The sequence below is a fragment of the Rhipicephalus sanguineus genome, unplaced genomic scaffold, assembly GCF_013339695.2.
Source record: "Rhipicephalus sanguineus isolate Rsan-2018 unplaced genomic scaffold, BIME_Rsan_1.4 Seq451, whole genome shotgun sequence".
Taxonomy (NCBI): domain Eukaryota; kingdom Metazoa; phylum Arthropoda; class Arachnida; order Ixodida; family Ixodidae; genus Rhipicephalus; species Rhipicephalus sanguineus.
The window spans coordinates 202,064-273,680 of record NW_023615281.1 but is presented as its reverse complement, the minus strand read 5'-3'; the positions used below and the strand labels follow the sequence as shown (position 1 = coordinate 273,680).

General features: G+C 43.0%; 4 protein-coding genes across 4 annotated transcripts in view; 3 read left to right on the top strand and 1 right to left on the bottom strand.

Annotated features, from left to right (window-relative positions):
• LOC119377388 (basement membrane proteoglycan) overlaps positions 1-27,238 on the top strand; it is a 33,559-nt gene extending 6,321 nt beyond the window's left edge. Inside the window, exons 2-14 of the mRNA XM_037646883.1 lie at positions 1,709-1,822; positions 2,557-2,738; positions 3,958-4,107; positions 6,017-6,324; positions 6,990-7,209; positions 7,605-7,852; positions 11,680-11,857; positions 15,953-16,088; positions 17,751-17,976; positions 19,590-19,673; positions 23,129-23,229; positions 23,288-23,435; positions 25,857-27,238. Of these exons, the coding sequence (XP_037502811.1) occupies positions 11,726-11,857; positions 15,953-16,088; positions 17,751-17,976; positions 19,590-19,673; positions 23,129-23,229; positions 23,288-23,435; positions 25,857-25,908 (879 nt within the window). The 5' untranslated portion in view covers positions 1,709-1,822; positions 2,557-2,738; positions 3,958-4,107; ... (2 more) ...; positions 7,605-7,852; positions 11,680-11,725 and the 3' untranslated portion in view covers positions 25,909-27,238. The remainder of the gene's footprint in view (positions 1-1,708; positions 1,823-2,556; positions 2,739-3,957; positions 4,108-6,016; positions 6,325-6,989; positions 7,210-7,604; positions 7,853-11,679; positions 11,858-15,952; positions 16,089-17,750; positions 17,977-19,589; positions 19,674-23,128; positions 23,230-23,287; positions 23,436-25,856) is intronic.
• On the top strand, positions 1,777-8,487 carry LOC119377385 (pikachurin-like). The gene is made up of 8 exons (XM_037646880.1): positions 1,777-1,822; positions 2,557-2,738; positions 3,981-4,107; positions 6,017-6,078; positions 6,950-7,179; positions 7,282-7,328; positions 7,605-7,852; positions 8,374-8,487. Exons 1-8 carry the CDS (start codon positions 1,777-1,779, stop codon positions 8,485-8,487), a joined length of 1,056 nt encoding a protein of 351 aa, XP_037502808.1.
• An 8,465-nt stretch (positions 27,239-35,703) lies between the features above and the next one.
• LOC119377387 (alanyl-tRNA editing protein Aarsd1-B) lies at positions 35,704-37,220 on the bottom strand. The gene has a single exon (XM_037646882.2). The coding sequence runs from the start codon at positions 37,020-37,022 to the stop codon at positions 35,808-35,810; it is 1,215 nt and encodes a 404-aa protein (XP_037502810.1). The 5' UTR covers positions 37,023-37,220; the 3' UTR covers positions 35,704-35,807.
• Positions 37,221-37,564: 344 nt separating this feature from the next.
• Positions 37,565-70,518, top strand: LOC119377386 (selenocysteine lyase-like). The gene is given in 14 exon segments (XM_037646881.2): positions 37,565-37,867; positions 39,443-39,552; positions 40,725-40,796; positions 40,885-40,913; positions 41,075-41,237; positions 42,820-42,947; positions 53,172-53,336; positions 55,060-55,157; positions 56,321-56,357; positions 56,447-56,530; positions 64,308-64,468; positions 66,633-66,709; positions 66,712-66,790; positions 70,461-70,518. Coding segments are annotated over 14 exon segments (1,263 nt in total). The 5' UTR covers positions 37,565-37,841; the 3' UTR covers positions 70,495-70,518.
• The last annotated feature ends 1,099 nt before the right edge of the window (positions 70,519-71,617 follow it).

The window sequence follows — 71,617 nt, the reverse complement described above, 5'->3', positions numbered from 1 at the left end:
GGCCTTGTTCAAATTGAGGACAATATGGTGAGGAAGCAATTTCAGGAGGATGGGGTATAGCATTGGGCTTAATTACATCTTCCGATTCTGATTCTTGAGGGCACATGTGTCAGATGGTACAGCGTCTTAGAGGCATCGAAGTCCTCGAAGGTCGGTGGAGGATTTAACGGGCTGCATGTCAAGTTGCTGCATGTGAGCCTGAATTATCATGTTTTCTTGGCAAGCACTGTTTTCGAATGTCGAGGCTTCACAGTAGCAGCTTGCAGTTGCTGGAGGTCCCGTGATCGCCAATTTCACGTCACCTGTCAAGACAGAACATAGATAGGTGAACTTGTCTACATTGGTACGTCCACCTATGTTGTGGACCAATTGGCCGAATTGCTCTCAAAAAGATGTCCATAATGATGGTTTGCGATCGAACTTCATAAGGTTGATTTTCAGAAGTTAAACATTTTGGAATAAGAAAGTTGTTCTTTGTAATAAGGTTGGATTTTGGAAGTTTTGGAAGTGGATGTATGTTGCACGAGTTTGATTGACATGCCAGTGATCTATAAATGAAGTGATTCTTAAAGTTGACATTTACAATATTTGAGTTTTGCGGACATCATGGTATTTCAATCATTATAGTTTACAATGTCCTCAAACTCTGCTTCAGCTTCCATGGTAGACAGCAGAGAGACGATGTCAGAGTAATTTGCTCTCAAGCTGGTGTGAAGGTGATTGAGGTATTTACTGAGGATGCAGAGTTGCTCGTCCGTAGCATTGTCTTACATAAGCATTGCTTCGATGTCGTCGATAAGTCACGTAAACTGCAATCTCTCGGCTTTGCGCTTGAACATTTCCATGCTTTGACTCCGTGTTGAGCTGCTAAAGGTCGGTACGATGAAGGGGTAGGTGGAGTCGTTGATGTGGTTCACTGTGCCGATGAGTTTCGGCACCAGTTATAGGAAATCAAGCCTCCCGTTGCATTCAAAAGATGGGCTTATTGAGAATAAATCATAGCCTGACTCCATGGGTAGCTGCTGTCATGCGTGATTCTGATGCACGAGAGCCTTCATCCTCTTCTTTGTCACTCTTGTTCCAACAATGGGAGGATTCAGTCTGTGAATCCAGAAATAGCAGTTAGCGCTGCCTGCTGCTGAATAGGGCGTCTTACCAGCATTTTATTTCTAGTGATTGTGTTTAGCTTGAAAATTGTGGCTGTTCGATGATACAGCACGCTTCCCACTGTTATGTGCACTGTGTGTGGGATTAAACTTGTCACATTTCTTGTGGATATGGGTTCGATTCCTGGCCATAGCAGCCACATTTTAATGGGGGTGAAATGCAAGATTACCTGTGTGCTTAAATTTAGGTGGACACTAAAGAACCACAAGTGGACAAGACCAACTCAGATTCACAATGCCTTTCCTCATGATCATATTGTCGTTTCAGCACAAAAAGTCCCAGTTTTTGCTGGAATTTTATATTTTATCATCAGAATCAAGAATGTACAGTATTAGAAAAGTATGCCTAAATCTTTGGATTTTGTATATTGACTGGTATTTCATTCAAAGACCTAAATCGAATAGTGTCTACTTAATTAGCACAATATTCATTGATTATTCAAAACTTTGAAATATTCACACACACATTCTTGTTTAGCCCCTTGAGTGTAAAATTACATTATGTTGTGCAGCACTTCATTTTCAGCTATATTATTTTACAGGTTTGCTTCCACGGTTCACTCAGGCTCCTCTTTCTTACATGAAGTTGCCAACCATTGTGAATGCCTACATGGGTTTTGAAGTCCAGATAACATTCAAACCTGAAAAGGATCACGGTAAAGACTTTTTCATCTTTAGTATGCACCACTGTGGCTGCAAATTGTTGTTAGAAGTTGAGCATTTGTTAGTCTGTATTTCTTTAAAATGTTAGCATATTTGTAAGAGCATAGTGTTATGTGTGTCAATAATTCTATTACCATGTGTAAGAATTAATTTCCGAACTTATGTGCATGTGAAAGTCTTTGTTTAAAGGAAAGCTACTTGTAATAGTTGCTTTTGTTGTTAGAAAGCTGACCAGACATTTTGCATTTGAAATGGCTGTACAATGTCTAAAGCATCATCGTGAAGAACTGCTTCTCCCCTAGCAGTGCACTGATCCGCATGCCGTATTTATATAGCATCCAACATTCTTAGTTGCACTTATTTCTGCTAGCTTCACTTCATTACGCACAACACTGCTCAGTGTCTTGCTCAATATAGAATGTAAAATATTGTGCTGCTCATGAAAAAGGTGTAAATGTATCAACCACAAGAAAAACTGATCAAAGAAATATGCTCCAACATTTTCTATTCCCATGAGATACTTCTCTGAAAACATGGTTTTATGGCTTTCCGTGGAACTTTTACACACACTCGTCATGTAATGCTGCATATTAAAATGTTGCACATTAAAAAATAACAGCAATACTTATATGCAAATTCTTAGAAAGCTTTCCTGTAAAGCCTAAAATGAAAATTTATGTGTGTGTCTAGGCATGCAGTTTTGATGGTTTATACCCATTTCCTGCAGGGCTACTTCTGTATAATGGCCAACAAGAGGATGGCAGTGGAGACTTCATATCTGTAGGTCTGACCAATGGCTATGTGGAGTTCCGCTTTGAGCTAGGCTCAGGAGTTGGATACCTGAGAAGCCACCAGCCAGTGCAGATGGACACCTGGCCACTGTTCAGATCAGCAGAGAAAAGAAGGACGGTGAGCCTCACAACATGCACCTTAGCAGTGCATGGCTAAGCTAAACTTTTTGCACTCTTTTTGTTTGATTTTGTGATGACCTTTCTTGCAGTGCAGAAACTAGCTTTTAAAAGCTTGTTGGGATGGTGATGTCTTGTGTCTTGAGGCACGAGGTGCTCGCATGCATTCTCTTCATGAAAGTGGGCTTATAATTGTGCTGCCATTTCTTAGTAGCTGGAGTAAATTATAGAGTACCATATGTACCAAGTTTATTTGTTATGCCTATACCGATAGAATTGACTGTTAGCAATTCAAAAGATTAGGGATGGGTGAATAGTAAATTTGAGGGTTCGAAGTGAATTAGAAGCGAATAGTGATATGGTCGAATAATTTCGAATCAAATAGTTTCGAATCAAAAAAGCAGAATTAATACAAACTCGAGCTAGCTTATGAATGATAATCATGTAAAAGACTGCAAGACAACAGGACAGGAGTGTGTGCACCTATGCAACACTGATTACGTCTTATCTTTTGTCCTGTTTCTGGCTTCAAAACCAGTGCATGAGTGGACAACGGACGAAGAAAGACAATCGCTGTTCTTTTTTCGTCTGTTGTCCGCTCGTGTGCTGTTTTTTAAGATGGATTACCCAATCTCAAACCTTGCTGTTTCTGGCATTTTTTTTTATGTGACGAATATTAATTAAGACAATGATGAGAATGCCCGCAACCACATATCTTCTGAAAGAAAAAAAAAGCATTTGATTTCATCCAGTCTCCATGTCACGAGCAATTCAGAGAATAGCAGGCTACCCGTGACAATGTCAACTCATCACAAGCCATAAATACTGATCACTCATGTTGAGGTCAAGTACTCACGGTTTGTTAATTGTAGTAAAACTGTACTAGTGTTGCAAGTGCTGAGTTCAGCAATGTTGAGACCAAAATTTTCTTACGTTGGTCATGTCATGTGGGATTTGAAGTTCCATGAAGCATAAAATAATATTAGGCAATGTGGAAGATAAGAGAGAATGAGGTTACCAGTGCACTGGATTTTTCAGGCCCCAGGGAGGGGTCTTTGTGAGATTAAAGAACCTGCGATAAACAAATGTCAATGTGATTCACATACATATTCGTGGTGTCACCATTACTTTAGAGCAATTCGAATGTACATAACAAATGTTCATTACATATTTGTGAGCTTACACGTGTGCATTATTTGTTTCTTCATTGCTGATTGCAGCCAAACTTACTGTTGACGATCAGTCAGAAGTTACCGGAACATCTCAGGGACGGATGATGGGGTTGGACTTGACTCAGCCTCTGTTTGTGGGGAGCGTGCCAAGCTTCGACAAAATCTCGCGTGATAATGGCTACAACATTGGCTTCGTGGGTAAGTGTGGCTTATTCTTCTTGTTTGGCAAAACTGTATTTGCGTGTCATATGCCACTTTTGAACATATACAGGTGAACCAAAATGTCTGCTACATCAAACAGTTGTCATGTGCCCTTGAAAAGCCCATGCAAAAGTACAGCACTAAACTATGAACCTATTGAACCCCCATTCACCTCCACATTGTAGAGACCATTCTGTTGAAAAAGCGCATTGCTAGACGAGGGACAAGAAGAGGGGTCGTATAACGCACTGTAAATTTGAACGAAATGAACTTTGACCAACTCACCCAATTTACCATCTTGATTGGATAGGTATCGAATGCTGCCCCACACCTCTCAAATGTGTTCTCCTAAGTTGCCTGGAGACCCTTCTCGTGTTCTCAAAAATATTCATGCCGTCAAAACAGCACTGTTTTGACAGAAGCTGTCTCTGAAGGGCTGTACAAGCCATTGACGGAAAAGTAGCAACATGCGTGCACGCCTCAAAATATTGATGGCTCTTGCAGCATACTATCTAATGCTAAATACAGCGCTGGCTTATTCTGTGGTGCCACTAAGAAAAAAAATTCCTATCACCTCGATCAGTTGTCAGTTCTCCTTAGTGGCATTTTAGCTTCAGTAAGCTTCATTGCGGCACATTCTTATACTGCAGTGAAGCATATTAATAGCAGAGAGGTATGCCATTGTGCAGTGAAACATGCTGCCTGCTGCTGTTATTGGAAAGATGGCATGCTGCTGCAAGATCGTGATAGACTATGCCTCTTGGTTCAGTATGTGCGTTCCACAAGAATGTGTGTAGAGAAAAATAAATAAGGAAGCTTTTATGCATTCAACCCAGCCTCAGAAAAACTAATTGGTAAATTATTGCTCTTCATGGCATTTAGTGTTTCCAAGATGTGTGGATTTTTCAGATAAGCTTCAGATAGGCATATCTTGTGTATCTTATGCTGATATATCCAATTATTTTATGATTCCCTTCGAGATTGATATATCCTGTTCTGATACGTAACTTCGGGGCTTTTAATTACTCATTTTGTTTGATTGATGCTATATTAACACATTTCCTGGTGCTTATTTAACGTGACTTTTCAAGTAAACTGACAGTACCCTTCAGAGTGCCCATGCGCTGTCATTTCTGGCACTTGTTTTGACATTGCAGTGAGCCATTGAGCATCATCAGTGTTGTTTGCAGGAGTATGCTATGCATCTTGGTCCCTTTGCGATCATTTCATTCTCTATCGTGCACATTTGTGCAGCCACTTCTTAAGTCTCGAGGTCATTGTATAACCTTTCCTTCTTCACTGATTACTGTAATTTTGTAAACTAGGCGATTCGCTATCAGTTTTGGCAGCCACTGGTCCTTTTGCAAACAAACACCAAATTGCAGCACGCACTTTGCAACTGGCGAGATTGACAAATTTGTGGACGTTGTGTGCATTCACCCACAAGCCAACGGCTCCCGGTGCTTTCAGAAGCAACCACTACATGGCCCTGCATGTGTGCAACCTTTCTTTCAGACCCTTCAGTAATTCAGTGTAATCAAACAGCCCTTACTTTCTGAATATGCCTTGTATTTATATGAAGTGACAGTACGTCTTTCTGAGCCAGCTATGATGTACTTAGCGGGAGAAGAATTTTTTCATCTTTTGACTCTTAGGATACTTCGGCAACACTCAAGCACATGGGCACTTTGAAAATTGTTAAACTTTGGTGCGGTAGCATGAGTCTTTCATCAATGTTTAAGTATCTGGACACTTTTGTTAATAGTAGTGGTTTGACTACCATCAAGCTAATAAATCTCTTTCAAGAAACCTGGACTTTTTGAATGTGATGAAAACATCTAGCATATGCAATTACAGTTTACATGACTCTGGCATTTTCTTCTGACCTGTGTTGTGATACACGTAGGCTGCGTGAGTGAAATCAAGTTTGGCAGCCATACCTTGGACTTGGTGAAGGACTCGGAGCAAGTGGGCACTACACCATGTGAACATGCTCCCTGAACCCATGCCTGCATGATGGCGTCTGCCAAGAGGCACCCACAGAGGCTGGCTATCGCTGCATCTGCCCACCAGGATTTTCAGGGAGAGATTGTGAGAAGGTCGGTGAGGCCTGTTACCCTGGGATCTGCGGTGAAGGTCGATGCATAAATCGACCAAATGGAGGGTTCGACTGCTACTGCCCTTTTGGACGAACGGGCCTTCGATGTGAAAAAGGTAAACCTCCATTTAACATACCTTCAAATATGATTAGACATATATGCTCACATGCTGGCAATCTTGGTTGCACTGTGAGCAAACGTGGTACTTCCTCAAGGACATCAGTGTGTGACAAATGTATTCATGTAATAAATATTTCCATAGTGAAGGTGTACTTGTGTTGGGGGTGAATTTGTTGGGAAGTCTGACTGCTCTGTTGTCACAAGCTTCTTGGCACGAATGCTTGTTTGTGATAGATGGAATGTAACATTGAAATGCATACTGAACAATGCAACCCTACAAAGATTCATTTAGATTGAATGAAGCCATAACATGCAAATGACCAAAACAGTATTAGCTGACAGCTGGTGCAATAGCAATGTTTAGTAATATTTACACAGTTAGTACATGTTTCCTACGACAGACAATTATCTTTCCTTTCCATCCTATGTGCTTTGCTCAGCTGTTCATCTGTACGTAATGCACCCATCATAATGATTAGAAAATAAATTTTCTTTTGTTTGCTTATGTTGCTTAGATGGAAAAGGGGGATGTAAAAAAGAATTGTGCCTAAACAGGTTGTGCATAGCTGTTTTGAATGTGGGTAGAGGCAGCTCTGTGCTGCAGCATAGTGTTTGTGCAGGTTCACGTGGCCATGTGTGCTGCTATCACAAATTTTTCAGAGGTGTCCATAGTGGAGCCTGCATTTGATGATGATGCCTTTGCGGCATACCCAACACCTAAGAGCTCCCAGAACAGTCTGAAGGTGCACATGAAGATCAAGCCAAACAACCTGGATGACTGCCTGCTTGTCTACTGTGCTCAGTACCTGACCAGAAAGGAGACTTTACCTCCATTGGAATCCGCATGGAAGTGTGGAATTTCGTTTTGACACGGGTTCAGGTGAGCATTCTACTCAGCACTGTGCTTGTTTTAAAGTGTCTTTATTTGTGTGTGTCTGTGCCGTGTGGGAAGGGGGGATGTCAAGGTTGGAAACCTAGTCATCAGAAAGGTGGCACAAGGTGAGGCTTCATTGCTATTGTCCTGATGGTGTGCAATAATTTTCTTTTCTCAAAAACTGTATGAGGATGCCCATCTAGGATCCTGCACCTTAGATAAAAGTGAGAGATGGCTTTGTCGCCGAATACCATACAGTGCTGCCAATCTCCTGTCAGTTGAATGTTTATTGTATTTTTCTCTTGGAAAAACACACTGTATTATCATTTCTAGGTACCTTGCTGATGAGCGTTGTTTTGTTGCTGTCCTAAGGAGTAATTTATATGTGCAAACTTTTCCAGGTCCAGCGATAATCAGGCATCCTGAAAGGCTTCGGGCAAATGAGTGGATCACTCTGTCTGCATCAAGGCGTGCTCAGAATGGTGAACTGGTGGTGAATGATGGCCATAGGGAAGTGGGACGTTCACCTGGTCACACTCAGGGAGTGAATCTCAACACCCCCATGTATGTCGGTGGTGTGGACAAGACCAAAGTCACAGTTCACCCAGATGCTGGTGTGTCACACGGCTTTGAGGGCTGCGTTGCGCATGTAAGCCTGCACACTATACTTATCATTGTAACAGTGTTTTAAGGTTGGCTGTTAATTAATATACAGTGGCATAAAATATCTAATTGTGAATAGGGCATGTGCAAGTCATTTTAATGAATTCACGAGTTGTAAATTTATACTTTACATTTTTTCAAATTAAATGTGATATCTGTTTCGGTGTGGTGTAGTTAGATTTGTAAAGGTTGTGTTTAGTTTTTCTTTTACTCATTTTTGAAAATTGTTATCAAAACATTGAGACCTAAATTCAGGTTTTCTTTCCTGAAGTCAGTAGAAATTGTATTTCTTTTATTGCAATATAATTATATGGGCACTTAATAGACCTTTGCTGTTGCCGTTGCCGTCATTTTCCGTATAAAGTCCAAATTGATAACCGCCCCGCGCATCGCTTGTTTATACCCGCAAGTGAAAGCTCACGAGCGCTGGCAATGAACGCAGCTGAAGCAGAGATGAAACGAGAGAGAGAGAGACATAACTTTATTTGTGTCCTTGTTGGGGTCAAGGGAGGCGGGGGCCGGAGACTAGCCCTGCAGAGCCCCCCTTCCTCGGGCGGCGGCCAGACCTTGGGTCTTGGCGGCGAGCCGGCCATCTCGTCGCACGGAGGGCACATGCGATAACATCACCTTTCAGAAAACATCAATCTTTCAGAGAACTCCTCGCCTGTAACATATATTCAGTGTTCTGAGAACCACGATGCTCTTTTTAGTGTTCTTGTCACCAGTGCTTTTAATTAGCGCAACAATACAAAAGTTTCCATAATTCGTGTCACTACTGCTTTAAGATTCAGCACGTCTGCATAGTACACACTGGCTTGCTTGCACACTTAAGTGGAAATAATCAACTTTTTAGCAATATATGGACTGCATACTTGTTGTTCTATAAATCAGCAAATGACAGAAATATGAATAAATGTAGAGATTTCAATGTACCAGAAAGTTAAGAGTAACCATGGTGACATGCCACCACCCATTTAAAAGGAGGTGCTTACATCAAAGTCATCATCATGACAGTGGTCAAGTGTGCTATCAATGTACAGTGAAGTACACATAATTAAATACTTGTTATTCCTTACATTTGTTGGTACTTTCGTAACTGATGAAGATGTCTGTTGGAGGAGGTTACCTGCAGGCCTAATTTCAAGTTTAAGATGTTATAAATGTTTGAATACTGATGAAGCTCTGTTATAATAGAGGTTGTGCCATCATATTTTAGATGAAGAATTCAGTGCCTCCACCACTTATGAGGAACCACTCATTCCAGTCAAGCTCGAGCAATTGCACATTGTTGATGACATACAGGGTGTCCCAGCTATCGAGCACCAAGGTTTTAAAAAAGAGGAACTCTGTTATGCAATGAAATGATAAAAACTGGGGGACGTTTAAGCTTCACCTTTAAGAGTTCAATGCGATAGCGATATCCGGCCCCATCCTCATCACACTCGGTTTCGCTTGTCGCTATGTTCACTCGCCCAGCCAGATACTAAAAAGTAAAGGTTTCCGCTCTCTTCAACAGCACTTTTATGACAGCAGTGTGCCCATGCCTGTAAGAGGATGCCCTTTGTAATGGGTGGCATGCTTTAGACCAGCAGCAATTACGTGTGTGATACTTTTTCAAAGTTGCGATGCACCCACTATGTGTTCGTAAGGGAATACGCGCAGTAATGTGTGGCCTTTGGTAATCAGTGGCCAGCTTCAAAACACCTGCTCATTATGCAATTCACATGATGCAGCGCGGGATGGCAACGTACGCTTCTACCACATTTTACTCTGATATTACATCTGGTACTGTGGCACCTGTACACAGGACGCACATGTTTGTGAAGCATGAAAGTACTTCAGTGCAGTTTCAAGAATTGGCGTGGCTCTGTGTAGAACACCTGTTTGCCACTCTGAAGGCCTGGGTTCGATTCCACCTTGGGCACATCATTTTCATTATTTGCATCCATGGCGATTTTCGGTCACGGACGATGGTGATTTCTTGCTCAGAACCAACGAAGCCGACGGCGACATCGGAATTTCTGCGACACGAGCTCTTTAACGCCATCGCATTAATACATGTTGTTCCCACTACAGTGGAGTAGCCGCGTGTAATTTTTTCATTAATGAGATTTAGTTAGTTCTAATAAATTTTGTAACGTGACAAGTACTCACCTAATTATCAAAATGTCAAGGAGGCATACAAAGCCATATTTAAGTGAGATCCAATCGTGCTGTTCTCAGCAACGTACTAATTGTATGCTAATTTTTTCTGGCTGATATAGAAAGCATGCGAAATATGAAAAAGACCATGTGACTATGCTCTCACTTACAAAAGAAAGCAGCACTTTCAAATACGCTTACCGCAAGCAACTGCTTTGACTGTTGCGTGCTGCCAGAGACAGCATTTTGTACTTTGGCAACGATACGGGAAAAGCGCCAACAGCGTGTGTCGCTATATTACAGGAATTTCTTCCCCTCGATTGTACCCACTATCATTATGCATATCTCATGGCTGACTGTTCTCGTTGATGATGCCAACGGAGGGCTGTTTGACTCGGCCTAACTTTGTAAGACCAAAGCGACTTGCTTCTTTGGCCGGGGAGTGGCAGATAGCGTGATAGCTTTTTTTTTCTTTCTGCATTCTTTCCTTACTACTGGCTACCTTGCAGTGAACATGATTGAGGGTACTGCTTCCTGACGTGTGCTGCACTTTAATCACATGATGTTTTCATATTTCATACGTTTCCTATTTCAGGCAGAAAAAATGAGCACAATTTGCACACTACTGAAAATGGTTCAGTTAGATGTCATTAAAACATGTCTCCATATGCCTCACTGACATTGTGATTATTTGGTGCACACTTGTCGCATTGAAAAATTAATTATAATCAGCTAATTAAATTTCATTGACGAAAAAAATAGTAGGGGCTACTCTAATGTACTGGGAGCAATATGTACTAAGTTTGCTTCACGTAACACCATTTTCTATTTATATTTTGGTGCTCGATAGTTTGGGCACCCTGTATACAGATGAGGAATTGCTACGTAGAGATGATGATGAGTCACTTAATTGTTGCACTCACACTACTGTATGACCTGCTCATGTGCCTTAATTCTAAGAATTTTTGAATGCCTCATTTGAAATGCCTTGTATATGTCACAGCCAGTGTAAATTATGTGCTTTTAGCTGCTGTGACCTAGCTTGACATGCTTTATTGTATCTTAACGACATAATTTAGCCGCGAATTAAAACACGCACAAAGCAAGGAACACAACGACAGAACGAGTGGCGTGAGTTGATGGAAGTGCGTCACATAAAAAAGAAAGGAGAAAGTTGTATCAGCGATACGTCTGTTACGATGTACGTATCGCAAAAGAGATTGCTTGATCACTGGTCGTCTAAGGTTGCAAAGAGACTGCGCATGTATGTTGGTTGGTTGGTTGAGAAACTTTATTTAGGTCCTGCAAGGCGTGCGTTAGCACGCAGCGGGCAACTCCCACATCGAAAAATGGGTTAGTGCCCATACCAATTCAGTTGGAAGTGCCGCTCATCCTGTCGTGTTCCTCACTTTGCGAGTGTTTTACTTCGCGGCTAAATTATGTCCTTAAGTAAATACCAACTAGGCCAGCAAACAGTCTTGTTAAAATAAATTTATTGTATCTATCAGGGTCCCCAAGTGACAGCTGGATGACTGAAAACCACTGATGTAAACTTTTATTCAAATGAAAAAGCTAGCATGCTTTCCACACTCCACTCATTATAGAACTATGTGCTATGTTTGTGACCTTGGTGGTGGTTAAAAGAGCCGTTCTGCCTTGTCCTCCTTGCAGATTGAAGTGAATGACGTCAGTGTAGACTTGATAGGTGCAGTGGTAGATGCAGCAAATGTGGATGACTGTGGTGGCAGAGCCCCTTGCGAGAAGAATCCTTGCCAGAACCATGGCATTTGCAGGGAACGAGGCCCCAAAGCAGATGACTTTGAATGTTTTTGCAAAGCAGGCTACAGTGGTGAGCAGACATTATATTTTTGTTGTTGTTGAAATGAGACATTCACAACTAGCGTTTTCTTTACCCTCACCCGCGGTTAATGGTGTTTTTCGCTGGTCGATCTGGAGCGGACTCGCATGTTTCACTGGTCGTTTCAGAGCATCTCGCTCCGTGCCAGATTGCTCTCACTTGCTCCTCCTCCTAGTCGTGGGTTCGGGCAGAAATAGGACGAGCAGCACATGCCACTTCCATCACTGTGCGAGCAACCTTCGTTGCGCTTTGCAGCGGCGACCAAGGTTGCCATGGAAACGTACAGAGCAGAAGCAGGAATAGTTTCCAGAACCAGTTTATGTGACATGTGCATGAAGAACTTCCCATGTGATCTCACGTGGAATGTTCCCGTATCCAACTGGAAGATTTGGCTTGGTGCAATCCAAGTGTTCACTCCAGGATTTTGGCAGCTGCTTCAGATCTCCCAGTGAGAAACACCAAAAGTTAAATATGTATGAAACTGGTTATGGGCAATGAAAAAAATTCGTAAACAGGGGGTGGGCGCTCGAGCCGACGTTTCGACAAGTGGACTTGTCTTCTTCAAGGCTGGAACTGATTTGTGCTGTGGAGGTTCATGTATTTCTGCTGAGGTATTTCTGCTGAATATTTTTTGCAAGTATTTCTGCTGAGGAAGGTTCATGAAGGGACAAAATTGTCATGCACCCATTTTGTAGATTTGTCCACCATGTGAGCTTCTGCATTGCCATATTTACTATTGGGGTGCTTTGAGTTGTCAGTTAATGTGTCCTTGCATTGCAATCTGCTAGATTCATGGTTAGTTCTGGCAGCCTTGGTCATATAGAGTAGCATGTGAGGGTTGATTAGCCCAATCCTAACTTCAGGTTTTCTTTGTTGCTTCATGCTACAATCAGTTGGATGTCAATTTTTCCCTTCAAGGCCAAATGTGATAAAAATTCACGCATGATGATGGTTAAGAATGAAAGAGTAGAAGATTTTGTAGCTGCACCACACACTTGTAAAAGTTCTAAGTATCTTTTCTGATGATTATTAAAAATCATCAAAATGCTGAGCAACATCAAATTGTTCACATGGCAATGTCTTGGGGCAGGAACATACAGCAGTCTACTACTCTCTGTTTTGAACAATGCTGTGCACAGCTTTGTAATCAGAGTAGCCAGAAGAGCTGTTGCTGAAAGCAGCAGTTACATGGAAAGCATCAATATAACGGATTTCATGAAAGAAAAAAATTTCTATCGATTTCTAGCATTAAGCTACAAGGGAATCAAATGTATTCTCAGAAAGGAAATTTGTCCTGGTCCGAGATACAAACCTGGGGACCGACGCCTTCCCACCTTGAAAGTGGCACATTAAAGCCATATGCAGAAAAAATGTTCAATTCCTACCGAAGCAGAACACTCACAGCATTGTCTTAAGCTTTTCTTCTCACGTGCATAGGTCGGCAAACTCACTCATGAGTCGACTCACTCGGACTTACTCAGACTCAGATCGAGCCGTGAGTCTGAGTCTGAGTGAGTCCGGGTGAGTAATAATTTGGTCAGTTTGAGTCCGAGTGAGTCCGGCTGTGAAAATTTTAATGAGTCTGAGTCCGAGTGAATCCGGTTGAGGAAATTTCGGTGAGCCTGAGTCCGAGTGAGCCCTAAGTGCAAAATTAACTTCTTGAGTGAGTCTTAGTGAGCTACACACCTTTTTGCCGACCTATGGTTCTATCTAAACAACTTCAGCATTACTATCAGCCTTATGTCGGCTCACGTTTATACTCCCGTCGACTGACACATACTTCAAAGCACTAGTGTTGATACGTCACTCAATATTTATTGATCAGAGGTGTGAGTACGGAGGGGGGGGCAGGTGACCTCACCCCCCCCCCCGCAAACTCTTTCACAGGTAGTTCTCGATGAAAATATGTTGTGTGAGTCGTCTCTTTCAATAAAAATATCCTTACTGGATTGCTACCACCGATGTCTCATGTTTGAAGGTATGAGACGAAAAGGCGCCATGTAGAGCACCATTTATGCGAGATATTGGCATTGACACCATGGTTTAAAAAGCTAATTATGCGCTAGCGGACTCATGAGTCGACTCACTCAGACTTAGATGGAGCCGTGAGTCTGAGTTTGAGTGAGTCCGAGCGAGTAATATTTTGGTGAGTTTGAGTCCGAGTGAATCGGGCTGAGAAAAAGTTTAGTGAGTCTGAGTCCGAGTGAGTCCGGCTGAGGAAAATTTTGCTGAGTCTGAGTCCGAGTGAGCTCTAAGGGCAAAATATATTTCATGAGTGAGTCTGAGTGAGCTCCACATTTTTTGCCGACCTATGCCCACGTGTACATTCCTACTGGCATGTCAGCACCATTTATGTTGGTATTCAACAGTAGAAGCTTCAGGAACAAGCTTCATCTTGTGTTGTTGCCCACTATTGAGCCTGGAATAAATGGCTGCTCTGCCTCTAATGGCTTCACTTGCCGGTCTTCAGCAACACCAAACTAATTATTTAATAACTGAACGTGATCAAGATTCCATCTCAGTTATTAAACAAAAAGTAATGTGCATAGAACACATAGAGCTGAACATTCTGACAGATTTTCCTGTCTGATTGGGTTAATTAATTGAGACTTTCAAAGGGCTCCAACCAAAAAATGGGTTTATTTCCCAACGTTTCGGAATCAGCTCGTTTCCTTCTTCAGGGGGAGTGACAGTGGAGGTGTCACTTCTCTTTCGAACCAGCTGGGGCGAAGGAGGGAAGGCGCGTCTTCTTGGTGATGAGAGTGTTGAGGGGGTTGTGGTTGCTGCGGTTGCGTGGGATTGATGGGCTGGGGGTGGCCGGGGACGGTTTAGTTCACTCACGACTTTGTTTGCATTGGTTTTGTTGCTGTGGTTAGTCCGTGAATGTATACTGACAGTAGGTTTCCCTTGCCTCGGTTCAAGTTGCCTTTGGTGTTTTGAATGAACCACGACTCCAGTAACAGCCATTTTTGTTGGTTAGTTTCTGTTTTTAGGATTTCGGTTTTTTCAAAGGCAACCTTATGGTTGGCATCTTCCGAGTGTTCTGCTAGGGGGCTCCGTTGTCTTGAGAACGTCCTGATGTTGTTTTTGTGCTGTTTAATTCTTTCGGTCAAGTTTTTTGTTTCGCCAATGTATGCGGCCTGGCAGTCGGAACATTTGATTTTTGTAGATGACGCCTTGCACTCTTTCTCTTGGTGGAAGGTCCATGGGTTTCGGTAGAAGAAGATTTATTGTGTTAGTGGGCTTGTGTGCGACCGTTATGCCTTCCCTCTTTAAGAGTCTGCTTATGGCTTCACTGGTGCTTTTCACGTAGGGGAGGGAGATTCACTTCTGGGAAGGCGGCGACGCTTGGTTTTCCATTGGAAGTACTTTTATTTTTTGCTGCTGGATTGCTTTCCGAATAAAATGGGCGGGTAGCCGTTCTTTTGGAGTTCGTTGAACACGGTGTTTCTTTCTTTCCTTCTGTCCGATTCTAACGTGCAATGTGTTTCCGTTCTTATCAAAGTGTTGACTACTGATGTTTTGTGGCTTGCAGGGTGATTTGAATTAAAGTGCAGGTAGCGGCCTGTGTGCATAGGTTTGCGGTAGGCTGAGAAACTTAGGAAATCTGCCATTCGCTTGATTAGTAAATCAAGGAGTGGAAGGGATCAGTCTTTTTCGCACTCACAAGTGAACTGAATGTCTGGTTCTATGGAGTTTAGATGGCTGAGTAATATGCACATGGATGAAAACACCACACTGACTGCTCAACACAGGGGGACACCATACAGCCAGTCAGACGAGTGTCTAAAATACAAACTCTAACTCAGTGTGGGTTGACAGTCTTCACAGTTGCACACCTTCACAAAATGCGAGGCACATAACTGCAGTGAGCCGGACTGTTTATGCAGTTGGCACCTTGATGGCAAGCAGCGCTGACATCTCCTCATATGCAGAGACCCTTTTGCTGAGCACACTAGCTAACTCTGCAAAAAACATCTTGACATCCTGTCTATGTTTACGTACTCATAAATGCAAGTTTATTTGTGAGGGCAGTAAATGGAATTGTGCATGCTCAGTGTGGTGCTTTTCCTCATCCCCCTACAGGTAGGACCTGTGAGAACCAGGACGACTTCTGTCAGAAAATTAACCCATGCCACAACAACGCAGAGTGTGTTGGACTGGCCAACTCATACAGGTGCAATTGTCCAAAAGGCTATAAGGGACCCCAACTGTGAATCAGGTGAGCAAATTGTCCGGCCACAGTGCCAAGTCAAACCACTCACAATGAATTGAAGTATCTAGTAGTTTACTGGGTCACTCCTGACCATTACTTCTAAGAATAAAAATTAAATGAAGGTTTAACTGAATAAATAGGAAAAACATTATTGTCTTCATGTATGTGCTTTTGGTGCCATGATATTCCTCTTTATTCAGTGGCTTTACTGATGAAAAAACAGTGTGAATTTGTGCTTGTCGTACGTACCCCCTCTTGTGAATGTGTCTCCTTATTTGCACACCCTATTAGTACTTCCTAGCACTTGTACAGATTAGCATCTTACGCAGATTCGTGTACTGTTTCATTGTGAAAAGCTAACACATTTAGTAGGCATTTATCAGATGTGATGCTGGCCAGCCATGTTATTGCAAAATGCAGTAGATGCAGCAGCTCCATTGTGCAATATTCTTTTCTGTTCTATTCCGATGCCAGTCACACGGAAGCATATTGAATTTCACCTGCTGTATTTGCTTAACCATGGCACTAAACAGTGGATTGTCAAATTCTGCATCATACATGCAGAGCTTCAGCAAAATTGCATCTCAGTAAGAATCCTTGCTTCATGCTTGCACAACAGTGGGCTGTAACCATTATGTCATTCTAGGCTGTCTAAAAAAGCATTACAGCATTACAATTGTGCACTTCAGTTTGGGTTTTCTCAGTAAACCGTACTGTAGAAATAAGTGACTTCAACATGAATTGTGAACTACTTTCTGACTCAATGCCAGAAATACTGTCTTGCCACAGTGCCAGGTAATTGATGCTGTTGACCGCAGACACAAACAAGTCTAGTTATGAGGCATACAAAAGTATTCAAGGGGGAATATTTCTGCTGCCATATTAAAAGACTCCATTTGATTTATATGTGTGGTGCGTGGGCTGTTTTCAATATTTTGCTTATCTTAGTAAATTTTTTAAAATTTGGAGTTGGGGTTGGGGGTTGTTGCAGTTTTGAGTTTTACTATATTTTGTTCACTGGCCACTTTTAAGATGCGGCACTTGTGCACTTGGCACACTGAGATGTAGTATTGCTGCCATTTCTTGTTTAATAATAGTCACTTATCGGTGCGTTTATTCATAGCAATACTTACCATTTTCAACATCATAATTTTTATAATGTTGAGTTGTGTTAGTGCTGATGCCAGTTCAGCTGTGAAGCCTCTGAACAGCTTTTTCTGTTTTATTTGCTGCATAACTGTAAGTGCCAACCTTACTGCACACGTTTACTTTAAAAGCTGCAATTCTTTGCCCGTATGCCATGCTTATTGGTATTGCTTCCAGTGTTTCATTAAATGTTTAAGCTGTGAATCAAGCACCATGTTTATGACTACAATGATGTGGTTGAAGGTTAGTTGTCATGTCAAACGCTTAGCATTAACATCTGTAGATAAGAGTGCTTTCAGGCACATATATTGAGATGTCCGTAACATTTCATGGTATGAACAAATGCCTACCATGGAATTATGTCGAAAATTGGGAAGCACGAGTACCTTCAATGCTGTCAGCATCATACTGGCTGATATTTTCTGTGAGAAATAAAGTGAATGTACTGTGCACAATATTAGACTTCCTGCATGCCGTTATTCATGAAAGCACCCCCCCCCCCCCAAATTTCGCAATGTGCAGAAACCACCTTCGATGAGTGTGCCAGTTTCCATGGTGATGGCTGGGTTGCACTGAGCAGGGACCGACTGACGCACGCTGCAAGCAACGTGTCCGAAGTAATCACGCTCAGCTTCTTGTCAAAGGACCATGATGGACTCCTGCTTTTCCAAGGCCAGCCACGTGGTGTCGACGCCAAGGGCCAAGACTATCTCTCATTGGCACTTAAAAATGGCTATCTTGAATTCAGGTGTGCATGTGTAGACATTATGTGGGCCCTGCCATCATAGCACCACATATAGTATAAATGAGCCAATTGTGTTTTTTAGCTGGGCAGAGTGACCAAGTTTGGAAGTTCTCATATGCTCAATCGTAATAGGTTACCTATAACTACTTTGTTTTCATTATAAGATGCACGACTACAATACTAGTGGCTAATGGAATTGGCATTGTGCTTCGACTAGTTGCGAACTGGTGACCTCCACTACTCACATAGGGGAAGGCTTCTTATTTCTTTGATGTTTCTCTCTCTCACTAATTTCTCCTGTGCATTGCACAATGTAATGGACGTTTCTCATGTATTATTTTTAGAAGCAACAGAAAAGGTTGCATGAACTGTGTAGCCACATTACTAACCGCGTAAGGTATTGTGTCAACCTGATCAATCTCAATTTCACATGGCCAGCAGTGTCACGCTTCATGTCAATTTTTTTCTGTTTATATGCGTTGCTCTTTTGTGAAGTTTGTGTTCTGAAAATTGTTAATGCCTTCAGTGCGACCCACAGTGAAAAATGCAAGAATACGGGTAGCAGAGGACTTAGGAAGCGAAAGAATGGCGAACACGAATGAATGTTAACCGATTGCCAGCATCACTATTCTTCTTCAGTGCCATGCTGCACTGTATACAGAATGGCAGGTTCTGCACCTGGTATTTGGTTATGGACTAGAAAAGAAAGTGCAGTTAAAATTTCTGTGAAAAGTGTCACTGTAAATGACATCTTTTATCTCAAGATAAAAGAAACTGAAATTTGCCATTGAAGCTATGATTTCTAAAAATTGTCAGTTTGAGCAGCAGCCAAGGAGTATGTCAACCAGGATTGCCTCCATAAGAGTGTCCACCTAAAACCGTTTGCGAATGCTTGCTTGCTTGCTCTAAAAGACCTAGAAACCACAGTTATCCTAAGAAATGTTGAACACAAACTTTGTTATTGGTACAGGAATTCAATTACTGTAATCAGCCACAACACTCCAGCATAAGAAGCATAAATGACTCTTGGTATGTGCTTCTTGTGCTTGTGTGCTCCGCCTATTTATGCTGGTTCAGTTTTTTCAAACATGACTATTAGTCCCACATCAGAAAACTCTAATTGCATTACAAGCTCCTCTTTCAAAAAATTTGTAACACTTATCTCTTTCTGTGAATGCTCATGTGTGAATCCCCTGCAACAATAACTTTTTGTAAGTAGTCTTGGCTTTATGTATTAGCACCATGTAAAACCACAGACACTTCACAGTTCCCCAGCACATATTTATGTTATACAGTACAAGATGCTCATTTAATAGAGTTACTAGCAGGAACGCTATAAAAAAAGAAGCATCATCATCTGAACCCATTGCTCTCAGCTAAACTTCGTGTTGTATATGTATATATATATATATATATATATATATATATATATATATATATATATATATATATATATATATATATATATGAAATGTGGAATAATGTATTCATGTGCAATTCTTGGGAGGCTGTTTCTCTGGTTCTGTTCACTCTTGGTTAACCTGTTTGCGGAGCACATAACTTGGACCAATGGCATCGTCTCATGTGTCTTTGTTTTTCTCTTCATTTTTTTCCAGCTATGAAATGGGAGGTGGCCCTGCTGAGATTGTGTCAGAAGAAAGAGTTGATGACGGACAGTTGCATGCAGTGGAGCTCAGAAGGTAAGATATAGTGAATTTTATCAAAATGTGGATCAAAAGAGTTCATTAAGACCACTGATCATTTTACTGATTAAAGAGAATCCTGTTTTTTGGCTGTTATCAATGAACATGTCATATTAAAACAAAAATTGTCTGTAAAATTCTCTGTCAAGTATACGCTTGGCAGGCTGGATCACATATTCATGCATCATCTACATTGCAGTTGACCATACTTTAGGTCAAGCCCTCATCTTCATGCCATGAAAAGCTAGATGAAGAATGAAAACAGCGCTAAACACGGGACGAGAAGAGGACACAAACACGGTGCTGAACTAACAACCAATGTTTATTGCAAAAACAGTGCAATATATAGGACACGGGTAACTGCGCAGAAACACGAAACATAAGCCAAAGTCACATACATGTGATAAAGGCCAAACGGCGAACATTATCAATAACCTGTCATATCAGTGGACCCCAGATATCTAATTTCACAGCCATGAAGCGAAATTGAGGGTATGCTAACACAAGAGACATCGTGCTGTTCAATGTGAAAGGCTTCGCTTATCTCGCGTTCTCGCTGGTCTTTATAGCGCCCATGACCACACACTTATCAAGAATCGGCTGACAACCACAATTTTGTTTAGCGTCTTTAGCGCTGTTTTCGTTCTTCGTCTACCATGCAGCACCAACCAGCCCAATAAAGCACTTTGTTAATGAAAAGCTATATTAACCCTGTAAGTGCCATGTGAGGGTATGCTCAGCTGTCTGCTGGCTGCTGATACAGAATATTGCAAATGAGTTCTGTGGAATCTTGCAAGCGGGTGGTTATGAATTATCCCTTTCACAACCCTTCCGCACAACTCATTTGCAAGACCTGGCCATGCCTGAGATGATTTGTGAATGGGGTACATTCATAGACAGTAGTAGTGTATCGTCTCTTTAGCCTGTGTCCCTGTGTTTCTTTGCGCTATTCCACAATGCATTCATGGACAGGTTGCTCCAGCACTGAGAAGTTAGTTAAACCAACACCTCCTCTATCTTTCTGTGCCTGGGAAAAAGAGAGGAGAGCAATGGAAACTGGCTGTCGGCATTAGTACGGCTTTTAGCTGCCATGCGCTGCCGTCAAAGTAGAATTGCCATCACGTCATTGCTCACGGAAATGCAGGCCATGGCTGCACTCGCGGCCGTTATATGGTTCAGTTTTTGGCTGTATTTGTGCTGTTTGAAGCATAATTAAAAACTTTTGTAAGTGGGAATCCTGAAGCGCTTGTTGCTCTGGGCAACCGGCCCATTTTAAAGGCCTATGTCATTCGCAGCTGTTACTTGACCGAGGCACTCGTGTGTTATCTGCTGCACCAATATGAGAGTGCATGCCAGTGACACCCGAAAAATTGTTCCATCACTGTTATGTTCGCTTGTCTGAGAGTCTGTTTTGGCTGTCTGAGAGTCGGTTGTCTGAGAGTCGCATGGGGCAGCCTGATCGGCCTTGTGCACGCATTCATTGTGACACTGTACAGCATGATTGTCGGTTGTTTCGCTGCTAGCATTTGTATGTCCATGGACTCCAATCCTTTGGGACCCAATGTTGTCAGTGTTGCACATGGCGGAGGTAACAAGGCAACGTTGCTACTAGTAGTGCATGCATTCGTTGACTGTTTGGTCGCAGCGTGGTCATGTTTAGTGTTACTTGCCATGCTTCGTTTAGTTGTCACAGTGGACTGCAAACGTGAAGGGTAGTCCGCAAAGACTGATGGTACCGCGTCCTTCTTGAGTCGCCACTTTTCTCCTTCTATTAAGTCTTTTGGTTGAAAATGGCCAAATACAAGCTCATGTAGTTTGAGGCTGTGTTAGGTGAGCAATTATCCCGCCTAATTACTGCAAGCCACCTCTCTCGTACACCAGCAGCAGCTGGTAGTTTGTGAAATGACAACCTAACAGTCTTTTTCTTTGCGTTCGATTTTCACAGTGGTACACAACAGAATGACATACTGGGGCATGGGGAGTGCGTGGTCGCAAAAGCCTGAAATAGAAAATAAAACACGAGTACTATCAAATTCGAATGCAAGTATTGCACCGGCAGCATGGCCAGACAGATTGCATGCGGAATACGTACCTGTGAAAGCCTGCAAAAAGGATGAGTGCAATCAAACTCTGATGCAAACACCAACTCATGAGCTTTGTAATATGCACGGCCGTTCAACACTAGCTTCCCTTATTCGACTCACACAGCACCGCCATGCCGCAGCCAGAGTTCTTCAATCATATGAGTTGCGAAAATCCCCATAGGCCCCGTGTATCAAAATCTGGACACCCCATTGACTGAAATCCTGGGGTTGTGCTAATTGTCACGTCATCTGTTGACCAAAAAATGAACTAATAAACCGTTGCGACAATGCCAGTGCTGCATGCGGCATTGAGTAGCTTGCGAGAAGCGCAGGCAGGGGCCGGCGCCACGGCGCTCTAGTGTTTTGTATCGCTGCTCCCAGATGGTGCGGCAATCTGCAGGCTCCCGCAGAATCGGCCACGGGCGTGTCCGGGTTTCGGAACACAGTTTTGCAACTGGTATGATTGAAGAACTCTATCGGCAGCGGCGAGTGGCGGTGGAGTCGGCGCTCGATGACCCCATGGAGCGTTCACCCAGGAACTGAAAAAAATGAGGAGGTGCTGGTTAAACTAAACTTTTGGCAGACGCTTTTGGCAGAGTGAGGTGCTCTGCCAAAAGATCTTGCCACTCTCATCGGCCCACTCAAGGCTGGTGAAGAGGGGAATCAACAAAGTCACAATCCACAATTCACTGTATAGATTGTGCCTACATGAGATCAAAATGGCCTTTGAACGCCAATTGCAATGGCTGTTGCAAGCAGGTTATTCGAGGTGCCTCCTGGTAGCTGTAGTAGAGGACAGGCTAAATGAAGCACATAAAAAAAAAAAGGCCCGAAAAAACTGAAATCAACAAATCGAAGCTGGCTGTCATTCCATATATGTGCATGGGGTGTCCCATAGATTGAAGGAGGCGGCAGGCAGGTCAGGCATTTTGGTTATTTTCTCGGCTCCAGCCAAGCTGAACGCCTTATACAGAAAGGTCAACTGGGCTGACCCTCGGTTGACCTTTCAATGTTTCTGGGAAATCATTGTATTGTGGGCATTTACTAGGCACTTCATTATCTGTACATGATCATCATCACATGGGGTTCTTCATCACTTGTGGGAACTCGTCTTGCACGTGATCTGCATCCTGACCATGATTAGTTCAGGGCCTAATGAAGTTTAGAGTAGCTGTTGTTTCACAGTATTAATGAGCAGTGATATAAAAAAAATGCTGGTTGACGACGAGTGGAAGGACCTCGGTAATGAGAAGCAACATATTGTGATGGCATATGCACATTTAGGCCAGTACGACGGACATCTTGACCCTGCGTTATGGTGCCTTCAACCAAGTGTGGCTTCTTATCTGTTACACTGTCTCATTGCAGAACTGGAAAACGGGGCACGTTGAAGATCGATAATAAAGAAGTACATGGGGAATCTCTAGGTCTCCTTGTGATGCTGAACACAAAGGGTGACATCTTTATTGGTGAGTTCTTTCCTCGTGACAGGGGGACTTGTCAAATCAACAGGCTCTTTCCTCACAGGAGGTGCCCCTGAACCAAGAGAAATGACTGCAGAACGATACCATAAGGGCTTCACTGGCTCCATAATGAATGTGCAAATCCAGGATTCTGGTGTCCTGAACCTCTACGATGACTCAATCAGCTCAGCGAATGCTGACCAATGTGAAGAGTAAGATTTAATCTTATATTTATTACATGTTTGCTAACTCATAGCTCTGGAATACCAATACGAAGTCAACATTATTGTGTGTGGTTGGTTAGCAAAAAAAAAATTAAGTATACTGTTGCAGTTTGAAAATCTAGGCTCTGAATGCAGGAATGATTGTGAATTAGAGCATTATAAGTACATCTGAAAAGTACGCTAGTTGTGCCTGTTAAAAATATATGTTATGTCATGATTTTGCATTGATTACAATCATCTGGCCTGAATTGTGAAAAATGACACTTGCCCACGAATTGATGACATTCTTGCTTGTCTTGACGGTGCCAAATACTTTGACCAGTGGACCTTCTGTCCGGCTATCGACAAATTTCTTTGGATGAGCAAGACCAAGAAAAGACTGTGTTCTTCATTCCCAAGTGCCTATAACAATGCAAGGTTGTGCTGTTTGGTCTATGGTACTCTCCACACACCTAAGTTCTGCCATGGCTGTAATTACACGCGATCCTGGAGAACTCCTACAGCAGGATTTACATATGCCTAGTAATATTGTGGGTATAATGTTCACTATGAACAATATGCATAGCTGTCTTTCCCGTGACCTAACGATGATACTGGCAGTTAAACAAGGCAGAATTATACAATTCTGACACTTCAGGACATTTTTCTTGAATCCTAAGCAATATACAGGGTGTTTCAGCTAAAAAACACCAATAAAAAGACATATGTAGGTGATATGCAGCTCGAATTGGTGCAGTATTATTCTGAGCCATATAGAGCACGTCAGGATATTTTTTCCAATCCTCCAAGCTTGCTAATTAACAAAGATTGCCTAATGAACTTTTTAAATAGCACCTCTAGTGAAAAATCTTCAGTGCGAAAGTTGTAGCTCTTGTTGAGAAACGTCAGATTTTTTAATCTATGCTAGGATAACCCCCCTGCTTAATTCTTTGCCAGTCTTTCTTTAAAGCGTGCGAATTTTAAAAAGTACCACGTGATTGCCGTCTAACGCGTGGTGCTTTTAGTGCCTTCAAATGTGAGTTGAATTAATTATCAAAACCTGCTCCACGCACAGAGGTCGATTGAACGGGCTGTCGGTGACTGTGGCATGGACGTTAAGCCAAGAAAGAGGCGTAGTGTTTTCAGAAAAGAAATTACTAAATGAAAAAGCGGCCGCCACGTGCAAATGCCTTGTACGAGACCTTAGGCAGCGTATGGTGCAGCGTAGGCATTTTTTTCCTTTCCTTTCGCACCAATGAAGGAACACATTGGAAGGAGCGAGGGTGACAGCGTGATGAAGGAGCGAGATAAAAAATTCACTCACACGTGGCGGTTGCTTTTTCGTCGAAGGCTTTTCTTTCTTTCTTTCTATGTTTTTTTTTTTTTGAGACAGTTCGTTCCTGCCATCACTTAACGTCCATCGCAGTAACCGATAGCCTGTTCAATCGACCTCCATGCAGAGCAGCCTTTGATAATTCATTCAACTTACAATTGAGGGCACTAAAAGCACCACACGTTAAGTGGCAGTCACGTGGTATTTTTTAAAATTCGTGCATTTTAAAGGCTGGAAAATATTAAGCAGGGGAATTATCTTAGCACAGATTAAAAATTTCAATGTTTCTGAACGAGCGCTGCAACTTCAGTAGTGAAGATTTTTCACTAGAGCTACTAATTAAAAAGTTAATTAAGCAACCTGTGTTAATTACCAAGCTTGGCGGACTGGAAAAAATATCCTGACGTACTCTATATAGCTCAGAACAGCACTGTGTCAATTCGAGACGCGTAGCACCTATGTTTGTTTTTTTAATACTTGATGCCTTTTAGCAGAAACACCCTGTATGTACCGAAAAGAAGGTTGTCATGAATAGAGACATAAAAAGTGTGTTGCCCATGCAACTCACTGGCTCCTCTCAGCTGGGCCCTGTCCATCACTTTTTCTTTATTCTTCTTGCACTCATGGTATGCTTTCAAAATAAGCACCTGACAGAGGTTTCTGGGAGTGGCGACAGGAAAAGCGAGGCATGTTACCAACCTCCGTTTCCCTATTTAATATTAGGATATGTCTAGACGGGTGTGGCACCTTTTGTTTGTGAATAGCTTGTGATTATTAACAATAGCTTGGTGGCCGGAGCCTGCTCAGTGGCCATCGTGACTGCTATAATGTTACCGCTGGTATCACATAAAGATCAAAAGCCACCATGGAGAGCAAGCTGCTTATGCAAGGTTGCAGGTTTCCTGCTGCATGCAGTGGAGAAAATATTTTGCTTGTGTGTTCCCGAGGCAGCAATGCTTATAGATTAAAAATGTTTTCTAGTTATGTTGCAGTGCCCCTTTGATTGGAAATTCATTTTATCACAGAAGGTATTTTTTAGTATACTTGAAAATTCAGGATCTGCGGTTTAAAGTGTGAAATGTACTCCTTCTTTTCAGGCATGTGGGAAGTGGAGACTACTTCATGCACTTTGGGACAAGCAACAAGTGACCTTCTGCAAAGCAGCTATTTTCCCAGCCTTTCCATTAGCACTATTTTTTTCTCAGTCATCACACTAGAGCAAGACTGCTTTATTCAGTCAAGGGAAAAGAAAGCCCATTTTTCCTGGCCTAGAAACTAGGCATCATTTAGTGATGTCTTTTATTTTGCTTGCTTGATTTTTGCACGTGTGTTTTCTTCTTACCAAGGAGCCATTTTTGCAAAGGCAGTCTATTTTCTTATCATGTCATTCACTCTAGTCTCCTGTATTTATCAGTGCCACTTTGTTTTGGAGCAAGCAGCATTGTGTGTGTGATCATCCTTGTGTCCTGAAGTGGATGATAGTGCGCTGCAAGATCCAAGAAGAAAGGTTCCATTCTGAGAGCAGCCTTGGAATCTGTGCTTCATCTATGCATTTCAGTGTTAGCGCACATGGAGTGTGTTTAGTTCACTCATCACAGAATCATTGCTTCTTCATTTTGTGTCACAGAACCTTCTTTTTCTGCAAGATAAGCACACAGCCAGTGTATCAACATTCTCGTTTGGCAGCAATACGACTCCCTGTTATTACGTAAACTGGCATGTGGGCTCAAGGGCATTTGCAGCCATGTCTCAAACTTTTCAGCAGCATGGTGTGACCACAATTTGCTTTTGTGCATAGCAGTTGTGCCAAATTTTTGTTTGCATGAAGGCATTTCCAAACCGGTGAATTCCTTCTTCAGCCTCATCCTTTAACACTTCTTTGCTTCATTCTCTTACTTACAAGATGAAAGAAAAACAATCGTAGCTTTGTGTATGACACCAGCACGTGACCCGGTTCAGAGCAAGTGCCAACGTGGGTACAGTCAGAATGTATAAAATGGCTTATTTATGATGACATACTTTTCTACTTTTTTTATGCAAGCCTGCAGTATGTAGTATGCGTGGATAGAATGCAATCAATCAAAGGCAGCAAATGTCTTGTCTTGGTTCGTGACACACAATTTAAGTGTAAGCTAATTTCACCACTAAATTGTACCATTCAGCTGCAGTCAAGGTTCTCATTTTCTGTCTGTCTTTTGAATGGTCAGTGTCACTTGTTTTTATTTAGTATGGGATTGAGTATTCTGATATGACAAGTGATTCAGGTAAAATATTACTATGAGTGTGTACATATTCAGGGTGTTGACTGCAGCTTTGGTGGTGCGGCCACTGCCATTTACAACTATCAAATTTTGTTCTTTTTTTGTTTCAATGTGCTACGCTGCTTATTTCTAGGTGTCAGCAGCAGCTGCACTTACTTTGTTGCGCCTAGTTTCACTGCTCCGAAATTGCAATAAAGCTGATGTTTGTTAATGTTTGAGTTGGTGCAGTGTCAATCACAAACCCCGTCCTGTGCACATGTTCACCATCGTGAAATGTCATGCACATGACAAGAAGTTCACTCGTGCCATACTCTTTGGGGAATTTTACTGTTGAAACAGTTGCAACCTCTACACTTCGTTTGCTGTAGTCATTTTCAAATCATGGTTGAGCCACCTCATCATTCCCAGCCGCACACTTACCATAAGGTGAAGAAAAAATCCACGCAAAATTTCCTTTGGTAGCTTTCTATAAGTGATGTGCAAGTGTAGAGTTTTGTTGCTGGTTGCAGCTGTCACTAGAATGCTGTTTTTGGGTGGCATCAGTAGGGCATCTTTCATCTTCCTTCCAGCATTTATCGGCATCTGGAACGGCCACCTCAGAAGGCGCATTACACGACCATTAAATTCTTGATAAATATAAATTTCATTGATGTGTACAATCCTCCGTGTCCGCTCTACATCTCCTTCAGAGCGCTGTTATTCCTCTACCAGGAAATTCAACAAAGCCTTCATCGAAATTGTTCTCTTTGAACATTTGTTTTGTATCGCAGGTGCAACACATTCATGCGGTTCAGATATATTCATATTCTGCAAACCTGGTTGTGTAGCTTAGTAATTAAGACACTCGCCTTCAGAGCACGGGGGCCTGGGTTCAAACCCAGCCAAGCCATGAAAATTCATTGTTTTACAGCAAAAGCTGTTATGTGATCACAACAACAGCCAATTGTGGTGGCATAGTTGTCCGGCGCCACCGGTGTCCGTAACCACTATTGCACACAAGGAGAAAAAAATATCTGGAATCGAGCGGGATTTTAGCACAGGCCCTCTGCATGGCAGTCAAGTATTCTACCACAGAGCCACGTCGTTGCTTGGAACTCCTTAGAAAAAAAAGACTAGGGAAGGGTGAATAGTAAACTTGAGGTTCGAAGCGAATCCGAAGTGAATAGCGATTTGGTCGAATAATTTCGAATCGAATAGTTCGAATAGTACTCACCACACATTATTAAGAAAAATTGAGCATTTCCTTCATGACCCTTGCACAATATTTTTAAGAATTGGAACTAGGTATGAGTGAATGTCACTTTTTGGTTTGAAATGAAGTGGAAGAAACCTTGAATGGGGGGTATCAAAATTTGAATAGCAGCAGGGTGCGAGGTATAAGTGGTACAATACGTTACAAGTTAAAAATTACTGTACTTAGCGCATATAAGCCCATATAACATGCTGTTAAATTTTAAAAAATATGTACACTTAACCTTGAAGTGTGGCTTCGCGGCAGTGCAGATTTCCCCTGGCAGGGTGGTTTCACGGTACAGCAACCCGACGCTGCAGTGAAACCACCTTTACAGGGGGTTATGTGCTGTCATACATGTATTCGTTCATTTCGAATACTTCGAAATTTCTAATAATATAAATTCGTATCAAAGCGAATTCGAATACTTTAATATTCATTCAAATATTCGAAACGTCCGAATATTCGCCCCTCCCTAAAAAAGACCCTATACAGGTGTCATGTCGGGCAAGGAATCACATTAACAGATGCAATATAACATGGCATAAGAGTAAAATAACAACCAGGCATCACACAATGCAAGTTGTGTAACGAGTGGGTGGTTTAAAGCTTCTCACCCACAACAAATGGCTCAGCCACAATTTTTCATCTTCAGCCACAGCATCAACAAAGTGCACACAATGCCTTACAGATGTGTAGTGGGTACTTCCCTACTTTGCAAAATTATGATGATTTATGGCCTAGTGGGTACCTGGATACTCGACTTGTAGTAGTTACCACAAGGGGGTTTACAATCGGCTCTAGAAACGCCGCTCCTCCAGCTTTTGCTGCGACTGTGCTGCGTGTGCCGCGCAGGCCTGGTGTTTTTATTCGTTTATTTCTTCATCATGATGATCGTCTAATGTGACAGATGGACAGTTTTTACAAATTCTAGCTGCCACCACCACCAATGCGTTGCATATGCTGCAGTCAATCAAAGCTCCAACAAACCTGTTTATATAGCACCAATAAATCATTATAGACCAACTGCTGCATAGGCATATTTAAAGCACACAGACATACTAATAGCCCAGTGTGCAGTACTCAGCATGTTAGGGCATACTCGCAAACATAAGGAAAACATATGGAGGGCAATAAACAAATTTTTGTGCAATATAAAGGTACCTTTTTCCATGTGACATTGCACCCTTCAGAACAGGAAGCATAGTGCAGCATTCATTCTAGACAATTTGTACAAGACCCAAGTGTGCACTGGACTAAGAATTCTATGTTGAAGCTTGGCACATTGACCTTGCAGAAGCTCAGTTCAGTTTATTTACCTTAAGGGCCTCCCGAAGGAGACATTACATAAGGGGTAGGTTTACAAATTTGTTTCACATTGATTAATTACATGATGTTGAAACAAGGACAGGCTGTAATGGCGGCAATGTCAGCAGGAAGGCCATTCTATTCTTTGGCAGTTCGTGGGATGAACGAGCTCTGGGTGTATTGGGTATTGTCACTAATAACGTGTGGAATAGCAGTCCATAATTAAAGTTTGGTGAAAGCCAAGAATGCAGGAAAAGAGTGGGCCCTCCCAATGAAGTGAGGCATGCCTACCGTATTGTTCCAATTTAATTCAATAAGTAGTTCCGTTGTGAAGGCTAACAGCCGAAGTTCAGCAACACTGAACACAATGTGCATTCACTGCTGAAATTGCCACATGAGGGAACAAAGATCACAGAACAAATGGTAGTTGGGAAAAAAAGGCAATGAGAGGGAAGTGCTAACGGCTAAGCCTGTTATACATTTCACTGTTAGTTCTGAGAAGTGCTAGGAGATGAGACAGCAACGTACAATACATACTAACAAGATTTTATTGAAGGAATGTATATATAAGCGAAATTGATCCACAAACAGGGTGGTCAGATGCAGCTGAACTCGAGGCACTGCAGAATAATAATAATAATAATAATAATAATAATAAAGTGTGAAATGCTGGACTTTTTTTGAAGATTTTCCTATCTCTTGTGGGATGTGGGACAAAGCCCACAATACATGACAGTCCCGCAAGTCTGTGGTCACCCTAGGAAGTAGTAAAATAGAGGGGGCAATATAAAAGTGGACAAAAGAAAAAACTGCATGGGAAATGCCATAATGCACGCAATGAATGATAAGCAGGGCAGTATTATTGGCAACGTTCGATAACAAAGTGAAGGTGGAAAAAGGACTTATATTCTGAGCTGCACAGTTTGCAGATCAGTCATCCATTCTTGAGTGAAATCAGAGTCAAAACAGATACTGAAGTTCCATGCGTGACTATTGAAGTTAGAAGGATCCTACAAGACACGTCCCGCAGAATAGTGGCTGGAGAAGATGGTATAACAGGTGATTTGATCAAGGATGGAGGGGATTTTATATTGAGGAACCTTGCAACTCTACACACAAAACTGTAGCGATCAATAGTAGAAATGCCAACATTATATTAATACACAAGGGAGATGTAAAATGCATAATTAAAGCAGCGCTAAAACATGACGTAAAACAGAGTGTACAGGACAAGCGCTGTCTCGCAACTGAAATATTCATTTTGAAAAATACATACAGGAAAACAAAGCCGAGCATGGCAGACATGCTCATAAGTAAGAAAGTCAAAGATGTCACTTAACAGCACATGTGCACATAAGAAAATCAAGCATGTCACTCAACATTACACGTGCCACGCAGATATGCAAACTTCTTGTCTGTTAAAGATATTGACGCATGGCTAACGCATCATGTATGTTTTTTTTTCTAAATAAGTCTTTCAGTTGCGAGACAGCGCTCGTCCTGTGCACTCTGTTCTACGTCGTCGTGTTTTAGCGCTGCTTTAATCATGCAAGTATTCCAACTAGCCAAACTTTCCATTCTACTGCAGATGTAAAATTACTGAAGCATTATAGACCTGCGAGCTTAGTTTAAGCATTATGCAAAGTAATTATGAAGGTAATTTTAACCCTTTCAGATGCCACCTATGAAGAACTGCCTGTAAATGCATCAACTCGACACAATTTTATTTCAAAGCACTCAATATTATATTGCAACAAAAATTCCGTAATACATTAATTTATGTGTTATGGTAATCACTCCTAATTACTTTGTAATTAAATATCTATTTATTCTGAAGCCATTCATGCTCTGTTTTCGCACAAATAGAACGAAATCTCAGGCTAGAAATATAGAGCAAATTCGGTGTCTGTTATGTCTATGTTGAACAAAGAAAAATTATACTTTTGATGTGGGTTGCGGAAAGCGGCACGTCAAACGACTCGTCGAATATGGTGGTGCCTTCAGGAAAGTGATCATATGCAACAGTACACTGAAAAATGAAGTTAAATGAAGACAAATTTATTATGCAGGAGGTTCAATTCATCCAAAGCTCAAATGTATCTTGCCCTTTCTTTGCCCCTAATCGATACAAATAGCAAAGACAAGTGGTGCACACAATTGTGTTCATAGCGTCTCAAAGGGTTAAATAGGGTGAGAGATCACTTTTTTAGTGCACTGAACGAACAAGGATGGAAAAGAACAACGGAGACACATTTACCGTACTTGTTCAGTGTGCTAAGAAGGTGAACATGAATTACCAACATGCCCAAGCATAAGTGCTTTCAAGGGTGAGAGAAACACTTGACTGGGCGAGTTGGTGAATAAGTGACAGCTTCATTTTAGCACTAAAAAGGATGAACACATGAGAAATGACAGGACAGAGAGCAAGCTAGTTTCTGGATGGGTACCCTACGATGGGTCACAGCTTTGTGATCAATCAGGTAATTGAAAAATCTGCTGAGTGTAGCAAATCCACAAACCCCTTGATATGAAAAGGTCAGTGGCATAGTCAGGGGAGGGGGGGGCGTTCAACCCCCTTCCCAAAATTTTCAATTTTGCATGTGTATATAGTGCACACATACAAACACATGCACAAATGTACATAAAGTATGGTTGAGCCCCCCCCCCCCCCACCCAAAGAAAATTTCTGGCTACGCTACTGGAAAAGGCATTCAACTCGGTAGATATACCAGCAATCTTGGAGGCATTGCGTCATCAAGGAATACTTGAGACCTTAGCAAACACCTGCGAAGGTCACCACAGCTACCTTGCTTCCCTACAAGAGAAGCACAAAAATAGTGATTGAGGCTTGGCAAGGAAACACAATCTCTCCATTGTTGTTCACTGCTCGCTTAGAAAAGGTATTCATTGTTTAGACTAGATTGGAAAGAACTAGGAATAGTTATTAACAGAGAATATCTGGACAACTTATGGTTCCCAGATGATATTGTGCTCTACAGCAATAGTGGTGACAAGTTGCAACAAGCGACTGAGGAACTTGACAGGGAAAATGTTCAAGTGGTCTTGAAGATAAATATGCAGAAAATAAACATAATGCTCAATAGCCCGGCAATAGAATAATTCATGATTTGCAACGCGTGCCCCTAAAATCTGTGCAGGTGTATGCATACCTAGGTCAGTTACTAACAGGACAGCCTGCTTATGAAAAGGAAATTCACAGTGCATGCGGACGGCATTTTCAAATCGTGACCAACTTAGCGCTATCTTTAAAGTGAAAAGTGCACAATTGTAGCGCTGTGGCAGTACAACAATACGCTAATTCTACCCTTGTTCATTAAAAAACTGAATAATTTGAACTCGCTCTCTAGTCCTGCCAAGCATACGCATTATATAATGACATCCGACTCTTGTTAATACAGATCATTCTTGGAGCACACTGAGATCGTTACCCATATGTGAACTCAATCACATGAAAGAGGGAAGAGCAAGCAACATTAATCTTGCAGCATACATATTTGACGTGCTTAACTTTCCGCACAGGGGAGGAGTGCCGGTTCTTATCATTGACCCACCTTTCAACTACTGGACAAATTGAACTTGATTGGCAAGGAGCAGAAAAAAAAAAAAACACTTTCACACTGTACTGACTTGAAGCCATGGGACAAATTATGTGCAGAGGCCATGACTACCAAGTTGTTATTTCCCAGTTTCATCAGCTTCCTTTTCTTCCCTGGCCTTCACCCAGCTGTGAAAAGTCAAAAAGAGGTCAGGGGTTGGGATCTCTGGTGCCAAACATCACACTGTGACTGCACTGTGAAGGAACTTGCAAGATTTGCAGCTTGTGCAATAGTTTTATGCAAAATAAGAACAGGGCTTGCAGATTCATTCAGTAAATAAAAGTGTGCTGTTGTGGTCGCACTTGTTTATTGTTTACTTGATACCCTCGATAACGTGACATTTGGTTATTTCGGACATTTTTTTTTGGTCCCGCAAAATTCAAATAGTTTTTCCTGTGCTAAAATATGGGATACAAACAAAGAAACTCTAGAAGAGGTTAAGGACTATGCAGTGTGATATGGAATGGAAAATTAAAGGCATAACAATAAAAGATGGCAAGACAGCAGATTGGATCAGAACTAATGGGTGTAGCCAATATTCTAGCGGAAATTTAGAGAAAAAATGGAGCTGGGCAGGCCACGAATTGCATAGGACAGATAATCGATGGTCAGTATACCAAGGAATGGAAAGCACAGCCAAGGATGGCAGAAAGTTGGGTGGGATGAGGAAATTTGAAAACAGGCACAAAATGGAATCGGTTCATGCAAGACAGGGTCAAGTGGAGATGATTGGGGAAGGCCTTCATCTTGCAGTAGGCTGATGATGACGAGCGAGAAGAGCCAGTTTGCATCTATTAGTTGCAGCCACAGTGCAGCAATATGATATGAAATTATACCAGCCATATGTTCGCTCGCTCTGGCTTCAAGAACTCATTTTTCTCAGCCACTCCTACAAACTCAAATGAGTGTCAATGAAAAACATTTACAAAAGGTACTCATAGCTACTTAGTGTTACACAAGGCAAAAACAACTTTGCTCGCTAGCACGCGCATGCACATACTTGTACAAGGCACCCTGTGCTGGGAAAAAGAACCCTAATGCAATATATGCATACTTATATGAAACATACTTATACGAAGAATGACATGTTTGTTTTCAACGTTTCAGCTGGTGTCCAGCCTTCAACAGGGAAAGGCTTTCAAATGTGTCAGATGCCGATGATTTCCCTAACAAAGGTCGGACCTCTGCTAAAATGACGGAAATACACTCTTCATTCTTCACACGTTTGTCTGCTTCATATGAGAACTTGCCGAACAATCCAGGAAGGTGTTCAAATAAGCATAAGTACGTAGACACACGCACACACTCCAACTCAAGGGTCCCATTGTCCATTACCAATTCTTGCTTCATTACCCGACCACCTTGCATTATTTTTGTCTTCTGTATATTCATCTCCAAGCCTATTTGACACTCTTTTTGTGTAAATCTTTAATGACTTTTTGCAGTCCATCACCATCATTGCTTAAAAAATTGCTAAGGTATTCTCCATTAATCTTTATTCCTATTTATTCTCCGTCTAGCACTTCTTCCAGACAAGCATTGAATAAGAATGGTAAGGCTGTGTCTCCTTGACAGACCCCTTCCTTGAACGGGGTTTGTCTATCTGGGACAAATATTAACAGGGGAGCCTACTCTTGTAGAGGAAACACACCGAAGGATGGGATGATGCACGTACTGTAGCCATTCTTATCTCATGACGGGTAACTTACCTCGGTCACTAAAGTGAAAAGTGCACAATCATTGTATTTTGCCAGTTCCAACATATGGGGCAAAAACCTGGAGAATAACAAAGATACTCAAAAAGAAGCTAAGGGCCACCCAGTGTGCAATGAAATGAAAATGATAGACGTAACTCTAAGAGAAGGAAGCCAGCAGAGTGGATCAGAAACAAAGAGGGGTAGCCGTGTCCTAGCTAACATACTTGGCAAGGCGACGTCGTGAGGACAGATGGTCAGTTAGAACGTCAGAATGGATGCCACGAGATGGGAAGTATGGCCGAGGATGGCAAAGAGTTGGGTGAAGCAAGAAATGAAGAAATCTGGAGGCATAAAATGGAATCGACTCGCTCAGAACAAGGTTGGTTGGAGGTCACTGGAAGTAGCCTTAGCCCTGCATTGGACATACTGGCTGTCACAAGGGCTGTTTTGTAGCGATGCCTTCTGCTTGATACTATGCACCTTATAGGCCACCATTCATGGCCAGTTGATTCTGCTGACATGAGCAGAACATTGCCGACTACAGACAAAGTGCAAAAAGACATTAGCATGGGAAAAGGCATCGCTACTGAATAGTGGCCAAATGTAGCGCTTTGAGGATATGAAAGATGCTTATTTCGGCAATTCATAACGTAGCGCAGCTCAGTGTCACTGGGTAGGTGAAGGATAGCGAAAGATGAGAGCAGAAAAGAGTGGTCACCATCTCATGATGCGAGTACCCACAACACAGAGTGCTGGGCCTAGGTACCTCTGTCCCCATTTAGAAAAACTGGGTGCCCAGCAGCACATGGAATCAAACCCAGTGCCTCCTGCATTAGAGGTGGATGCTTATTGCAGATCTGTACAAAACTACAAGGTGCCAACATTTCTTTACTCTCGTCTCATCAGATACGTTTACACAACAAAGTGCCTCGCACTACTTATCATCAGATGTAAGCGTGTCCAATAAAATTTTCTCCACCTTTCCCCTTCCAGAGAGAGCACATGCCTTCCCTTGAAACTTTCCGTGCTTTAAGAAACCTTTGCCATCTAGCAGCTCGCACACCTTGGGCCCAATGGTAGCCACTATGTTTTCTGGGCCAGAAACCAGAAACTGTCCACTGCCCTTCTCATCACCACAAGTCAAGAATAGCAAGACACTTTTGTCTGCCAGCTCGTTCGCAAATATTGCCATGAACTCGGCGTCTGCTTCTCGTCTATGAAATGTGTGGAATGTCGGAAGCGGTTCCTGCTGCTTCAGAAGTTTTGCTTCAGCAACGGCTAAGTCCCGCAGTGCAGTGAGTGAGTTTTTGTTGGCGAGCTTCAGAGATTTGTTCAGTTTCTCAATCATCGATGCGTGATCATCAGGGCCACATTTTAACGTGGAAGTTATCGCTTTCTCTCTCGAAACTGTTTTGTCCAGGTACCCCAAGATTCTGTTTCCGACTAGAAAGTAAAGGTTTGTTTTTCCCTGCTTGCCTTTTTCCGTGTACAGCAACTTGATCATTTGTAGATGAGCCAGGTTGGAGACGTGGGTCCCACAACACGTGTTCGCGTCCACACCTTCAATGGTCACCACTCGAATTACATCTCCTTCTCCGTCAGGCAGCTTCAACCGGGTTCGAACCGACTGCAGCGTTTCGGAGCCAGGCTCGTAAAGATTAACATGAACCGGGAGGCCCTGCCTTATTTTTTCGTTCACTAGCGACTCCAGATTCTGCAGGTCTTCATTCTTAATTCCCTTTGGAGCGTCTAGTTCAATGAAGCTCACTTCTTCACCCAAGTTCCACGACGTCGTCAGAAAGCCGAATTCTTGTTCAGCCAGCGCAGTGATCAGGTGTTGGCCGGAATGTTGCTGCATGTGGTCATAACGACGTTTCCAGTCCACGCTCATCTCCACCTCGGTGCCAACCGCAATGGCCGAGCACACGACATGGACCGCTTCGCCGGCTCTCCGGAAGACACGCAACACAGGCACATCGCCCACCAGTCCACGGTCGTCGGGCTGCCCTCCTCCCTCGGGAAACAGCACGGTGTCTTCAAACACCACTTCATAGACATCCTGCGCGGACCCATCAACAACTGGGTTGCAGGTAACTACCCTTGTTTTCAGGCTCCTAAGGTAGCTGTCCTTTTGACATGCGAAGATCATTATGAAAGACAGTTTGTTCAGTAACCTACAGTTATAACGGTTAAACCACCTTCACCTTAAGCATAGGTGATCAACATGTGTATCTCCCTATCACAATCTATCACAATCAACTCCTCAAATCACAATCCGATTTGCGAATACTGCAGGTACTGCCATAGGCTATGGTACTGCAGGTCCAGACCGTCCTGCCGTCCTCCCAACCTCCTTGTCACTGGATGAATATGGACTCTGCGAAGACACAACATAGCCAAACATAGCCACATAGCATGGCTATGAGCACGACCTATGAGCGTACGTAGAGTTACAGTAACTCTAAGCGTACGGTAACCTGTGCGCCACCAAGCGCAAAAACAAAAAACTTTCTTTTTGTCTTAACTAATGCCTTGAGGGTAGACCTGAGGTACTCAAAATTTAAAACGGCCTTATAGTTGACTACGCTCTTGGATAGCTTTGTCTTGCGCATAAGCTGAAGCTTTGGCTAAAGACGTCAGAATAAGCGTCGCAGATATATAGCTGGCCATACGAAAAAGTGGGAAAAGCGGCGCGCGCTTGGCAGCTGCGCTGAGCGCAAATATACGATTTTTATGGTTCTTTGACATCGTCTCGTAACTCGAGAAACCCTCACGTGATAAAGCGGCATTCTTTTGCTCTCTCATCAACGGTTCTTTCCGCTGCTATCTCGACAAGACGACTGAAGAGGCTCGTCGAGTGGTCACATTTGAGCACTTGCTTGAGCGCCTTCGGCCACTTGTCGCATCTTGTAGCTTGTGTCTGCTGGTGGCGCTTGCAAGGTTGAGACCGCTGTGCGCTTGCTCTGCAATGGAAGGTGACAATGGGCATCGCTGGTAATGTTATTTTTCTGTAACACTTACGCGAGCGCAACTCGTGCAGATGGCCTGTTTTTCCGACGCAGATCCCACGTTGCATACACATTTATGTAATTCAATTAACAAATGAGAGAGCAGCACTCTCGTAGTGTGGAATTATAATCGAGTTGAATGGACGACGTTCCGAATTATGCTCTTCGTGCTATCCTTTCTCACCCATCCACATTTGTTCGTTACTACAGCAAATCTGTTTATGGCAAGGCGAAAGCAAGATTCGTCCGTCCTATGTGCGCAACAACTCCTTGCGCGTATGTGCCGCATAAATTGGGCACATCCGACTACTCGCCACGGAAAATGAAGGGGCGGCAAATACAAATTAAGGTTTCTGGACTGATGTAACCGATAACTGAGAAAGACTTAAGCGACCCGTCGGGAATAACACAGTTATAAACACTGCAAGAAAGTACCAGCGCGAACAGACACCCACGAGAGAAACGGCACGTACACCAGAGTCGTATGTAACGCGTTGACAAATAATCAGTTACATTTTCTTGTTATTTTGTAATATAATTGATTATCTTTTCGAAACTAACGTTCCGGGTAATTCAATTACATTTTCTTGTAATTGATTACCGGTAATCAATTACCTCTTTTTTAAAAAAATAAAGTTGCAACCAGTCTCCTACGGCAGTTCTCGTCCCGAAAAATATGGGACCACTCTGTATGGACGCCCCGTCCTGTCAGACGGGGTGTCCCTACAGAGCCTATTTTTTCACCTTTTCCTTGGCCTTACCAAGGCCTGCAATGCCTTACCCGAGCGCCAGTAACAGTGAAGCGTGCCGCTTCATAGAGGACATGGACACTAGCATCAAAGCACTGCGCAACTACAAGCTAGTGCGCAAGGTGTTCATGATTTATAATACCGCCTTTCCCTCCTGTGCATGCATTAACAGAGTGTTCAGTGTAGCAGCTGACCCCTTAACAAGGAAATGTGGAAGAATCAGCAATTACAATTTTGAAAAACAACTCCTGTTGAAAGTTAACAATGTGTACAACTATATCACAGAAGCCACAGTAAGCCTCCCAGCCTTCAAGCAAGCCTCGAACCTTCTCTCTACATGCAAGCCACAGTAGTGCGTTGTAGTTTGTGTAAACTTGTGTAATTGTGTTACGGCAACAAAATTTTGAAGGAAAGTAATGCAAAAGTAATCGATTACATTTCGTAATTGCTCAGTTACTTTTCTGGGGCTGTAACTGACCACTGTGATCAATTACATTTTAAAGGAAGCAATTGTAATCGGTGACTTATTTTTGTATTGATAAACACCGGGGCTGCACGTTTCTGCTTTGCTGGTTAACCAGCTGCACAGTGTGCTTGGGTTGTGTTTTTTTCTTTCTTCTGTTCAGGTAAGATGGAAAACACGTGCCTAAAGCTGCTCTTGTGAGCAGCCAGACACACATTTGTTAGTTGGCTTGTCGTCCCACTTCGTCTGAGTGACTGCTGCTTGATTTTAAGCCAGTGTTTGAGTTGCTAGGGTAGTCAAACATAACCAATTGTGCACTGTTTGAAAACATCTACTTTCTTCCTCTTAGTGTTTACCTCGACTATAATGCAACTGCACCGGTGGAAGAAGAGGTCCAGAAATCCATCATATATGCCCTGCAGGTGGCTTGGGGAAATCCAACGAGCAACCATGATGGAGGTGAAGTAGTCTCTTCCCAATTCCTAGGACAGTTTATTTTATTTTGTGATGGAAATTCCCCTCTAGTGCTACACACTCTAGCTCACTAGTAAAGGAAAACCAGCTAGTGCATGGAGAAGTTAGTTTAGCCTGTGTGGAACCACCAGTGCATTTTCTCTTGTGAATATGTGCTCCTCACTGGTAGCAGCAGGTCAGCTTGCTTGGTCACATCAGGGGTAGCTCAACTCTGTACTTGAGAAGAAGTTTGTGAAAAAGAGACTGGCTTTGCCCTTTTTAATGATGGAAAGAACCATCTTTCTATGCGTAACTGTCACAGAGGGTGACAATGCCAAGCAGTTTGTTTTTGAAACAGTAATGCATAATGGGTGACTGCCAAGTTTTGGGCTAGTAGTTTGGCTATTAATGCCATTTCAGAATGTATATGGAGTTTCATACTATAAAAATTTGAAACTCCATGAGAATATAAGTTTAGGGTACTGAAATCTTTGCTGATTGCTGTAATTTGGAGGGACATATTTGATCGCTAATTCAGTTCATTGAACATCTCATGGCTCCTCATGCTCCCTACAGACGGTGTTTATCCCACCTGAGCTAGATTTACTGCAGTTCTTGGAGAATATTGCTGAATTGAGCTGTCTTGTATTTGTCATATTAAGTAATAATGTGGAACCAAACAAACATGCACTCTTGGTGTCAAGAGAGGGAATGAGCTCTCACCTAGAGTAAGCTGCCAGGTAGTGCATGTAACACTGGTAACTTAAAGAATCAAGCAACTGGATCCTAAAAGCTGGCTCTTCAGCACTGGAATGTGCACTGAAGAGCTATTGGTAGTTACAAATTTTGCACTGCTTTTTGGAAGATGAAAAGTTTTGGCAATAGAAGAAAAAGTAGTGATGACATTTAGCAAAGCATTACTAGACAGAACGAAAAAAAAAAGTTGGGGAAGTCATGTAAATGAGGATGTTTGGTTATGATGTATTATATGGAATTTAGGCTTACTAAACTAATTCATAAAATGTTTCCATATATATTTTTACCTAACAATTTACCGTGCACTGAAATTAATGTGAAAAGAGCAAAGTGTTTGTGTTGTACTACTACATGCTGATACTTCTGCATATGAATAAATTATTCAAGTACAGTCACAAGGATGCAGATATTTTTTGTCGCAGGTACTGAAGCACGTAGAATTATAGATGAAGCTCGTATGTCGGTCGCAAACATGATTGGAGCATCGCCACCAGGTGTGTATAATTTTTAGACCTTGTAAGTGCTTTGTGCTCTTGCTCTGTTGGGGGGACCTAATTATGCATTTTTTGTCACACTTTACAGAAATTGTCTTCACATCAGGAGGGACAGAGGTTTGCTCATTAAATTTGTTTATTTACACTATGCTGTGTGCTAGTATTTGCTGCACCGAATTCATAATCTCTGATGCATTATCCTAGCATGCATTAACACTTTTACTATTCTAGCTCTTGTTTTTATGTAAACAAACGGGGTTTTTACTTTGTATTTTCAGAGCAACAACATGATTATTCACTCGCTTGTGCGTCACTTCAGGAAGACAAGGAGCAGCTTTGCACCCCTCTCCAACTGCAAGATTCCTCATGTTATCACAAGCAACATTGAGCACAATTCAATCCTGCTTACCTTGAAAGACTTGTGTGAAGATGAGCATATAGGTGAGCTTGTTCTAAATAAGTATGCTGCTTTGCACAGAGCCAATGCAGAAATTACCTCTGAACAAAATGTGCATCTGTGCCCCATCCTTTGCTGAAGTACCTTCTTTGCTGGAGCAAGGTCTGAGATTGGGTTAGTTCGTCATTCATCTTCAACAAACAGTGCAGAGTGAACAACGGACAAAGAAGGGAACAAAGACAAGAAGTTCTGTGCGGGCTGTGTGCCAAAGAGCACATTTATCTGAAATGAGGTACGAGCAGCTGGCCTTAATAGCATCTTCATCCAAGGCAAAGCTACTCAAACACCCAGCACTAGCGGAAGCTACAAAGTAAATGGGTACCCATACAGCTTTTGAAGATTCTCCAGCTACAAGCATTTTGTTCTGTGAAAGTAATATTTCTGCTTTTTTGTAGCTTTGTGCAACCACAGCATAGTCTTTTTTTCTTTGGTGTTTTCTCCAAATTATGGATTTGTACAGAACAAGGTTTACAAATTGCAGACTTACTGTGAAAAACCTGTTCTTTAGACAGAATTGTGCCTCAAGAGGAGGAGTCTAGGTAGGGGATTTTTGCTGAATATTGAAACTGCATCCACCGCATAGAAACAACGAACTTGTTTGCTTTTTGGTTTTTATGTAGTGTCCTCAAAAATGTTCTCTGTTGCTATTTCTGCCCTTCTATTTTCTACAAAAACTGCAAATAAGCCTAGCTTAGTGTATGTTATTCAGAAACGCTTCACTTTGAACCTACAATCTTGAAACAGGTAGATTAATCAGTTAACTTCAAAGTAGCAGGGGAGTGTGAAACAGGCAATTGGTGGGGAAATGAGAGACGCAGTTTTTATTGAGATAGAACGACAGCAGTAAGTATCAAATTCGAGTAACTTGCATAATTTAGTAAAGACAAATTTTGCAGGAAGTTAGTAAACCATCAGTGATGGTTGCGGATGTGAGCAAGTGACAAACACTTTTAGAGAGATTCATTTTCATACTTTTATAAAGGAATTAGGCATTGTAAGGTGTATATTTATTGCAGTGATATGTATTTAGGTAAGTTGTTTTGGTGTGTAATTCTCTGGAGAATTGAACCAATAATCATCAAATTGGTATGACAACAATAGGTAACTTTACAGATAAATACATTCATCATGTAAGTATTGTCTTTGAGTGTGACTGCGTTCCTCCTCTCCCACTGCCAGAGCCCTCTGTCCGAACGGGTGCAGGGAGTGTGGAGAGAACGGCTGGTCTTCTCGAGTGCTCCACCTCAAGGCTTCGATGTAACAGCCATGTGCATGTTGAAGAGCTACAGTAGTTGAGGATCTATGCGCCTTTTGCATTGGTGGCTTTCTGTTTATGGTGTAAGCCCTACTGGCCACCATGGAGATCATGGGTAAAAGAGTGATAAACATTAACAGAAGTGAACATGGACAGCTCATGGGATTTGTAGAACAAATAATTTGTATCTGCTGACAGAAAGGGTGCCAAGTAAAAATGAATATAGTAGTTGAAGGTGGGAGAAACTTGACTGCACAACCTTCTTTTCTTGCTTTACTAAGAATGAGTTTTTCTTTTTATGACCTGTGCAGACCTCACAGTTGTTCCTGTCTCAAAAGTCACTGGTACTGTGTCTGCCGAAGAAGTTATCACTGCTATTCGACCCAATACTTGCTTCGTCACCATCATGTTGGCAAACAACGAGACTGGAATAATTCAGGTGGGTTTTTTTTAGGCACTTTAAAGGGACACTAAAGGCAAATATTAAGTCGACGTTGGTTGTTGAAATAGCGGTCCAGAAACCTCGTAGCGCTATTTTTGTGCCAAGGAAGTGCTTGTTTTGAAATAAAATCACGTTTTAGTTTTCCGCATCGCGTTAGCGCACTTCAAATCACCCACCTGAAATCAGACTTTCATACGTCACTGCTGCCGTGCCCAACGTTGCCCGCCTTTACTGCGCAGCCGCCGACACTAGTAGCAGCAGCGTGAAAGTAGCGGGACCCACAGCAGCAACAACGGCCATCGAAGCCATCGAAGCTTGCCGCAATCGCCGCAATGGATGTGGACGCAGAACTTGACAACTAGACATTGGCTCGCGACGCTGGGCTCCAATTCAGCAACTAAGCCACTTCGAGCGTAAGGGTTCATTCCGCGGCACCCAGTGAAAAGACACATCGGTTTCCTTGCTGCAGCACTGGCGTTGTGCACCATTCGGGCATCTGGCAACATCACATGCATGTGACATTTTGTCGAACTTTCTGTCAGAGTGACTTTCACGAGCGTGCAAAACACATGCGGCAGTACGCGATACCGAAACTACCACTGAGACGCGACCGCGTGAGCAAACCAGGGCGCCGGGCGAAGCGCAGTTCGGCGAAAACGTAACCATTGAATCAAGCGCGCCGTTCCCCATGGCAGCGCCACAGAGGTTCTTTTTTCCATGAATCAAGCGGAAACGAACAAACAGCATTTTATTACGTCTTTTGATGCTCGGAATGTTCTTTTTTACTGCTGCTAGTTTCATTACTAGTGATTTATTGTAGGCCGACTTCCATACGTCATCGGGATCACTTCGAAAATGTCCCTCTCGTGGCGCTCATCATGTGATACATTTAGCTCAATTTCTCGGTAAGTAGGGCACTGCTGTTGATAATATTACCGTTTTAGACGTTGTCATAGATTGAGCTTTCACTCTGACATAAATTGTTATTTGTCTTTAGTGTCCCTCTAATAAGGAATATTCAAAATTAAGAGCGCCATCTGTCGACAAAGCTACAAATGTCGTCTGCCATCTTTTCTTAAATGCAAAAGCAAAACCAGTTGCATATTGCAGCATTTCAGCTACTGGCTGCTAGTCTTTTGCCTTCATTCTGAGGTGCTTTCTCACTGTTTTCCGCACAGTGCCGGTAGCGAGAGAGTTGTGACAATAAAAGAAGTAAAAACTTGTTAATATATGTACCCATTTTAAATATTCCCGACGCTTTCCTTCCAACCTACTAGCGTCGACTTTAAATACATGGAAAGAATTTCTAGAAAAGCCGCGGTAGAAACACCACATTTATTGGTGAAAACCGTCTCGTGCCCTTTTCGTTAATACATTCATTAACACATTTTAACAAGTCCTCATGCAGCAAGGAGTAATAAAGGTCTTCAATATCCATACTAAAAGCTTTACAACAGCTGGGGTTCTCCTCTGAGAGGTACTGAACTAGCGCCTGAGAATTACGCATACGAAAAGGGCCTGAAAAACTCAAAGAGGTTAAGCAGTTCTGTAAATAACTAGACACAGCGACTTGCCAGGTGCCTTGCTCTGAAACAATTGCTAGAAATGGAATCTCGTTCTAATGTGTTTTCGCTGAAAAAAACAATTCTAAGGTAAGTGATTTAGCCTTCTTGACATTAGAAGCTATTCTCTCAAGGTTATGTCTTAACAAAAGGTCGACAGCACGTCGCCTAACTACCGAGAGTTTAAGTTTTACTGTCCTAAAATTCTTTTTTAGAACATGCCTACCTGCATGGTTGCATATTTCTCAAAAGTAAAGCTAGCCTTATTGTACTAATTTAGTTGCCTTCATGTGTAGGCTGACACCAAGTTCCTTGTGAATCCCATTTCTTTGGATTGTGCTTAGATACTGGCACTGTGAAGTGCACATATCAATATGCATTATGAGGAGGTTTTACACACTACTTTCATGTTGCTTTACTGCGGTGAATTATTTATAGTGCTTGGGCTGTACTGTATATGCTGTTCCATGTGTTCAGTATTGGGTGCAGGTTCTGTGCACAAAAATGGAAATATACATATGCTTACACTGACATGAGGACTGCTTCTGTTTTGATTCCAATAAAATAGTGCAAACACTGTTTCTTGTATCAGTTGAAGTGTGACTATTTGTCGTGCATGCAAATGGAAGAAATGAACGTCTGCATGCAATACAAATTGGTGAAACACTGCTCGCTGAATGTAACGGCCTGTGTTTTATTACCAAACAAGTATAACATGATTTACACATTAAAACACATTGTGGAAGAGAAATAGGTGACAGGAAGTTATGCAACAAGTCACCACTGTGTTCTAACGTAGGTTGGGTGATAATTCATTAATCGTAGCATAATTGAAGGTATCTGTTGTATAAGTGAACTTCAACATAATGTGCAAGAGTACGAGGGCGTGCACATATGACCGAGTTTTTCCAGTTTTCTACCTACTTGCTATAGCCCTCGTGTTTCTGTGTTATGTATGTAACATTCTGAATTGTGAACAAGCCAACCTGTCTACTGCTGTGAATATAGTATACTAGCAATTCAAGCGAACCATTATTTTCTGGAGAACAGCTGTTTCATTGAGGAGGACTGTAATACATATTTTTTTTTAATTTGTTCTGCGTCATCTGTGCACGGGGAACGCCAAGTACACATGGACGTTCACAAGGGTGAAGTGCAAGTGCATTAACTTTTTTATTTGGCGGGAGACATGTCACTGGTAAATTTGTGGATGTTGTGCTTGACCAACGTTACTAGATTAGCCTGACATCGGGGCACGCTTTTGGCATTCGCTTAAACGCGGTGGTGTGATGCTTAACAATAACGGTTAATTAGTAAGATAGTAGGTAGTCTACGAGTATGAAAGCAACTAAATACAAAATATCAGTTATAGAGAACCACTGTATGCCACGCTAAAGCGCGAATTGCAAATAAGTGCTCATTGCAGAAATAATTATTGTTCAACTGCTCAGAAGGCGCTGTTGCCCCTGCATGCAGCTCGCGACAGTAGGCGTGCTTTAAATGCACCTAATGTAGGCCCGTTACAATATCCTTGTAAATGTGGTGTCTGCGTGTGTAACTTTTATATGCTATGGGAGCGGCAGCTGCGAGCGCGCCGACGGTAGAAGAGAACGATGGACACAGACACGCTCGCGCTCAGTGGCCGTTGACAGTGAGTAGCGGCCGAGTCTTGGAATGATAAAGACGTGTTGCTCAGTGCATGGGGAGATCGAGCGGCCGTGCTCAGCGTCTCGTCCTCGTCTCTGAGAGGTTCTGCGCGGCGTCTGGGCCAGACCCCTACAATGCAAACACAGGTGGTCTCAGAACAGCTCAGAACACGCTGCTGCCACTGGACGCGTGCAGCTCGCAGCAGAATGACTAAAATTGCCCCACAGCATACGCCCATGAAATGCAGATACGTTCGACCAACTGAAGATACCTTTGTCACGCTGGTAGCCACGAATTTCGGGCGAGCGAAGCATTGTCGATATATGGAGAAGCACTCAAGAGGGCACACGTTTATCATTTTTATAACGGCACAACGCGACGAACCGAAGAATTCGGAGCCGAACAGAGGCCGATGGTTGTTCTTTGAAGACGACTGGAAGCAAAAGTACTCTCAGTGAGTTGACAGTGGCATTCAGGTTGTATTATTTCAACCTTACCGCTGAATCCATCTTGGGGTACCTTCGACGTGAAGTGTATTATCCAAAGGTCAAAGGATCGTGTGCATTCTCTGTCAACAAAATAATAGTGTTAAAAGCCTCAGCTATAATCCAACCCTCATGGTTCACGAGGGGCCGCTCTCCTGTCTGTTAATTAAGAACCTGCTTGCAACTCAATCTGTGCACGCACTGATCAAGTCAGCACGAGATCCATGTCGTTAGAACTCAACGCACACACAAGTTTTGTAAGGTTTGAGGCCAGTTATGATGTGCAAGACTAATCGAAACAAGCGAGGCACAAGAAACTGCGATACCGAAAAAACCGTGCGGCCAAATTTAAGTTAGCTTGAACGTGCGCGGGCGCACCGAGTTCAGCAGACGACAGTTGACTTCTACCGGAAGTGAGTCATCTTTTCGAAAACTCGCAAAGAAGTTTTCCCGTATTTCAGCCTGTTTATTTAACTACAACAACTATTATACACAGTGTCAACGGGAACAGGCACATCTGATCCAAACACCGCTCTTGATTCACATCGGCTATCGGCCAATAAGCATGCTATGTCTCTTGCAACGTAAACAGGCAGATCCGCGACGTCAACGGGCAGACGCCCCACCCACCGACGAGAGTGAGAACCGGCCTCTGTTTGAAAAGAGGGCGCCTGAGGAAACGGCAACTTCGCACTCCGCTTGTGGCCTTTACGCGGCGTGCATGACTGTAATATTTGGCAGAGCAGTTCATAGCCGTGTCAGCTTTCCACAGGATGTGTTTTTTCAACAAGCCCAAGGGGTGCTTCATGACCCCTTCAAGGTTGCTCCGGTTCTTTGGGATTTATACCTTAGCAAGATTGACAAACTTTTGGAAGGTGCTGTAGGTAATTCGGTTATTAAGGTTTTTCGTTACGTGGACGATTACTTCATTTTTTGTAGTGGTGAGGACTTTGAAACCATGGTAACCTCAGTGCGTGAAAAATTTGAATTAAGTGTAGGAGGGCTGAACTTTACTAAAGAGGTGCTTCAGAATAATGGAATACAATTTCTAGACATTTCCTTAACGTTTCAGAACCACGTCTGCTGGCAGTATTCTCCTAGATCTTCGAAACTGCTGTTAAATTTTTCGTCGAAGCACTCGAAGGTTGTAAAAAACGGCATCGCCATGTCTTGCCTTAAGTCAGCCTTCACCAAGTCGTGTGAGCACAAAATGAATGATAGCTTTAACGCACAGGTTACGCGTCTTTTAAATGTAGGGTACCCTCGTGATGCAGTGGCCACTGTCACTGAACGTTTAAAGAAGTCCATTATGTTAAAGGAGCACTGACACAAAATTTCGAAGGCGAGATAATGAGTGAAAATAGATGTATGTGGAGCCGTACACAACGTCTACGAAATATCAAGGGCCAATATAGCCTAGAACATATTTAAAGTCAATTTTAAAATGCATGCTGCGCGACTGAGTGAGATGCGAGCGCTTCGCAACGCCGACATCAACGCGGCGGATGTGTAAACAAACCTACATCACGAGTTTGTGTTGGCTGGTGGCTGGTTGTGCCCTTGCACTTGTGCCGTGCTACCTGCCATTTCTTCCTCCGTGCCTGCGGCTTTGCGTGTGCTGGTTGTGTTCTCTTCCGCTGTTCGCTCGTCGTGCCCGGTGGCAGATGTTATGGTCCGCTCACGCTAGCGGCAAGCCTGCCGCAACGGCGCGGTGCCGCAGAACGTCGGCTGTCGCCGCACGCGCGAGAGCTGTCCAACTTGCACGGCAAGCTTCGCCGGCGGGGCATTCGCGCCTCCGAAAAACATGGCAGCACTGTCAAAAGCGGTTGTCGTCCACTTCGAATCTATCAAGTGGCCGCCGTGCGCTCTGTAACGTGTAAATTTCGAACTGATGCTTCCATTTGCTTTAGATTCATGTCCTTAAGCTTCGACAGCAATATATTCGTCCCGATTCGGCGCTGGTTTTGAGAGCCATAGTCAAATAATCGATGCTGTAAGCTTAGCGAGTCGAGATGGGCGCTTCCGAATGCTCGGAGGACATAGATTACGCGTTTGTTAGTTGTTTCTAATCCTCCATAGCTGGCGCCACTTGACCTGGTTCGGCGCCCACCGCACCCACGCTTGCGCGCCGCCTACGTCACAATTTTGCGTGTTCACATGGCCAGCTGTGTTTTCCCAGCCTCCGAAGGATGCTGCTTAGCTCGGTGCTCTTTGAAACCGAAACTGCGACTGGGCGCTCTAACAACATCTCTAAATAAATAACCGTCGCGCACTCGCGCAAACGAGGTTTGCAGCCCTGATAAGTGGATCATAAGCTATCTATTGCAACAAAAAGAACAAGGTGCAAAATTTTTGTGTCAGTGCTCCTTTAAGTCCGAGCATGGTTGCAGAAAGCAATAGGAAGAAACGTGTTGTAGGTATACTGTACATTCATTGCGTATCTCACAGGCTCAAGAAAGTAGGAAGTAGATACGGCGTTAATGTTGTTTTCGTGGCTGCCAATAAGCTAGGTAAGATTTGTGCCGCTGTGCAGAGGAAGAATGAGCGTGTAAAAGACAAGAAGCGGACCAGTATTTCTTTTGTAAAAGACACCAGCAAATTCACTGATTGCAGTACAAGTGTGGTATATAAAATCCCTTTCTGCAGCGGCCGCTTCTACGTAGGACAGACGGGCCTATGCATTAACCAGAGATTATTAGAACATAAGAGATCGTTAACCGGAGGCTGAGGGGCTCCGCTCTATGCACGGCTGGTGCAGAAGCCCATCTCCGGTCCCAGCCGCAAATAGTCGTACCGTGTCAACGTCCCCTCCCCGTAGCGCGCGTCATCGCAGCTACGACGGGTTCGGGCGAATAAGGCAACAGGCTAGATCAACAAACAACACTTTATTGCTACGCTAGCAATAACGCGTAAATGTCGTGTAGAGGGATAGTCCGCTCTCGTAGAAAAACAAAGGGTAACGCTTACACCTTTGGTCGATGATCGGCTCGCGGGTCTTGGGGCGGTGAGATGTTCCTTCGCAGGTCAGCAGGGCACGAGAGGCTGTCTCTCTGCCTGGTCGGCAGTTTTGTTCACCTCCCGTGTCCTTCCCCACCGCGAGGGTTGATTCCCTCGCAGGGCGAGTTCCCTTTCCCGTGAGCCGGGAAGCGAGGATTGGCGCGCGGAGTGGTGGGAAAGAAGGGGTTGTCCGGAAAGGGCGACGGTGCTCCTCTCCTAGTGGTTCCCCGGCTCCCGCCGTCAGTTCGCGATCGCGCCAGCCTTAAGGAAAGGAAATGGGTGCGCGTGCTCCCCTACAAGGCTCACCTTCTAATCTATCTTTACATTGTCGGGAGTGTAAGTGCATGCCGAAATTCGATGAATGTGCAGTGTTGTACCGGCATAGAAATGATGAAACGCGCCTGATGATTGAAGCATGGCATATCGAGAATAGTGGTAGCGCATGTGCGAGCCAAACGTCGATTAACTTGCATAAAGATGAAATCAAATGCCTTAACAGTTATCTTCCACTTAGACCCCCCACGTGTGCCGGATTGATAGGTTCGTCTATTGCATGGGCATGCGCAGATAAGTTTTTGTGCCTTCTTTCTTTTCCGCCGTTGTGCCTCTCTTCAGTTGTTAGTCGGCGTTTGTGGTGTCCCGACTTCTTTCTTGTGTCCGCGTTTGCATGCCCTGTTTTGTTAGTTTAGAATATGCTTGGTACCAACATTGAGGTGTATCGAACGCTGTTAGTGGGTTCAAAACAATCCAAGCATGTAAACAATTTTTAAGAAAACAAAGTGTGCTACATTAACTTCAATATAAAAGTATTGGCTGCAGTCAAGTATAGGCTGCAGTCTGATGAGTGTTTACAGAAATGCAGGGACGCTTTCATTAGACATGGCCGTGTGCTAAACCGAGCATCGGTTTAAAAAACAACACTGTCTTACCATTCGTAATCTCACTGAAAAGAGAATACTCAAAGTGTGCATCATTTATTGTGAAGCTGTGAGTTCCCCAAGACAGCAGGATGACAAGATAGATGCAAAGTGAGCAGCCGTCACTTCAAGGGTGCCGCCTTGTTTTCCACACTAAATAGTTTGCAAGCACCTAGTGTCTCCAACTAAATTCCAAAAAAAGTGGATGCACCCACTAAGCTGCCACAGCGTTGTGCACATGCACAGTCTGGTCCCACTATCTTTTAATGTTTAGCATGGTGCCACTTAACTATACTAAAACTATCTACTATCACGCCAAAAGCTTGTGGTACAGCAAGCATAGTGCTGTTGTCAGTGCACTGCACGCTTTTATTAGGGGATGATACAAGCGCACTGCGCCTCCATCTACTGCTGACCTCCCGTGCAGGACCGCTAGGGCATCGTAGTGGCATGCAATGTGCGTCTCTTCCACGAAGCCCGTCGCTGCTGCCTTGACCCAACAAACTACTCGCCACACTCATGCACAGTCTGGAGCAGAGTGGCACGGGGAACACTCGTACGGCGAATGTGCGCGTGGTACAGCAAGTGGCCTGGCAGTGACAGTACGAGTGAAGTAGGCGACACGATGCATGCAACTAGCCAGGCATGATCGGCACTACACGGTGGCAGTGCACTTCACTGAAGCTTGAGGCGGTGTCATTTTTCGCTCAGTGGGGCACAGATGCACACATGTGTATCACAGAAAGCCAATACATATGTCTGCCTACATTTTTGCTATGCCATTCGCTGTGCGTTCCAGACCCTGTAATAGTTTTGTATTGCTCTTGGCATCGCCACCACTAGATTGAAGAACTTGGGCCAATACGTGCTTTTGGACAGTCATGTGGGAGAGCTGGAATAGGCACTCTGACAAAAAGGAAGAATAGGCTTTGTGGTGGGCGCATTAAAGGGACACTAAAGGCAAATAAGTCGATGTTGATTGTTTCAATAGCGTTGCAGAAACCTCGTAGTGCTTGTTTCGTGCCAAGGAAATGCTTATTCTGAAAGAAAATCACATTTTAGTGGTCTGCACGGGGTTAGCGCACTTCAAATCACCCGCCTGAACGGACCTTCTGACGTAGCAGTTGCCGTGCCCAACGTTGCCCGCCTTTACTGCCCAGCCGCTGAAGCTACGGTTTCTTGCGTAACAACCTTGCCAAGATGCAGCCACGGGCCACTCCGAAACTGCATAGTTCACTGTAAAGGAGCTTAGCTTGGCCAGCAGCAGCATAAGTAGAGTATCGACAGGGCGAAAATAGCGATAGCCAAGCACACGCAGCAGTACGTGATACCGAAACTACCACTGAGATGCGCAGCTCGGCGAAAACGGAACTTTTGAACCACTCGCGCCGTTCCCCATGGTAGCGCCAAGAGGTTCTTTTTTCCATGAATCAAACGGAAACGAACAAGCAGCATTTTATTACGTCTCTTGATGCACGGAAGGTTCTTTTTTTTATTGCAACTAGTTTGATTAGTAGTGGTTAGTTATACTTGGGACTCTTTTGACGTCATCGGGATCATTTCCAAAATGTCCCACTCGTGGCGCACATCGTGTCCTACATTTACCTTAATTTCTCGATTACTAGAGCACTACTGTTGATACTATTGATGTTTCAGACGTTCTCACACATTGACCTATCACTCTGACACAAATTATTATTTGGCTTTAGTGTCCCTTTAAGAAATATTTGCTGTGGCATTGCATTTATTCATTTGTTGATCGGTGCCAGCGCACACCAGGAGATGCAAATTTGTATTTGGTGGTTAATGCGTGCTACTGTTTAGTGTTTAGTTATGCTGCCTTTCTGACAGGATTTATTAGCAAGAATAAGGAAACAATGCCTTTAATCGAATTTACTGATTACTTGAGCAAAGAAAAAGAAGTACCGACGCAAGCCGGTTTTGTGAATGAAATCGGTGCAGCGTTTTGGTTCAGAACAGCGATTGGTGCATGTAAAATTGCTGCTCAGCCTCTATTCTCATCTTCCCTGCAGTATAAGTTAGACTTGACAAATAACCAGTGATAGATTTTCGACATGCGCATTTTTTTTAACAGACTGACATCACACACGTCTGAGAGAGCATGATTGATGGGGTGCATTTTCTCGTTCATGTTGCTTATCCACTCTACAATGTGGTTTTTGTGCAGGTAATTCTACAAATTTCGCACTACTCTATTTTACTGGCTACATTAAGTATGCGCTAAACTCAGGATGTTTTGCCGGTGCCTTATTCGTTGACCTTTCCTGGTCCTTTGGCTCTGTAGTTGTCATTTCTAAAAGAGTCACCCTGCACCTTTATCAATACAGTGTATAAGGTCAGTTCTAAAAGAATAACCCTGTACCTTTATTATTATAGTGTAGATATGCACGATATTCCTAGTCAGGAGAGAGAACCTTAAGACATTGAGGAAGTTTATTTGTGGTGCAATGATAGAATGGAGATGTGCTACTGTTAATATGCCTGCTGCTCGCTCTTATGCTCTTGAAAGAGTGTGCAACTATGAACAACCTAAAAATTTCAATTTATTACTAGGTAATCTATGGGAGTGTTCCTTTTTACTTATATTTATAGCCAGTTAATACCATTGGGACTCTGCTGAAGGACGTCAACCAGCAAAGAAAGAAGCACAGCCTCCCAGAGGTTCTGTTTCACACGGATGCTGCACAAGCACTTGGCAAAGTGGCTGTGAATGTGGATGACCTGAAGGTGGACTATTTGACCATTGCAGGGCATAAGGTAGGTGGAATCGACTTTTTTGCCTTTATTCCGCTATTCTTTTCTTACACATACTGTTGCAAAGAAGTTGGGAAATTTTGGTCAAATTCGGAGGGCTTTGTGTAGATGAGAGCAATGACCGTAAAATTTCACATTTCGTGATTTTCTATGCAAAAGCTAAATTTGACTATGTGTTGTTGTTTGAGCATGTTTGTGTATTATCTGTGTAATGCCTCTTGCTTTAGTGGATGTGTTCATGCCAGACACATGGACATGTGTTAACATGCAATGTATGAGGAGTACGATAGCTTGGACGCCTTACATGTACACAGAAAACGATAGGCATAACATTAAGAGATCAGAGAACAGTGGGATGAGTCAGAAAACGAATGGGTGTAGCTGATATCCCAGTTGATACTATTATTTAAGCAAAGGGAGTGGACCGGGGCCGGCCACGTAATGTGTAGGACAGATAATCGGTGGTGCGTTAGAGCAATGGAGTAGATACGTAGAGAAGGAAAAAGAAGCCGAGGACAGCAGTGAGTCAGATGGAATGACGAAATCAAAAAGTTCACTGGGATAAAACTGAATTAGTTCATGCAAGGCTGGGTAAATTAGAGATCTATGGGAGAGACCTTCATCCTACCGGGGACATGATAGGCTGAGAATGACGATGATGATGAAAAAAATGTTAATCTCTAGAAAGCTTGAAGGTTGATTTGGTATGTAGCACACATTCATGTTGTACTGAGTACTGAGCATGGGGATAAATTTTAAAAGCTAAAGGCAAAATCTTTGCTCATGACATAACATTAAAAGCACATGTTCATGTTCTTATACGTGTCAGGGTTACTGGATATAGAGCCCGACTGTCACTGTAGAATTGCTCTCTAATAATTTCTTTCATTGATGGGTCACATAATCTGGTGCGCCAAATTAAGCAAAAAGCAGTGAAAAACAATAAACTACAGCATTGACTCCTTTTACAGTATTTGACCCAATTGAAGCATCCCTCAGTTGAGCGTGCTCCAATATGTCATGTGGCCAGAGTTTTAGAAAGTTAATTTCAAAATGACATTGAAGTGCCTAAACTACATAGAAATCTAACACACGCCCACCTTTTTGCACAAAAAACGTCGTCACAGATTATGGCTGTAGCAAAAAACAAAATCAGTGTACTTTACCTTCAGAGAGTGGAAAGGCTGAATTTTTATTCACTTAATGTTCATCATCATCACTCTTAGGCAGCATTTTATTGTAGGGGTGTGTGAATAGTCTAAAATTTTGAATAATAAATCCAATAACGTTCCATTTGATTAGGTATTGAATTGAATAGAGCATATTCAAAATACCATTAGAAATATCAAATATTTTTTGAATACTTTTGGAATAATCAGCACCTGATGGAAAATTCCTAAGGAAGAACATGGAATAGCGAGGGATTGTTTTTCTTGTTTTAATTATTGAATTAACCAGATACATGCAGCCCAATCTTTTACGGGACTATCGACATTATATTGATCACCGGATGAAGGCGTTTTTCACACAAGACACGCTTTTCCAGTATGATTAAACACTTGTTGTTGTTATGTATGCTTGTTACTGTTTAGGGTTTTTTACCATACTGTTACACTGCTCATCATGAATCCCATTTCTCAGCAACCTGTCTCAATGCTTCCAGTATGTTGTGCCAGATTAAAGTAGCCCTGCTTATGCCTCTGTGCTCTTTCATTATTTTGCCCAGTTCTATGGGCCTAGAACAGGAGCCCTCTACTTTCGAGACTCTAAGCCACTGTATCCTCTCCTGTTTGGTGCGGGACAGGAGCGTGGTCTCAGGCCAGGGTGAGTGAATCTGCATATTGCTCGGCCACATTTTGCTTGAATACAGGCCCAGCTTTATAGTATGGGCACAGAAAAGCAGAATCAAGGATGCCTCTGTGGCCTGTCTTAGGTGGCTGGCTTTGCCCATTAAAACAGCACATTGCTCTGAACTTATTTTAATATACAGTGTAGCATACAGTGCAAAACCTTGAGTAGTCTAGCTAGCTAAATTTAATATCACAAAAAAAATTTTCCTGAAGGAAATTTGCTAGATGAAGATAAAGAAATAATGAGGTCTGGGGCGTGGGCAAGCATAGTGTAATATGCCATGGCAGAATTGTGGTTGCTTAACCATGTAAAGGAAAACCAGGAAGGGCAGCAGAGGCTTAGAGCGACCAAGAAAAGAATAGTATAAAAGAATAATAAAATTTCAGTTATACACTGGAAAGCTTTGGTTGTGGGAAATACAAAACGGAAACGGAAGTCAAGCATTTTACAATGCTAACAATAATGCATAAGGACATGAATAAGACTGACAAACTCTTGGTTCAAAGAAAGACAGAAAGTTCACGAAAAGTTCACGAAATGGGATGATGCATACAGTCTATGGATCAGTATGAACTGCATTTTATTTTAAAATAGCCTAAGAAATGAACTCAACAAAGACTCTTGCTGAGCCACACTGACTCAAATACGTAGAATAAAAATACATTGAAATCAGTGTTTTCACTATGGTACCAGTGTCTTGACATGAAAGGACGTATTGAACTTTGACTTTCATTTTCTTATCTAATAATCAATCTCTTGTCATGAAAATACAATGCTTGTTTTTTTGCTTCAAGATTGACTTTGTACAAAGGTTCCACTGTATATATGAGTTTGTAAAATATAATGGCATTATGCAGTAAGTGATGAATACCAGTACTTGTCTTGGCCGGTACTTTGCATTCCTTATGAAGAAAATCTAGGGGCAGCAAATCCTTGAATTTGTGCAAGCGTTCTCACTTCACTACTTCTTTTATCTTGAAATCCGGATTCGTGTTCGCATTAGACAGCACTCTTTATATAACACAAAATGGGCTTACTGTGGAAACGCAGGGTACCCTGTAGTTCTTAAAAAATTTTTCAAATTGTGCGTTGTCATCTTGTACGATATAGTGATTTGGCACTGCTTTGTTTTGCAGGACGCCCAACACTTGCATGATTGCTGGAGTTGGAACAGTAAGCAGTTCTGGCCTGTAAAAATTACACTATACTGCATGTTTGCTTGGGGCATGTGCCTTAAACAATGTGCCTGTTATTATTTTCAGGCAGCAATGCTAGTAGCCAAGAACTTGGGCACATATCATCAGCTTATGAAAGACTCGAGAGATTACTTGGAGGAAAAGCTGAAGGTAAGTACTGTAATAAGTACACTGTTAACTCGAACGAATTAAAACTGAAAAAAAAAAAGGAAATCCAAGGTAAGCACAGTCTCAATATAGCCAAATTCACGAAAATATAAGCATAACCACTTCGTGGTGCCTTTCCAATATGATGCCAGTAGCCGCTAACTTCCTCACAAAAGCTAAATATACCAGGAGCAATATTTCAGTAGATCATTTTGTGTTATTTTATGCGACCTGGCAACCGATATGTTGGTCACATATAAGCAACGACGAACCTCACGCATATAAATACAAGCTAAGTGGCGTGTTGACACCAATGTGTTCAAAACCAAGTCATGCTAAAATCTTGTAGATGGGCCTCGAATCCCCTGATTTTCAACCGAGAATAACCAACCCAGCAATTGCTCTGACCACTGATGAAGCGCTGAAAATAACGGCACTGGATAAGCCATCGCTACAAAATTGCAGCTATTAAAAAAAAAAAAAGAGGGGGGGGGGGATATGCTAGGCATTTGGCACGGGTGCATTGCAATTTCAATAATTCAGATTAATGCTGTTGACTTTTGAGCCATTTATTTTCCACAAAAGAAACTTGTATTGGTTGTCTGCTTGGTGGTTGCACTTAGTGCGAGAAAAGCGTTCTCAAGTTTCCCGACACACCTCATCAGTTGTTCGCCACCGCCACTGCACTCATTTTCGTTTCTGAGCATATTAGCTGAGACCAAGAAGTTCCTTGTTTCGGCTAATATCGGAAGGTCTCGCGGCTTCTCGTTTTCTTAGTCAACCCCTGTTCCTCTTTGTTGACAGCTGTTTTCTGCAATTTAGCACTGGTCATTTCACCATTTACAGGGGCATCTCACCTTTATAGAGTGTATTCATCGAAGCACATATCCAATCTATCACTGCTGTTGCTTGCAGAGCCTGCAGGTTGGCACACTTCTCCACTGGGTTGGTTGCAGTGACTCCCTCTTTGCTGTGGTGGAACCGTCTCCCGACAAAATGCAGTATGAGCAAAACAGTTAGCATTGACAATAGCAGCACTTTTCTCCAGGTGTCCATGAGAAAGTGGACTGTGCTAAGTACTAGACCAATTTCATGGCCTTCCCATTCTCATATGGCAAGAGACTCGCTGTAGAAGGTTCATCTCGTACAGCTCGTGGGGGATCTCGATGACACATTGATCTATTGGTTGTAGGACGAACATTATGTTAGCTTGGAGAAACTTGAGTGTGATAAGTTGCAAGTTTTCAATTTTATTATGCTCTGGGCAGTTATTGGCTATGAACACAACCTTGCGATTTTGTTGCACCATCTTGTGGTCTAGCACCAGGACGTAGAACTTGAAGAGCCCTGTGGTCACCCGTGCCTTACAACTATGCAATCGGTCTCTGCTGGTGACATAAGAAATGGTCACACAAGGCATAGAGTTTCCTACAATATTTACTAGAGGGAACTTTGGTGCTGCGATCGTTGAGCCACCATGGGAATGATAGGTAGTACACGGATTTGCCTAATCTTTGTACTTGCGGCTTCTAATGCACTTGTGGCTTTGGTTTATTGTTGGGTTTTGGCGTTTGTTTTCGGATGAAAGAATGGATTGTTGTGAACTTCGTGACCAGATTTGAATTGGTGAGCCTCAAAAGATTAAGGTGGTGAAGTGGAACTGTGGGACGTTTGTTGAACTTCGTCTTGAGACAAAGTAGATGCAGGCCACACAGAGCCAAATGGAGCCGAAAGAACAAAGTTTAGACAAATCCATGTACTGCCCATAATTTCCATGCTGGTTGAAGTGCCATGCATTGCAGCTCCTATAGACACTAGTGTCAGAGTTCCCTCTAGTGTATTTATAGGAAACTCTATAACGCAGGGAGCTTGTGTCTTCAGTTTAGAAGTGCCGATTTTTTTTACCCGTGATCGCAGCTCGAGGAGCTTGCGCACTAAAAACGAACGCGCCGCGCCACCTGTCAGGAACCAACGAACAGCCCGTGAAGCAGGTTCCTGTACATGCGAGTTACGGCGCGGCCACACGCTGCTGGTGCGAAATGCAGCAGGAGCTATTCAAAGCCGAGCGACGCCCAAGCGTGCCAGGAGCTGTCGGCCACGTCGGCGGTCAGCCGACATAGGACTATAGAGGGCTGTGTTTTGATGACGTAACGTTGCCGTGACGTGCGCACTTGTGTGCGGACATTGCGCTGGAGTATATCAGCCCCTTAAGGTCCGCATCCTCAGCCGGTACCTTCGGCTCTGGCTGCCAAAGAAGAGCAAAATAAAGGTGGACGGCGTGTGCTCGAGAGCCTGGCACGCACAGTTCGGTTCTGAATGTCTGCGTCGTTGGTCCTTTTGTCTGTTGTTCCGCTGTGACCTTGCGAATCTCAACAGAGGCATTGTTGAAAGCTCACAGTTTCACAAGAACAAAGGAGATTGTCGAATTCTCGGTTATTGTGAGGATTACCAGCCACACAGAGGATATTTTCTAGGGACATTTGCGAGAACTTCTGACTGTGTTATGATATGCACTGATGTTTATGCACCGATCCTTGACTTATTAGGCCCGTACACATCTGCGTGTAGTTGCATTACGATAAAAGCGAGTACATAGCTGACTATCTCTTGCACACAGCGCTAGCCCCTTAAGCTTAATTATTGGATTTAAAAAGAACAATTACAATGCCCAAGTTCGGTCCCTAAACGTGGTGAGTATTTATGGTTTGATAATGTTTATATAAATTGGTGACATGCGGGGTAACACTCATGTGGACCCACCATGGTGGTCTAGTGGTTATGGTGCTTGACTGCTGAACCCGAAGGTTGGGGATTGAATCCTGGCCACAAGCGGCCGCAATGTTTGATGAGGCAAAATGCTACAGGCCTGTGTACTTAAAAATAGGTGCCATTAATGCACAGCAGGTAGTCAAAGTTTCGGGGGCCCTCCACTAACGGTGTCCTTCATCATATCGTGGTTTTGGGGGCATAAAACCCCAACAATTATTATTTAACGTGGGTGAAGCATGTCCTATTGCTTCAATAGGCTTCAGTCCAAACAGTGCCTCCTCTATTTTTCTGCTCCTGGGCGAAAGAGCGGAGTGCAATGGGAACCAACCGTCAGCGTTAGTGCGGCTTTTAGCCGCCAGGCGCCGCCACCGTAGTAGACCCGCCATCGCGTTGTCGCAGCGCGGAACGAATGCCGTGGCTGCATTCCGAAGCTGCTATATGGTTCAGTTTTCGGCTGTATCGCCATTGTTTAAAGTATAATGAAACTTGTAACTGGATCATGAAGCGCTTGTCGTTCTGGCAACCAGCCCATTTCGAAGGCACGTATCTTTTGCCGCTATTGATCGAAACGCTCGCGCGTCGTCTGCTAGCCCGATACCAGAGAGCGCATGCCAGTGATGCGCGGAAAATTGTTTTGTCACCGTTACGTTCGCTTCACTGAGAGTCGGTTTTTGACCGTCTGAAAGTCGATTTTCGAAAGCAGCATTTGCCAAGAGCTAACATTGAAAGCTTGGTCGCTTAATGTTCCCCGATGCGTGCTGCCGTCTACTGGTGTAGCACACCATACGCAAGCCTGGAGTTCATGCGCTAAAGAGCATGAAATGTCACTAGACTGCTTCCAGGGATATACGTGATCGCCCGTTCCTTTCGTAAAGCTTTTGAGAATTGCATTTGTTGCCACCGAGAGAAAGCAACAGCCGGTGCCAGAAAAAGAAGGACTATGCCAAGTGATTCCACCATTTCAGAGCTTAAACCAGTTAAATCGTGGTGGTACGAAAAACAAACGAAAACAGCTACATATGCCGCGCGCTTCCTGCAACACTGACTGATGTGTGTGAACAGACGCTGTCGTTCAAGTATAAAGTCATAGTGCTGACTCTCAACTTGAGCCGTGTTAAAATGCGTGAAAAATGGCGCGGCCTATTGTCAGTTGCTTGAGCTTTGTTGCTTGTATTTGTCGACGGATTCTTGTAGCCTCAGTATCTGGCTCCTCAGGTATCTTTCTTTTCTCTCCCATTTGCCCTTTTCGGTAGTGAGCAAAGTGTAGAGGCTAAATGGCTGTCGACGTGGGCGCTTTCGTCGCATGGGGCACCCTGCTCAGCCTTATGCACTCATTTATTGTGGCACTGTACATAATGGTTGTCGGTTGTTTCGCCGGTACTATGTGGTGTCCATGGCTCCAATTCTTCAGCTTCGGGACCTAATGTCAGCGCTGCATGCACATGGCGGCGATCGCGAGGCAGCGTTGCTACTGGTACTACATGCATTCGTTGACTGTTCGGACGCAACATGGTCACGTTTAGGGATACTTGCCATGCTTGGTTCAGTTGTTACCTTGGGCTGCAAACGTGAAGGGTAGTCTGCAAAGAGTGACGCTAGTGCATCCTTCGTAAGCCGCCGCTTCTTATATTCTATGAAATCTTCGCGTCGTAAACGACGGCTGCATATTCTAGTGTAGTTTGAAGATGTATTAGGAGACTGATTCTCGCCTAATTACTGCAAGCCACCTCTACCGAACACCAGCGGCAGCTGGAATTTCATGGGACGACAGCCGAACAGTGTATTAAAGCGAAAGCCTTAGATGCCTCATCAAACGTGAAAATTGACCGTCGGCGGCGTCAGCACGAGTGATGCAAAAAATAATTACCTGATGCGTCATCATATGACGTCACAGATCATAAAATTTTGTGACATCATTGTGACGTCACATGTGACGTCGTCATATTACGTCGTCGCTTGGTCAAAATGGGCCGATCACGGAGGCAGTGCATGCCTCCGCTGATGTGCAGAAAGCTCGCACTGCCTCCGATTCTTGAGGCTGTAAGAAAACCACGTTAGGCGCAGAAATATCTTGGAGGGAGGCAGGGAATGTTCAATACATTGACTGGAAGAAAAAGAAGATGGCTTTCGCCTTTCAGTCGTCTTAGGTGAATGCATAAGTGACCCTGTGAGATTTTTTTTCGTTATCAATAAAGGGAAATAAAAAAAACAGTCGTGATTTCTTTCAGTTCCATTTGCAGAGTGGAACACAACAGTATGGCATACTAAGGCATTGGCGGTTGCAATAGCCTGAAACAGAAAATAAAACGTGAATACTATCAAGCTCGAGTGCAAGTATCGAACCGGCAGCACGGCCTGACAGACTGCCTGTTGAATACATACAGTGGGGATGGAAAGACACGCGAACATGCGGCATCTGCATTCCTTGCTGCTTCGCATTTATTTTCAAGTGGTTATAGCCTGGACGATCGATGAAAAGACGTCATCCATGACACAATAAAACACCATCTAGCATCTTTTTATTGCCACCACGGTTAGAGCGTGATGAAAACAGTGCGCCGCTATGTTCGCGTTTCTTTCCATCCCCCCGTACCTGTGAAAGCCTGCCAGAAGCATAAATGCAATTAAACTCGGATGCAAACACCAATTCATGAGCTTCGTGATACGCGCGGCCGTTCAGCGCCGGCTTCCCGTAGTCTGCTTGCACAGCGCCGCCACGCGGCAGCGGCGAGCAGATGCGGAGCGCGCACTCCACGGCCCGAGGAGAGTGTTCGCCCAGGCTCTGAAAAAATAGAGGAGGCGCTGGTCTAAATGATGGTGGCTGCTTTTCAATTGACTATAAGTTAGAGCACTGCGTGGGCCGATTTCTCATCCCAGGCCTGGTGATGTTTTTGTAATACGGATCAACCTGGCCCCTTTCTCTTTTTGTTTCAACATTTAGGGTGTTATGCATTAAGCACAGCTCATGTATGGCATAGAATAGTCTGTCTATTCCTTGTATAGAAAGTCCATCAAGCTTAGAAGCAGTACTCGTCTGTTACAAATAACCAGTGCTCAAAGTCGGGGGGTGGGGAGGGGCTAAAGAGGGCAAGGCCTCTCTACCAAAACTAAATTAGACATCTTGTTGCACCTCATGGCGGCACGTTGCACAGTGCTATTGACCATTCAAGATAGACAGTTTTTACAAGATACCCAAAAGCGTCTCTGACTCATGCATATGCAAAAACGGGAACTTATTAGGTAGTTTCCCGATGGTACATATAGCATAATCACACATATTGCCAACTTTATGAGATCCGGGCCTATAATAGGACTGACTCGGGCTTGAGCCTGAAGCTCATGGGCCTGAGCCTGGCCCAAGCCCGATCCAGCAATTCCTTGCCCGGCCCGCGCAGTGCTCTAGTGAGAATAACAAGCACACTTCAGAGCCAGCATTGCCTGGGCATTGAACTTCATGAACAGAGCTGGCTTAATGACTCTAGTGAGGACATGTAGTCAGTCCAGCGAGTAGTACAGGGGTCTCAAACAACCCGCCACGGTGGTCTAGTGGTTATTAAGGTGCTCGACTGCTGACCCGCAGGTCGCGGGATCGAGTCTTGGCCACGGCGGCCACATTTTCGATGGAGGCGAAAATGCTAGAGGCTCGTGTACTTAGATTTAGGTGCACGTGAAAGACCAGGTCGAAGTTTCCGGAGCCCTCTACTACGGCGTCTCTCGTAATCATATTGTGGTTTTGGGATGTTAAACCCCAACAATTATTATTATTATTAGGGGTCTCAAACACACACCCACGGTACTTTCGCTAGCGGCCCGCCCGCTCATGACTGTCTTCGTCCATGTTTTTTTCTTAATAAGTATGTTCATGATCTACTCAGACGTAACTGGTCTCAAGCATTTTTTTCATGAGGCACTAAAACCATATCTTTGACCGGAACGAAATGTAACTGAAACATCCATTATTTTGTTCCGAAGCGAAACCGAAATATTTTTTATCGTTTTTCGGTTCAAGGGAAAAGTTGGCAATCCGGAACAACCAACATCATGCAATGTGAGCATTAATGCGTGTCTCAGGAGACAGTATTAGTACGTCTCAGGCAAGGATTTAAAGTAAAGCTGTGTTGATATTTCTTTTTTGAAAAACGAGAATAGTGGCAGCTGGAGCTGTTTATTTAACACAAGTGGACCTTGGTGTGTCAGTCACACAGGCCAGTGTGGAGAGGGCATTCTTGGCACTGAAGTTCATGTTATTAGGACAGCGGTCTCGCATATAAGACTACACTCGATGACAGGCTGCTTCTGAAATCATGCTTACTCCCTTGACGCAAAGCACCCAGCCTGCTCAGAAAACTAGTAATCAACTTATGAGAAAATTAAATACTATGTTTTCATTGTTACTTTAATTTAAAATTTTTGGATACAAATAAAGACCGTTACGAACCGCTATGAAACTTTTTTTTTTCATTCCAGAACAGAAGAGAAGGGAATTTTTTTTGGTAAAACAAAACTAAAGCCGAAACGAAAAACATTTCATTCTGACATCCTGCGTGGAACAAGAACTGTACTTCAGAATATGTCCAGATTTCAGTCAACATTGACATGTTTCTCGCAACCTGATGTCAAATCCCCTTCAAAAATGACCTATATATGAGATATGGGAAAGGCCTGCTGTCAAATGGCAACCTTAGCTGACATTTCGTTTAAACATCCCCCCCACTCCAACCTCCTTCATCATCCTGGCCCACAGGAGAATAAATTTCGTGACTGCTAGGTGAGGTGAGTTTGAGACCCCTGGACTGATATGTTAATAAATTTTCATTGTGTAATGTGCCCGTGTGTATGGTGTTATATTTTTTAAATTTGGGATGGGGGGGTCAACTCACAATTGTGCAAATACAGTGTTTTTCAAATAAAGAATTGCAAATCTTGAAATAACTTGAACTCAGTATTTCCAGGCTACGCTCAGCAAACCTAGCTTGACATTAACACTGCATTTTTCTTTTGTTGTTTTCAGGAAGCGTTTGGGCCTCTGGTATCTTTCAACCATAGAAAAGGGGCCCAGGCTTTGCCAAACACCTGTAGTGTATCATTTGCTGGAATGAAGGGTCCTGAAATCTTGGCCAAGGCTAAGTATGTTCTAGCCAGCACAGGGGCTGCCTGTCACCACACAGCAACGTAAGTGGAGCACTCTGCAGGGTTTGTTAAAGTGCTAAGATTCAGGGTTCCTTTAACCTAGCCTTAAGGTGAAAGGTTACTATGCTTTCTAGGTGTGTTTCAATTCACGCTTTACATAATTCTGAAAAAATTTATATGTTTACCAAGGTGGTTGTTTATGCGTGCAAAGGAAGTCGCAGATGTACTTGGCTGCCCAGTCAACCAGCTTCCCTTATTCCTACATCAGATATCTGGCAGGGACGTAGCCAGAAATCAGTGTATAATTCACATTTTGGGAAGCAGCTTAGCGTGCAGTACCTTTTGTGATTTGAAGCGAAAGGACACTATGGCCAATTGCGACTCTCCAGCAAGGTGCAGAAAAGGCACCACAGGCAGATCATAGAAAAACGTGGATTTATTAAATAAGTCCAGGATGAGGTACAGTGTGGAAGTCATGGATTGCGGGCAATAGAAGGCTCACTGCAAGGCCAACAATGTGTGTGCACCTGTGGCACTATTGCCTAACTAAAGGAAGGGTTCACCGAGCATGTGCTGGAAGTCATTGCCACTTGCCGCCATGGCTACTGGCTAACACTCCCAGGATTACACTCCCAGAAATACACAATAAAGTTAACAATGGAACGACTACCGTTGTAGCTCATTGGACGCGTAATCCAAAGATTGTCAGTGTGGTCGTGACCAGTGGCAAGTTATTTTTGCTGGCCTTAATTCTTTTCTCTTTATGTCATACTTACTACACTACAGTTCAATAACGACAAATTATGCCCTCTATGCTTTCCTTGGCTTCACTAGGCTGTGCCTAACAAAGAAATGAGCCCCTTGATACATTCCTCTGCTTTCATACTGCCCTGAGGGCGTTTGCACCATGCATACAGATTTTTGAGCACTTTTGCAGTAAGTTTTCGAATATTCTAGGCGTACACAGGCACTGTGAGCCGTAAAATCCTACCTACATTCTACGTAAAAATTGGGCACTTTTTTCCATCGCACAACCTTTACACATGATACCACATCAGAGTTCACCTTCGCTTACAAGAGCTTGGGCGAGTTGGTTTTGGTGCATGACCATGTATAGGTCAGCGTTGCAAGCGTAGGAAAGAAGGACAGTGTAGAAAAAAGGGCTGCTGTTCAACTGATGTTTATTTTCCAGAAAGCACATATTCGTAATATGCTCAGAAAAGATAAATACAAGCCTTTCAGAATATTGTTGACAAGTCAGAATTTTGAGCACGTGCCCACGTGCTTGAAGTGTTTTGACTCAACAACCCAGCAAATTCGGGATTTTATAATGGACACAAGTTTAATGAACTGTTTATTATTGTCATTATTGCTCCTTTCATAGTGTTGTGTTAGTGAACATACCTCATAGTCATGTTATGTGTAAGTGCATAGAAACTACTATACGGACTGTATTCGTGATAATCTATGTGACCACCTTGTATATTGGACTCTGCCCTTTGACTCTGCTCATTCTTTATGCGCCACATATTGTATAGTACGTAGGGCTTCTGATTATTCTTCTCTTTTCTTATTCTTCATTCGATCTAGTTCTTGTTCTTTGTGTTTCTTGAATATACTACTATCATGTTGATGGGATAGCTGGCTCTAATGTAGCCTACCTTCCCATATTTTTTTAATATATAAGTAACAACATCAACGACAACAACAAAAAACCCAAGTTGTATAGCATGATTGGTGTGATATGCCCCATTTTTTTGAATGGGGCATATCACACCATAGCAAGGGAATCACACTTGAGTGTGATTACCTGGCCAGGTAATCACACTCTAGTTGCGATAGTGCAACAGATGGGGGTGGCAGTGAACCCGTGAACTAAGAGAAGTATAAAAGATGTACGAGCTAGGTGACTGCTGCTTAGGCACCCCCATCTGTTTCATTATCATGGCTTGAGCGTGATTACCTGGTTGGTTTATAACGCATTCATGGGTACATGCTGGAAATGTTCTGACATGTCGAAAATGTTCTAATTACACTTGCATTTATCATTTTCTGCACATATTTATTTGCTCTTCTGCAATATAAAGATCATTTGGCAGTCTGTGCTTTTTTTTCCTATGTTCACGCGCTGTGCTTTATGCCATCTTCTTCACTTGCGTAGTTCTTGTTCATTGTTCTGTTGATGCAATTCGTGCTTTTTCACCAGCCCTTCAAGAGTGCTGTTGAATTCTGGAGTCCTGGAGGACAATGCTCGTGGAACGCTTCGACTGAGCACAGGAAGGAAAAAACATGTGCTGATGTGGATGCTGCCGTCAGGATGCTTCAAGATGCAGTATCAGCAATACAGGAGGAACAGTCTTCTGGGTAGTTGTACTGTCAGCATGTGTTGCAACATTATCTGGTGAACGTAAACTAAAACATCAGATACACATGCTTGGCTGGTGTGCAAGGCACGTTTAATATTACAGTGCTACAGTTCTATAGCATTGCTTTAGTAATATCGCTAAGTTACTATAGTGATCTGCTGGTGTGATTTGTGGCAGTATCTCATGAAGTGAGGTAAGGCCTGCAAACACACAAGGAGAGGAGAACCAGACAACAGCTATCAACTGAAATGCTCAGGAGTAGCAGCATCCCACATCAGTCAGGCACATGTGCGGGTCTATGCGAGTGATAACTGTTAAGGCATTCCATTTCTCTTTATGCATGTTAATTGAAGGCTGGCTTATGTGTGCATTTCCACTACTATTGATATGCCAAGCCTCAACGGTAAGGCGCGATTCTTTGTTCTGTTGTCCGCGTAAAACTGCATTATTTAAATTTTGCCGTGCATTTACCATCGCGACTATGTGACGGAAGGTGATCATCTGGTGAGTGACCTTTGGTGCTCAACTAATCTCCCTTTAATGTCCTGCCTGCGATACGTAGAAGTGGCTGCAGCTGAAAGAAGCATGTACCACACTGCTGTGGCAGTCAGTAAATTAATCAGTGTGTTTACGAAACAAATGTCTGCCTATGTTTTCTCTTATACCTGCTCATTCTTTCTTTGCATGGCGGTGCATATTTTTCCTAGCTTTTCGCAGCTGTAGAAACGTTAACACTATATCTACTTTCTACTATTTTTAACCTCTCCCATAAGGAATGAATATGTGGAATACCTACAATTCTTTTTTGTCCTTATTGGTAACCATGTTCAGACTTGATGAAATGGACTTTTTAAGGCGTTCAGCTACAGTAGCTACTACAACGCGGGATAACCTACTTTTAAAGGGACACTAAAGGCAAATATTAAGTCGACATTGATTGTTGAAATAGCGGTCCAGAAACCTCGTAGTGCTACTTTGTGCCAAGGACGTGCTTATTTTGAAATAAAATGTTTTAGTGGTCCGCATCGCGTTAGCGCACTTCAAATCACCCGCCTGAAAGCGGTGCTTCTCACGTCATACTGCCGTGCCTAACGTTGCCCGCCTTTACTGTGCGGAGGCGTGCACTGCCGGCGTGCGCCATTCGGGCATCCGGCACATCACATGCATGCGGCATTTTGTCGAGCTTTCTGTCAGAGCGACTTTCCGAGCGCGCAAAACACACGCGGCAGTGCGCGATATCGAAACTACCACTGAAATGTGACCACGTGAAAGGAGCAGGGTGCTGGCCGAAGCGCAGTTTGGCGAAAATGAAACCTTTGAACCACGAGCGCCGTTCCCCTTGGCAACGCCAAAGAGGTTCTTTTTTCCGTGAATCAAACAGAAACGAACAAGCAGCATTTTATTACGTATCTTGATGCATGAAGGTTTTTTTTTATTGCAGCTAGTTTGATTACGAGTGGTCAATTGTAGTTGAACTTCTCCCGTCATCGGGATCATTTCCAAAATGTGCCGCTCGTGGCGCTATCGTGTGATACATTAGGTTAATTTCTCGGTAACTAGGGCACTGCTGTTGATAATATTGCCGTTTTAGACATTGTCATACTTTGAGCTTTCACTCTGACATAAATTGTTATTTGCCTTTAGTGTACCTTTATAGATGCATAGCCTGCTTATTAAAGCTGGCACTCATTTTGTGCATGCAGGATTTAATGAGAGAAGACTTAAGGCACCATGTGGCAGTTCAGTTTCTGAACACTTTAGAGTGCCGAGCTAAAATATTCAGAAATGGTTTCGAAGATCTAGGGAATAATTCTAGTACTACACATGGTTCTCCTAAAATGTCACGGAAATGGCTAGTAATTGTATTACACCACTCTGAGGTGGTAGTGGCTTCATTATGATGGAGACTGATTCTAAGAAATGCTCAGGTGTTTGCTTGCCTTGGGTGCACATCAGCATTATGTCATTGTGTCTTTCCAAACACTGTGTTGCTTTGGGATGGTGAAGTGAATTGAATTGAATTTATTTACAACAATGTAACAATGTTGAGGGAAACTAGAAAAAATAAGCTGATAAAAACAGCTCAAGAGTGATGTGGCCAGCCTATACACACGTCTGCATAATGGGAGTCGCAACACGAAAAAAATTATAGAATGCATTGTATGTGGCTCACATACAAACAAAGCATATTTGTGTATGCCTCGAGCCTGGAACTTATACAATATTTCCAATAAACAGCAGAAATGAAATGAACAATCAGCATAACTTTTCAAAAATTTGAATAAGTTTTTTTTAAAGATGTTGTTCCTGGCAACATTCTCTGTAGTTCTTTAAATGAAACTTGTAGAATGTCAGAGAGCTGTTCTCTGCCACTTGCATTTAGTAATGTGAGTCGCAAGAACTGTAGCACGTTTTTGCCATAATTTGTGCAACATTTTTTTTCTATTTTTCCAGTTAGGCATGTTATATTTGTTATGTTGGCTTCTAGTCCAACCAGCATTACTATAGTGCTTTATTGTTAACTAAACCAATTTCGTACTGCAACATGTTGTAAATGTACATGCAACTGACTATAATAATACTATGTCTTATAAGGAGGGCTCAGAGTGAAAAAGGTATGGAACATCGCACACTAGTCAACTGACATGCTTTTGCAGCACTGCAAGCTTGTTGATACTATTTTCATTTTAGTTTACCCCAAGCAATCAATTTTTAATAATTGGGGAAAAAAAAGAATGTATAAGAAGCGTGTTGGCAGTTTCATGACATTCAAAAGAAATGGGGCATATCACACCAATCATATTATGCTAATAATCTGGTCTATGTGGTCATCCCATCTCATGTGTTTACTGAAGTGTGCTCCCAGTGTTTTTGTTGATGGTACCAGCTCTATCTTTATGTCATTTAACTTAGTTAGAGCAGGCTTAACAGGCTTGTTATGACGTTGAAATAGGGCTGCTTAGTTTTGTTGGTGTTATTTTTTAAAGGGGCCCTGCAACACTATTTCAAGTAATCGTCGAATGGCTTCATTGAAAGAGCTTATTGCCTCACGAATCAGCTGCTGCGAAAATTTTGAGAATCCATAAAGTACGGCTGGAGTTGCAGGGATTTGTTGCATGCTTCAAGCACTTTCTCTCTCCGTTAGTATCCGCAAGCATGCTGAAAGCTGTGCGGGGGGGGAGGGAATGTTGGCACGCATATTGAAGTGCTTGGCGTATAAGCTGCTCTTATTGGAAATTATTCTCTGTGACAGTCCAACTTATCGCATTTATTTTATGCTATGCATCTGATCACCACGCATTTTTTAGCCTGATTTTTGCTGTGACCAGTGCATATATACTTTGATAGTTTAGTTGGTTGTGCGTTTCAGCTTTGTGCATTTGTTTAGAACTTTACATTTTTTGTAGACTGGGAAATGATGGGTAGTCGTATGTGCTTTGCTGTTTACAATTTAATGCTGCTCCAAGTGATGCTGAGCTCTAATTCCAGCTTCCTTTGTGTCTTTTTCTTTGTGTTTTATATTTAACTATTATTTGCTGCCAGTTGCCAAGAGTTTTGGTGTCATAGTTGTTGTGAATGGCCTTATCGTTTGTAACAAAAGCCCAAAAGAAGCAGAACGCTTAGCCCACACTATTCGTAAAGAGGACTGTCTGTTTTATTAACTGCAGGGGTGAGACAGATGTGCATATTGCGCATTTTTGACACGATTCCGTCTTCCTGCGCCAAGCTGCTTCAAAAGCATAAAAATCACAAAATTGCGCCAAACTGCGCCAAAACAGCTTCAAAAGCAAGAATTTTGATGCCCATGTCAGCTTCAGTGAGGAAAAAAGGCCGAGTGATGCGATTTTTCAAGCAGCGCCAGGACTACCAAGAAAATAAGATGTTCACAGAACATAGATGCGCTCAAGTGTGTTTCTTTTATGCACCTTTCTAATAAAGGCTCCCATGGTGCTGCCATAATGTGCTCTGGTCTGGTGTAATAATGCGTGACCCCGCAAAAATGTGCTGCCGTGCCCCGAGCATGCTGCTTCTACTTGCTAGGCCATAGGCGGAGAGTTTTTATTTTCCCGGACGGGGCGGGGGTCCGACTTGTCTTCCACATTTCTCTCTCACTCTCCCATGTATATATATCATTATGAAGATCTGTGATGGCAGACTCCAGATTCAGTCTTCAATTTACACAAAGAAGTCGATCCACCTGTAATAAAGTCCCTAGATTTTAAAAATCTAGGGACTTTAACCTGTAACGCTTGGCTCAAAGCGACAAAAGGTGCATAGGCTGCTACTCGCTGACTGCATCGCATAAAATCAATTCCCACAATGTGTGGGATCTGCCGAACTTTTTTTATTGACATGCTTTACTTTGTTGTTAAAACATGCACCAGAAGAGAGAGTAGGCTAATGCTGGCACAGGAAGCCTTAATTATGCCAGTGGATTCAATTTAAGACTACCACAAATTGCCACCTTGCGCGAAGCCGGGAGTACGAATTTTCCCGTTGTTTTGTGGACGAGTACTCGAGTTGCTCCAAACTGGTGCTGAAACCTTTTGCTGATAAATAAAAAATGCGTATCATCTTTTTTCGACACCTTCATAGACAGGCATGTAGAAGGGTACCCATATGTAGGAAAACAAAAAAATTACACTTTTTTTCATTAGCTAGCAAGTCTGTGCGAAAGCAATCATTGACTTTGTCGGGAGTGCTTTGTATTCTCCGTAGCATTTTGTGTTCTGAAAAGCAGTCGCTACGCGGTTTACGACTTTTTAACTTGCCATAGCTTAATAGTGGTCGCTTCAGTTCATCAACACAACGTATTCAGCCCATA

Excerpts from the sequence above, each read along its gene's own strand:
- LOC119377387 (XM_037646882.2), bottom strand. The coding sequence starts at position 37,022 with ATGATCTTCGCATGTCAAAAGGACAGCTACCTTAGGAGCCTGAAAACA.
- LOC119377385 (XM_037646880.1), top strand. The coding sequence starts at position 1,777 with ATGGGTTTTGAAGTCCAGATAACATTCAAACCTGAAAAGGATCACG. Across the intron at positions 1,823-2,556 it reads CAAACCTGAAAAGGATCACG|GGCTACTTCTGTATAATGGC; the intron begins GTAAAGACTTTT and ends CATTTCCTGCAG. Across the intron at positions 7,329-7,604 it reads CATCAGAAAGGTGGCACAAG|GTCCAGCGATAATCAGGCAT; the intron begins GTGAGGCTTCAT and ends AAACTTTTCCAG.